This window comes from Rosa chinensis, chromosome 4 (genome assembly GCF_002994745.2).
Source record: "Rosa chinensis cultivar Old Blush chromosome 4, RchiOBHm-V2, whole genome shotgun sequence".
Classification (NCBI taxonomy): Eukaryota; Viridiplantae; Streptophyta; class Magnoliopsida; order Rosales; family Rosaceae; genus Rosa; species Rosa chinensis.
In genome coordinates this window covers 26455576-26527664 of record NC_037091.1, presented here as the reverse complement: position 1 = coordinate 26527664, position 72089 = coordinate 26455576, and the positions used below count along the sequence as shown (strand labels likewise).

General features: G+C 37.5%; 1 long non-coding RNA gene across 2 annotated transcripts; it reads right to left on the bottom strand.

Annotated features, from left to right (window-relative positions):
• Positions 1-17829: 17829 nt before the first annotated feature.
• On the bottom strand, positions 17830-49660 carry LOC112200553. Of its 2 annotated transcripts, XR_002936363.2 has the most exons (5): positions 49635-49660; positions 48851-48904; positions 18884-18949; positions 18085-18222; positions 17830-18010 (listed from the first exon to the last, which is right to left on the bottom strand). It is a non-coding gene; the product is annotated as an uncharacterized LOC112200553 (long non-coding RNA). The 2 variants fall into 2 exon arrangements; XR_005810418.1 differs by lacking the exon at positions 49635-49660 and having other exon boundaries at positions 48851-48982.
• Positions 49661-72089: the final 22429 nt, after the last annotated feature.

Genomic DNA, 72089 nt, shown 5'->3' with positions numbered 1-72089 from the left:
CCACTGCATGCTCAGTTGATTCCTTAGATGTATCATTTTGTATGCTGGAATCAACTGCCATTGAGAATCTTAGTCGATTTTGTTATACCATTGTCACCATTTATCAAGAACACTGCCTTCAAGCTCCTACAACAGAGGATCTATATATGCTCCTATAAAGAGCTGAGTGACGAGAGTTTCCTGGAATGATAAGTTTGCTTGACTACATGCATTGGCGATGGAAGAATTGTCCATTGGGATGGCAGCTAGCTTTAGCGGCAAAACGAAAAAGCCAACCATTGTTGTCGAAGCTGTGGAAGGTCCCGACACCTGAATCTGGCATGCTTTCTTTAGAATCTCAGGAGTCTAAAATGACTTCATGACTGTTCTCAGACGCTCCCATTTGTTTAATACTGTCACAGTAGGTCAATCACCATAACTTAACTACTATGTCAACGAGTCTCTTTATGAGTTTAGGTACTACCTTGCTTATGGTATTCTAAGTGGGCTATGCTGGTGCAATCTATCAGACAACCTGAGAATCAATAGGAGGAGTATTTTTTCACAAAATAGGAGGCGTACCACAAGGATGTTGAAAGGGTATTTGGAATTCAACAAACACGATTTGCAATAGTTAGGCAACCTACAACAGGTTGGGATAAGGATTCATTATTGACAATCATGTTGGCTTGCATAATACTATAACCTGATTGTGGAGGACGAGCGAGATGACTACTGTAATGGTGAGTCCGATGATGATGAACCAAACCCAAATAGGTCAAGGAGAGCCCGAGCATGAATATATGATGGCCTAAACTCACCTCTTAATCCAAGAACCGGAAAAATTACAATGGCTGAATACATGTCTCGTTACCGAAGGGTACGCTCTCATATTAGAAATTGTAATCTACGAAAAGATCTTGTCAAACATGTTTGGTCAAGAAGAGGATGAGGAGGACAAGGCTATATGACAATTACATTGTCATCCTAATAATTTGACAATGTAATTGTCATGTCATAGTGCTCGTTCTTAATTTTTATTTTTATTTTTTTTATTTGTGACTTGTTTTTATTTGCTTTAACTTTTATTGTGTGGCTTGTTTGGTTTCAATTGTAATGAATAAAAGTTTACTTTAATTTCACCATTTATTTCATAAATAAAATATTACATAAACTTCATTAACATGATACAAAAATCAATAAATTAATATTTACATACACTTAAATGAAACTAATTTATATTCACTAAAATTCGTCTTCATTGAATGAGATTTGTGGATGATAGTCATTCGATGTTGAGTCGGTATTTAGAAACAACTCTCGCGCGCTTAGCTTTTCAAGTCCTTCCCTCTTTTTCCCATCAAAATAAGTCTCGCTCTTGGGAGTAAAATTAACAGTTTGCATCATTAAAATAACTTTTTCTCTATCTCTCTCTCATCGATCCTCCTTCATCTTCTACCTTATTGCTTTTGCCTATTCTGTCTTTGCATTATCTTCCGCCATGCGAGCTAATAACTTATCTTCAAAGACTTTCTTCTCCTTGATTTGCTTTCTTCCTATCGGCTTAGGAATCGGATCCCTAGATGAAGCTGGTGTTTAATTATTATCGATAGGATCATCATCATCTTCCAAGGACACCGAGAGGTTTCTTTGCACCAAGGGTAGACCAAAATGTTCTTGTGAGGGTTTGTCAAATGTCGGGGACCTTTGCACAAATTGTAGCAACTATGTAAATTGAATGATTTTCCGTTCATGTCTTCCCTAAATATATCCTAGGCGAGGTGTTGCTATAACAATATTTTCAACAACAATAAATAAGAATAATAATTCATGAAATGATATTGAAGTACAATACATAAAAAAAAAATGAAAGAATTCTCACTTGATCTATGTGATTTGCTGTCCACTATGAAGCTTCCTCTCGGAACGTGTAACTCAAGAATGCTACTTATTTATGTATGGAAAGAAAAATTTTTGTTATCGAGACTTACAACTTTCATCTGATCTTGCATTTGGAGGATTGCCATTGAAGCAGTGAATTAATTTTCGCTCTACTTGTTTTCTAATGCCATCTCCCTTTTGGCCATTGCCATTTGTAGAATTTTTGAAGACTTTTATATATTCAACACAAAGAGCTTAATCTTCTTTTTTTGTCCAATTCACACATTTGAGAGAGTGGACATGCTTCAAATAAGTAGAAGTGGTAAAAGAGAATGTAGAAATTGCGAGAAATTAGGAAGATAGAATGTATGTATAGTATAGGTAAAGTGGGAAAAAAATGACCGTTTTTTTTTCTTCTTGGTAATACAAATCTTAACATTAGGAATACATATAAAAAAATAAAAAAAAATTGAACAACGGCTACTAGTTGCATGCATGTTTTTATGCTCCTTGATTATGTACCGTTGGATTAAAACGGTCAAATCTTATGGGCCTTTGGATTTGTTTTCAAATGCATACAGTCTATGCATTGCATCATAAGAGCCAAAGGGCCACTAAGAGCAAGTCCATCCTTTCGGGTAACTGTCAAGGTCATTGGGTTGACCGGTCAAGAAATTGTTCATTGCCACTGGACATGACTTTCCACCCGTTCTGTTTCTTAACCAGTTAGTTACTGTTCATTAAAATTTTTTTTGTTTATTGTAAAATTGAAATATATTTGATGTAAATAGATGGTAATAATGGAGATTTATGGATAATTAATGTTAGAATTGTGATTGCTATAGCTTTTTGGAAAAGGAACGACGCTAGGAAGAGAACTCATCGCTTCGCCACGATATATAGGGTTTTTCAGGCTTTCGGGATCGTTTCAGGCTTCAAACCTACAATTATTTTCGGTGGACAATTTATGAGCCACCTACAGTTATCAACAATTTTTCTTGAAATGAGTAAAGCAACCACCAACAATTTTTTTGAAAAGCTTGAAACAATCTTTGAACGGACCAGATCATTTGCATTCTATTCAATCTAACGGTTATTATCGATGTAATCTTATCTAAGATTTTGGATCAAATTACGCAGAACTAGGAGTGAACACGTGTCCTTATCATCTGATCACATTTGATGTGAAAATTGTAAATAAATAGAGAAGAGGCAGCACTCCATTCACACACAATCTGACATTGGCAAATCTCCTCATTTTTCATATCTCTAGATCCAACACATTTCCTCTCATTCCCTCATTTCAATGAAGAGATTGTGGGCTAATTTTCGACAGTCTCGAGATGAAGATTATGAGAGATGTGTACAACTAATGCCCTTGTGATCGCTGCAGTTGCTGAAGCCGAATCTTCTAATCAAACACGACGAGGGGGTTCTCGATTGGACTGTGCACCAAATGAGGAGCGATTTAGAGAATCAAGAGGCAAAAACATGATGGAAAATTACTTTGTTCAATGTCCAGTTTTCAGTGATGAGGAATTCCGGACATAATGTTTTCAACCGCATCTCAGTGACCTTTGTCGCTATGACCGGTACTTTGTCCAGAAATCAAATGCTACTAAAAAAGTCAGACTACTTCCCGAACAGAACCTCACATGTACCTTACAAATGTTTACTTCCCGAACAGACCAATGCGCTGAGTATTGTTTGAGGGCGAAATCTACTTCCATCGAGGCTCTTCAACGATTTACCAGAGGAATCGTTAATCTGTACTCAGTAGATATCTCTGGGCTCCTACTCCGGCCGACCTCAAAAGACTGCTCACTAAAGCTGAGAGAAAAAGTCTTCCTGGATGATCGGAAGCATCGACTACATGCACTGGCAATGGAAGAATTACCCAATAGGTTGGCTTGGAGAATACAACAGTTCAAAATTTATCCCCACTATCATCCTCAAAGCAATCGCATCTTACGACACATAGATATGGCACGCCTTTTTTGGAATGTCTTGGTCATGCAACGATCTCAACGTGCTAGCAAAGTCTCTGTTGTTTGACGAGCTTACTGCTGGTCGGCCCCTTAGATCCAATTTCAATTGAATAACAGAATTCATAATTTAGGCTACTATCTGAAGGCCTTTACAACCCAAGGATCTGAAGTTTTCCCAGGCTCAAGAGGGGTATAGGAAGGATGTGGAAAGATGTTTCGGTATTTTACAGTCGCGCTTTAGTATTGTTAGAGGAGCGGCTCGTGGGTGAGATAGGGAAGACCTTCGATACATCATGTTGACTTGTATTATATTACAAAACATGATAATCGAGGATGAAAGAGCAGATGACAACGATAAGGAATTGTGGTTTGATGAAGAAGAGGATAAAAATATGAGGCCCAGGTTGGCTATGGTTTGGGAAGGATCGACCGGTGAGGACTTTGATTCTATTAGTAGAGATGGTTATTATTTAAACGGATTCATGGATCGATACGATGCCATTAAATGTGCAAACACTCACTCAAACCTTCAAGAAGATCTTATAGAGCATTTGTGGAACATTCAAGGCAACTTGGAGATCTAGATCTGGTAGTTGTTTGAATAATTGGCTAATGTCTATGTTTTTTTATGTTTTTGTGCTTTTAGTTTGGCTCATATTATGTTTGTGTGCTTTTAATTTGGCTTGTATTATGTTTTTTATGTGCTATGATTTTTAATGTAAGGTGTGTGCTTTAATAAATGCAATTTTCAAACACAACTTTTATTTTTTAAAATTTACGCTTATATAAATGAAAAACTAGGAATAAGTACAATACAATTATACAACATGCATAATCACCTAATTATTCTCATCGTGATCCTCATCCTCTCTAGGAATCCAATTAGTGTTTGAATGGTCATCATTAGGGTGAGGGTTAGAGGAATCACCCGTAGAGAAATGTGAAAAGTGTGGTTGTGTAGGATATCCACTGGTGTAAGATGGTTACGGATAGTATCCACAAGGGTAAGGAGGTTGTGGGAATCCACCGCTGAAGGGAGGTTGTGGGAATCCACCACCAAAATTTGGTTGTAAGAATACACCACCAAAATTGGGTTGTGGATAGTATCCACCCATAGAAGGTGGCGTCTGCTCGCCAAGATCTTCACTTTCCGCTATCTTCTTTTGCTTTCTTGACCAATAATGCTTTTTAGTTGGAGTCATCTGACTTGTATCCATCTCCATAATTTGTTCTTCCATCTCTTATACTCGGAATGTCTCTTTTCGCATATCCATTTGCAATCGGATACAAGCTCGTTGATTTTCATCTTGGAGACTTCGAGCAAATTCCTCATTGAGTTTTTTCTTGCTAGCGGTTGCCTCTTTTTGGTTGCTCGCTATACTCTCGACATCGGTTGACAAATGACTTTGATCATTTGCTGTCTTCTTTCATTTCCGAATTACTTCTTTCGCAGCCTTCCTTCCTTGAGGCCTCACATTAGGATATGCAGTTTCACCGGTAATTACCTCACCTACATCCATGTCCAAGTTGATGGGAGAATTTTCAGCAATTGGTTGTGTGTGCGTCTGTTGACTTCCTTCATTTGATGGTCCTCCGAATGTATGGTTAGGGATGTCTTTAAATTGTATAAAGCCCTCCACTACAGCTTAACAATCTAAACTCTGAAAATTGTATCTTTTGGTCTTCACTTTTCTCTTCATCCCGACATGCCACAATTTATGTGCTTCCTCAAGCTATGTTATTTAAAAAAATAATTAAAAATTCAATTAGTACAAATATAGAAGCTGTTATGAAGGGTAATCTATTATAAAGTAATAATTTTAATAACAAAGTATATCACCATTTTACAATAAAAATCAATCAGTACAAATATAAACACCGTTATAATTACATCATTATTTATCAAGTAATTATTTTAATTATAATCTGTCGTATAACAAGAAAATAAATTACTACAATTATAACGATGTTATAAAGTAGAGAGAATATGAAGAGAGAATAGTAGGGAGGAAGTAGAAGTGTTCTCATTCAGTCTCATTAGCCTCCTTTATATAGAGGTAGGGTCTACATCAAAATACATAACTAATGAGTATTTACATGGACATCCACATAGATAATAATATTTACAACACTACCCCTAGGATGTCCGCGCCACCAATGAATGATGGTATTGGACTTGCCTCATTAAAAACCTTACCAGGTAACAAAAACCCAGTGAGACAAAAAAACCCTGGTCGAAGGACAAAAAGAGCACAACGCGCATATGTACTAGGTAGCATACTTCCGGATGGTCCCCTTGATGAGAATCTCCCCCTGATTGTTGCAAGCCTCAATTATGTATGCGATAAGCTACATGTATAGTAGTTTGATGTCTCTATCACTGAAGTGAGACCATGTGTGCTTTGCATATAGGGGCTCATCACAAATTTTCATAACTGCAAAGTTTAAGCAATACCAACAAAGCTAGACAATTTTCAATAAGCCTTACCTCATATGATAAGGTTAGAAACAATCTCATATGCTCAAATTCATACATAAAGTAATAGCTAAACAATATAAAGAAATTGACACATTTAACTTTGTATAGTTTAAAACATTGAAAATCATCATGGCATACCTAGCCATACACATCAATATCTTTGTGTATTGATATGTCTCATTTAAGCTCTTCAAGAGCTCTAAATAATTCATAACTGTGCAAAAGTTAATTAGAATATGTTGCAACAGTATAATCATAATTCGAATTCGATTTCGTAGTCTTGTCATAGTACTCATTGAGGCAATTTAGGTCATGTTAACTATAACGAAATGAGTATATATGAGCTAGCTTAAGACTCTTTGATTCCATGAGTGAGCTTCAGGCTTTTTCAACCTTTCATGGACGTGCATTTGAATTATTCATGTATTTGAATCCCTTGAGGATTTGATAAGCAATACGCTTACAATGACACTTTACTTTTGAGATTTTACTTTTACCAATGTGTCTTTAAGATCTTCATAATATACGATGACAACGTGCTATAAATCTCTCGTCAATATACACTACTACAAAAAAAGCATTTTAGGACGTTCGAAAAACGTCTTTGAAAACTTTAGATGACACGCAAAAAAAAACGTCATCTATCAAGGAGTCATTGTAAGTCACTTACGAGGACGTTCAAAAAACGTCCTCTAATGTTTTTAAGGACACCAGAAAAACGTCCTCTAATCTAAAAAAAACGTCATCTAATGTTTTTAAGGACACTAAAAAAGCGTCCTCTAATGTCTTTAAGGACATTAGAAGAGCGTCCTCTAATGTATATTAGGACACTTTTTAAGTGTCCTTAAATCCGAGAAAAGGGTCAACTAATGTATATTAGGACGCTAAAAAAACGTCCTTATATCTATTATAGAACACAAAAAAAAAATGTCCTTGAAACGAAAAGAAGACATTTACATACAAATAATCTTTACAATCCCAAAACAAATGTCATTGTATCTTTTACTCGTTACAATATACTTGACTACAAGCACATTCTAGTAACTAATTCCTAGTTATACTGTGATGACCTGGATTTTCATTTTGTAATTTTGGTAATTAATAATGGACTGGTTGTACGAATAATTGTTATTAGGCTTTATTCGTAGGTTGTATGTGGAATGGAATGGTTTTCGTACGTATAAATATTTGAATTTCACAGTTTAGGGGGTCGTGTGAAGTTTGACTTTTTATATGTTGGGATTCTCGGAAAACTTCCTTCACGAAAGTTGTAGAGCGCGTCGATACGAGTTCGTGGACATGCGGAACGCGTGAATCGGAGTCCGTATGAGGAAGTTATGGCTATTGGAAGAAGTTTCCGTTTTAGTATATAAAGGAAAAATCAGAAAATACATTCATTTCCTCATTTTCCTTTTCCGGAAGCCACTCCCTCTCTCTCTCTTCTCTCTCGTCCGCTCCCTCAGTATCGAAGAAAACCGCCTGACCCGACCCGAACCCGGCCGATCCGACCCGACTTTTCCGGCCAACTGCGGCGGTCTCCGGCCTTGAAACTTGGTCAGCAGGGTCGCCTCCTCCGTCTGGTCATCCCTCTGGTGTTCTCTTACGGCGATTCTCCGTCTCGGTGGCAGTTCAAGGCGGTGCAGACTGGAGAAATCGGACCCGGCCGGAAAACACAGTTCCGACGTCGACACGGCTTCGATTTTTCTTGGTTGAACTCAGAACTTCCTCGCCGATCGATCCTTGGTGGTTGTTTGGATCGATTCACGTGAAAATTCGATCAACTCAGTTGGGATTACTGTTCACGGCTTGTGAGGTAGTTTTCGATCTCTTAAGCTTGTTTTCTGACTTCGATCCAGTTATGAAAGTTCACAAGCATGCTTAGATGAAGCTTTTTGATGTTGGGAGTTTTGTGAAATAATGAGCTTTTGGCCGGCGGCGGTGCACCACCGTCTGTGGTGGCGTTCCGGCGGCGTTCCGGCCACTTAAGGAACTGTTTCTGGTATTATATGTCTTCTACTCGTCGATACGAGCGTTTCGATATATAATATGCAAATTTTGGAGTTCGTATGAAATTGTTATGATTTTTACAGTTTCATACCGATCGATTTATTCGATCCGTGAGGATTCGAGCGTCCGATCGACTTGTGGTTTGGTCACATCGATCGTGGGCGTATTCCGGAGACCTTGGGAGGTCTCGGATGTGGTTTTGCCTCGATTGGCGCCACTTTGAGGGTTTTAGTTCAAAACAGAGGGTTTTCGAACTTAAATCAAATGTAAATCGTCACTAAATTGGAAACGTATGTGAATAGGTGCTTGACGAAGTACAGTGGACGATTATTTGTGAATTGCCGGCTTTGTGTTTGGTTGAAGACGCAGCAGGAGTTTCGAGGTGAGTAAATCTCACAAGGACCTTTATGAACAGAAGTACCATTATTGTTTTGGCGTTAATTATTTAACTGCAAACTATAGTTGGTATTAGTAGGCATTCTTGAGCGAATGACTACATATATATATTTAGATGAAATATATATATCCTTGTGAATGATTGTGATGAATAAGAATATGCATGATGGTGTTCATATTATTGTTAAATGCAACTTTTCAGGAAACGATATTATAGAAAAAGATGTTTTCTATTGTTTGAAAAGTATTGAGATTGATATTATATTTTGAGTCAAGCGTGACTCATTTTAGATGTATTGGTCTTTGTACCAAGGGTCACAGATGGTGAGCAAGGATTAGGAAAGCCGAAGCTAGGTGCTTGTAACGTTTTTAGGTCAGATGCGACTTACTTAACGTTGACCTTAAGACCAGATAGGGTCTAAGAAGATCTTACGTCACAGATGGTGATAGATCATAGATAGTAACAGGTTGCAGATGGTAACCTTGATGTTTAACTTCATGACCAGATGGGGTCTGCAGATCATGAGTCACAGATGGTGATAGATGGTGATCAATGGTTGAGCTGAGACCAGATGGGGTCTAATGATTATAGGTCACAGATGGTGACAGGTTGCAGATGGCGACCTTGATGTTGATTTCCTGACTAGACGGGGTCTGAAATCATATGTCTCAGATGGCGACAGATCACAGATGGTGATCAAGGCAGGAATTAGGTAATCACGTCCTGGTTAGGACGAGTGATTACAATTTCAATAGAGTTCTAGTTATCTGCCATGATAGCTTATGGGAGTAACGGTCGAGGTTGCTTGAGACTCATAGGTATGCAGCTTAAAGGAGAGTTTCGATGGCATTCTTCTTTAATTGTCTAGATGGGACTTGAATTGCTACTTGATGGTTAAGTTAGCAAATAGGGCATGGTCATAGTGGTGACTCATGTTGTCTTTTCTGTGGAAAGGATATAGAATGTTAGAAGGATTCATGGCTGCATGTTTCCTTAAGTAGATTGATGTTCATGAGTTACTCATACGAGCTTGAAGAAGCTTACCGGGTTTGTTGTTTGGCAACCCCGGTGCACCATTGTATATGGTGTAGGGGCTAATCCTGCAGGTCAGGAAAATCGTGGCTGAAGCTGAAGGAGCTTGTTGGCAGCAGAACGGGTAGGAAGCAATTTTTTTGTTGGCTTTGCCAATATATGACTTCCGCTATGCAGTAAGCTCTGAGGAGCATTTACGTTTTATTGTGATGACAATTAAATTCGTAAATTTGTATAATATATAACTCTGTGGAGCGAGTGTATGTTATCTTGGATGATTCAGTGTATCAGTAAGTACTTGTTTTATGGGAAAGATGTTCCAGGTATTTGTATTGATGACTGAATATTCACGCATGTATAATTATGGGATTATATATATCGATTTTTATTGTTGGAAAAAAAAATCAGGGGCGTGACAGATTGGTATCAGAGCGTAAGGTACATATTTGGTGACACAATCAATACTCCTCGAGTGATGGCCCGTCTGCAGCGGATCCCCATCATATGCTCTTCGGTATTGATATAGTCATTGGGTATGTAGTGAACGGTAGGATGTGAGTCGTCAGGGTAGTGTCGACTTAGGGAAGGAAGTGTAGGAGCTAGATGTAGCTTCTATGAGTTAAAGACTTTTAAGGAATGATGACCTTTAGTCTAACTCAAGATTTACGTAGGGGATGGAATTGTATCCTTGACGTAGCATTGTGGTTGATTGAGTCATAGCGTTGACTTATACTTGTGTTTGAGAGTTATACATGTATTAACCACATGTTGTTATACTCCTTAGGTGATGGACCCTCGAGGAGGCAGAGCTAGGGGTCGAGGTAGACCCAGAGGCAGAGGTAGAGCCCGAGGTAGAGGCGGGATTCCTCCTCCTGTTGAGGAGATGTTTGAGAATGATGTGGAGGCATCAAATGTTGAGTTGCCTGTTCCACCTGTGGTGGAGGTTGCTAATGTTGTAGATCCTACTCGTTTGTCGAAGTTGGCAAAGGAGATTTCGAGATTGGGAGAAGTTCCATTTCAGGGAGGTACGGATCACATGTTGGCAGACCAATGGATTGAGAATATGAAGACCTACTTCGAGATGGTCGTCTGTGACGACATTGAGAAGAGGAAGATTTCCACATTTATGCTCCAAGGCGATGCACGGGTTTGGTGGAATGGCACACAGAGGGTGATGGACGTGTCCACCATGACCTGGAATGAGTTTGTGGAACTGTTCAGGAAAAAGTACTTTCCGCCTTCAGTGAGGGAGCAGATGGAAAGGGAATTCATCTCGTTAGTCCAAGGGACTAAGAGTGTGAGGGAGTATGAAGCTGAGTTCTCAAGGTTGTATCGCTTTGTGAGGCAGATGGATGCTGAGAGCTTAGCTATAAAGTTTCAGTGGGGACTGAATGCTTCAATCCGGCGCGATGTCGCTGTTCTGGAACTGAAGACGGTGGAGCTCATTTTCGTTAAGGCTATGGCCATTGAGCAGGAGAACTTGACTCTCCAAGAACACGAATCGGCTGAGAGGGATTTCCAAAGAAAGGGAAAGGTAACTGCGGGGAGCAGTAAAGCATCTGGGAATCGAGGTGGATTCTGGAAGAGACAGAGGACTAATCAGCAGGCACCAGCTAGGGCTGCAGCTGCACCTGCTAGGGTTGCACCTAATAGGCCAGTGGCGAACCCGAAGTGTTTCAATTGCAATGAGATGGGCCATGTTGCTCGAGATTGCACGAAACCTAAGAACTTGGCATGCTTCACATGTGGCCAGACGGGGCACTTCTCAAGGGATTGTACCCAGCAGCGTAGGGGACAAGGAAATCAGCAGAGGCATCTACCTCCGGGAAATGCTAGGGTGTTTGCTATTGGTCAGCAGAATGCCGGAGTGGAAGGTACCTTATCCTTATTTGATTTCTTTGCTAGGGTGTTATTTGATACGGGAGCGTCCCACTCTTTCATATCTAGTTCTGTGGTTGATATGTTAGGTTTAACTCCTAGGCCTCTTGCTAGATCCTTGTGTGTTATTTCCCCACTTGGTGTTTCCCTTGAGCTTGATAAGTTTTGTGATGCTTGTCCAATTGTGATTGGTGGTAAGGAGTTTACCGCGGCCTTGATTGTATTAGCAGATCATAAGTATGATGTCATTTTGGGTATTGATTGGCTGAGGCCAAACCATGCTATGATTGATTGCTTTGAAATGGTAGTGTCATTTCATATACCTGGGCAGCCGGTGTTTCGTTATCGGTGTCTTTGGTCAGATACTGCTTTAAGGGCAGGATTCTTAGCTCATGTGGAGTCAGTGAGTTGTACGGCGGTTATGGCAGAGATTTCTGTGGTTTCCGAGTACAGTGATGTATTTCAGGAGATACCAGGATTACCTCCGAGGAGGGAAGTGGATTTTGCTATCGATGTGATACCAGGTACTGCACCTGTATCTATGGCACCATTTCGGATGGCACCAACTGAACTTAAAGAGTTGAAGGAGCAAATTGATGGTTTACTTGAGCAAGGGTTCATTAGACCTAGTGCTTCTCCTTGGGGTGCACCTGTGGTGTTTGCGAAGAAGAAGGATGGTTCACTAAGGTTGTGTGTGGATTATCGGCAGTTGAACAAGGTGACGATTAAGAATAGGTACCCTTTACCTAGGATTGATGACTTGTTCGACCAGCTTAAGGAAGCTGCTGTATTCTCGAAGATCGATTTGAGATCCGGATATCACCAGTTGAGGGTGAAAGATGATGATGTTCCTAAGACTGCTTTTAGGACTAGGTATGGACACTTTGAGTTTGTTGTCATGCCTTTTGGTTTAACCAATGCACCTGCAGCCTTTATGGACTTGATGAACCGTATGTTCAGTCCGTACTTGGATAAGTTTGTGGTAGTGTTCGTGGATGATATTTTGGTTTATTCCAAGACGTTGGAGGACCATGATCAGCATCTGCGGATTGTGCTACAACTTTTGAGAGAAAAGGAATTGTTTGCGAAATTCGAGAAGTGCGAATTTTGGCAAAGGGAGATCAAGTTCCTTGGTCATGTGATTTCGAAGGATGGAATCTCTGTGGATCCTTCTAAGGTGGAAGCAGTGATGAACTGGGGCCAACCCACTACAGTTACTGAGGTACGTAGTTTCCTGGGTTTGGCAGGTTATTATCGGAGATTCATTGAGGGATTTTCTAGTATTGCTTCGGCTTTGACCAAGTTGACAAGGAAGAATGTCCAGTTTGTGTGGACTGAGGAATGTGAACGACCATTCAACGAGTTGAAGGCTAGATTGACCTCAGCCCCAGTGTTGACTATTCCCACAAGCGGTGGCGGTTTAGTCATCTATAGTGATGCGTCTCATCAAGGTTTGGGATGTGTATTGATGCAGTAGGGAGGTGTTGTCGCTTATGGTTCTAGACAGTTGAAGGTGCATGAGCGTAATTACCCCACTCATGATTTGGAGTTGGCTGCTGTTGTGTTTGCCTTGAAGATTTGGAGGCATTACTTGTATGGGGAGAAGTTCGAACTCTTTTCGGATCATAAGAGTTTGAAGTATCTGTTCTCTCAGAAGGAGTTGAACATGAGACAGAGAAGGTGGATGGAACTCATAAAGGACTATGATTTCACCTTGGAGTATCACCCAGGAAAGGCCAATGTGGTGGCGGATGCTTTGAGTAGAAAGCCCAGAGGTATTGTTGCTTCTATTATGGTTCAGGAATGGCTTATGTTGGAGACTGCATCTGAGTTTGACCTTGTGCAAGCAAGAGTTGAGAATGGAAGTTTCCTTGGAAGTATCACGGTACAGCCTGCCCTGATTTCCAGGATCATTCAAGGTCAGAAAGAGGATGAGTTCTCACGCGCGAAGTTGGCAGAGTTAGCTGCAGACGTACCCATTGATGTTCCATGTGAGTGGACGGTGGGAGTAGATGGTGGTTTGAGATTGAACCATAGGTTGTATGTTTCGGATCGTGTTGACCTCAGGGGAGAGATTCTTCGTCAGGGGCATCGATCGCGGTATACTGTGCACCCTGGAAGCACTAAGATGTATCGGGATTTGCGAAGGCAATTCTGGTGGAATGGAATGAAAAAGGACGTGGCAGAGTATGTTTCCAAGTGTCTTACTTGCCAACGTGTGAAGGCTGAGCATCAGAGACCTGCAGGTATGTTGAAGCCATTACCTATTCCCGTATGGAAGTGGGAGCAGATCTCGATGGATTTTGTCACTGGACTGCCTAGGTCCCAACGAAGTCACGATGCAGTGTGGGTGATCGTGGATCGTTTGACAAAATCAGCGCATTTCCTTCCGGTGTCAATGACGCATTCGGTTGACACATTGTGCAAGCTTTACATCGAGGTAATCGTGAAACTTCATGGTGTGCCCGTGTCAATTGTTTCTGATCGTGATGCTCGGTTTACTTCAAAATTTTGGAGCAGTTTCCAAAAGGCCATGGGAACTGATTTAGATATGAGTACGGCATTTCACCCTCAGACTGATGGGCAGACTGAGCGAGTGAATCAGGTGTTGGAGGATATGTTGAGAGCCTGTGTGTTGGACTTCAAGGGAAGCTGGGAGGATCATCTGCCGTTGATTGAATTCTCCTACAACAACAGTTATCACTCCAGTATTGGCATGGCACCATATGAGGCCCTGTATGGTAGGCCATGTAGATCTCCGATCTGCTGGGCAGAGGCAGGAGATAAGGTGTTATTGGGTCCTGAGATTGTCCAGGAGACCTCTGATAAGATTTCGGTTATCAGGGACAGGATTCGAACAGCACAGAGTAGACAGAAGAGTTATGCAGATTTGAAAAGGAGACAGGTTGAGTTTAAAGAGGGTGATCATGTGTTCTTGAAGGTCTCGCCCATGAAGGGTGTGGTGAGATTTGGCAAGAAAGGAAAGTTATCACCAAGGTTTGTCGGACCTTTTGAAATTCTGGAAAGGGTAGGAGAGTTGGCTTATGGGCTTGCCTTACCTCCTACTATGTCTGGTGTGCATAATGTTTTCCATGTGTCTATGTTGAGGAAGTATGTTCAGGACGAGTCACATGTGATTGATTATGGTACGATTGAGGTGCATGCGGATACGACCTTTGTTGTTGAACCTGTTCGAATTTTGGATAGGTCAACAAAGCAACTTCGAAGGAAAGAAGTTGACTTGGTCAAGGTATTGTGGAGTCACCATGACGAGGGTGATGCTTCTTGGCAATTGGAGTCGGATATGAGAGCGAAGTACCCACAGTTGTTTGTTGATGAGCAAGCGGGAATTTCGGGACGAAATTCCTTTAAGGAGGGTAGACTGTGATGACCTGGATTTTCATTTTGTAATTTTGGTAATTAATAATGGACTGGTTGTACGAATAATTGTTATTAGGCTTTATTCGTAGGTTGTATGTGGAATGGAATGGTTTTCGTACGTATAAATATTTGAATTTCACAGTTTAGGGGGTCGTGTGAAGTTTGACTTTTTATATGTTGGGATTCTCGGAAAACTTCCTTCACGAAAGTTGTAGAGCGCGTCGATACGAGTTCGTGGACATGCGGAACGCGTGAATCGGAGTCCGTATGAGGAAGTTATGGCTATTGGAAGAAGTTTCCGTTTTAGTATATAAAGGAAAAATCAGAAAATACATTCATTTCCTCATTTTCCTTTTCCGGAAGCCACTCCCTCTCTCTCTCTTCTCTCTCGTCCGCTCCCTCAGTATCGAAGAAAACCGCCTGACCCGACCCGAACCCGGCCGATCCGACCCGACTTTTCCGGCCAACTGCGGCGGTCTCCGGCCTTGAAACTTGGTCAGCAGGGTCGCCTCCTCCGTCTGGTCATCCCTCTGGTGTTCTCTTACGGCGATTCTCCGTCTCGGTGGCAGTTCAAGGCGGTGCAGACTGGAGAAATCGGACCCGGCCGGAAAACACAGTTCCGACGTCGACACGGCTTCGATTTTTCTTGGTTGAACTCAGAACTTCCTCGCCGATCGATCCTTGGTGGTTGTTTGGATCGATTCACGTGAAAATTCGATCAACTCAGTTGGGATTACTGTTCACGGCTTGTGAGGTAGTTTTCGATCTCTTAAGCTTGTTTTCTGACTTCGATCCAGTTATGAAAGTTCACAAGCATGCTTAGATGAAGCTTTTTGATGTTGGGAGTTTTGTGAAATAATGAGCTTTTGGCCGGCGGCGGTGCACCACCGTCTGTGGTGGCGTTCCGGCGGCGTTCCGGCCACTTAAGGAACTGTTTCTGGTATTATATGTCTTCTACTCGTCGATACGAGCGTTTCGATATATAATATGCAAATTTTGGAGTTCGTATGAAATTGTTATGATTTTTACAGTTTCATACCGATCGATTTATTCGATCCGTGAGGATTCGAGCGTCCGATCGACTTGTGGTTTGGTCACATCGATCGTGGGCGTATTCCGGAGACCTTGGGAGGTCTCGGATGTGGTTTTGCCTCGATTGGCGCCACTTTGAGGGTTTTAGTTCAAAACAGAGGGTTTTCGAACTTAAATCAAATGTAAATCGTCACTAAATTGGAAACGTATGTGAATAGGTGCTTGACGAAGTACAGTGGACGATTATTTGTGAATTGCCGGCTTTGTGTTTGGTTGAAGACGCAGCAGGAGTTTCGAGGTGAGTAAATCTCACAAGGACCTTTATGAACAGAAGTACCATTATTGTTTTGGCGTTAATTATTTAACTGCAAACTATAGTTGGTATTAGTAGGCATTCCTGAGCGAATGACTACATATATATATTTAGATGAAATATATATATCCTTGTGAATGATTGTGATGAATAAGAATATGCATGATGGTGTTCATATTATTGTTAAATGCAACTTTTCAGGAAACGATATTATAGAAAAAGATGTTTTCTATTGTTTGAAAAGTATTGAGATTGATATTATATTTTGAGTCAAGCGTGACTCATTTTAGATGTATTGGTCTTTGTACCAAGGGTCACAGATGGTGAGCAAGGATTAGGAAAGCCGAAGCTAGGTGCTTGTAACGTTTTTAGGTCAGATGCGACTTACTTAACGTTGACCTTAAGACCAGATAGGGTCTAAGAAGATCTTACGTCACAGATGGTGATAGATCATAGATAGTAACAGGTTGCAGATGGTAACCTTGATGTTTAACTTCATGACCAGATGGGGTCTGCAGATCATGAGTCACAGATGGTGATAGATGGTGATCAATGGTTGAGCTGAGACCAGATGGGGTCTAATGATTATAGGTCACAGATGGTGACAGGTTGCAGATGGCGACCTTGATGTTGATTTCCTGACTAGACGGGGTCTGAAATCATATGTCTCAGATGGCGACAGATCACAGATGGTGATCAAGGCAGGAATTAGGTAATCACGTCCTGGTTAGGACGAGTGATTACAATTTCAATAGAGTTCTAGTTATCTGCCATGATAGCTTATGGGAGTAACGGTCGAGGTTGCTTGAGACTCATAGGTATGCAGCTTAAAGGAGAGTTTCGATGGCATTCTTCTTTAATTGTCTAGATGGGACTTGAATTGCTACTTGATGGTTAAGTTAGCAAATAGGGCATGGTCATAGTGGTGACTCATGTTGTCTTTTCTGTGGAAAGGATATAGAATGTTAGAAGGATTCATGGCTGCATGTTTCCTTAAGTAGATTGATGTTCATGAGTTACTCATACGAGCTTGAAGAAGCTTACCGGGTTTGTTGTTTGGCAACCCCGGTGCACCATTGTATATGGTGTAGGGGCTAATCCTGCAGGTCAGGAAAATCGTGGCTGAAGCTGAAGGAGCTTGTTGGCAGCAGAACGGGTAGGAAGCAATTTTTTTGTTGGCTTTGCCAATATATGACTTCCGCTATGCAGTAAGCTCTGAGGAGCATTTACGTTTTATTGTGATGACAATTAAATTCGTAAATTTGTATAATATATAACTCTGTGGAGCGAGTGTATGTTATCTTGGATGATTCAGTGTATCAGTAAGTACTTGTTTTATGGGAAAGATGTTCCAGGTATTTGTATTGATGACTGAATATTCACGCATGTATAATTATGGGATTATATATATCGATTTTTATTGTTGGAAAAAAAAATCAGGGGCGTGACATATACATTCTAATCTTATCTAATCCTAGATGACAATAGACATACATACAAATGTACAGATCTTTATCTAAGGAAAACAAATAGCACAGCATTCATTAAGTAATGTATAGGGGAACCCTCCACCTACAGTAGGACTTTCATGATCAGATAGCACTGGAAGTCTGGAACCACCTAAATGTAGTTTATCTATAAAACTGAAAAAGTTACCAAAAAGGTCAATTACAAAACTCAAATCATTGTACAAAACGACAAGTTTAGTAGTAGTCACCTAGAGGAGCATCATGAGCTTGGAACTTGTATATAGACTGATGACGAAGAGGAAACACCTGAAGAAACTCAAGCTGCTGCTTAGCATGTCTTTTTAGTTTTTAATACACATGAAGCTAAAATTGATGCGTAGAAGTACCTGCATTACAATAGTTTCAGAAAATCAACAATATGACTAGAGCAGAAAATTCAGTCTTCAATCAAAAGACCTATACCAGAAAATCAACAATATTGTTGTAGATAGCTGTCCAATCTTGTCAAGATTGCATAATATCAATTAACAGAGAAGAAATATATGCTTTACCACTCAATTCAACTAAGAAGAGAACTTATATTACTGCATTTTCTTTATGGGGTAGACAAAATCAAATTCCCACATGTATATAAATGAATTTGAATCACACACACGGAGACAGTAAGCAAATTATTAGTGTAAAAGCTTACAAGATCAATTGTTTGGAAACACAAGCAAAAGTTAGAACGTAATAAGTAAAGGGCATGGCACCAAAAACCTTCTAGCCTTTTCATAGAAAGTTCTCAATTGCATAAATACCATACCACGGTATTATTGATTCCATTTTCTAAGCTATAAACTTATTTGAAACTCAACCCACATATCACCTATACCATAATAACTAAGACAGATTTTCTTAAGGCAAATCATGAATTTTGGCAGAGGCAAAAGAAAGAAGCAAAACAAAGTTCCATTTGGAACTATGTGATTTTCCCTTGTAGAGCAGTCATATTTTGAAATGCAATCTCTATGATCCCAAACTTAGGACTTAAGCAAAAGTAATTACCATGTATAATCCCGGTAGTTAATGTACTTTATTGGCCTTTTGATCTTTCTTTTGCTAGTCCTCAACCTGATATCAAAAATTTTACATTAGTGCAACTGAGCAATATAACACTACTATTAATCGATTAAATTACAAAACAAACTACATAGCAGCATCCTAATAAAAAACTTAATAGATGCAACCACATATGGATGTCCACATCAAAACAAACAAGCATCTAAATCATGCAGAACCACGCAACATTCCTTACTTGTAGAGTAAACCAATAAGCCACAATCAAAATACAAACATTCCTTACTTTACATGTTAAAAACTTTAACATTTAAACATGCCAGCAGCTACTAGCAACTTAAGTTGAGCATGTGTTCTGCCAAGTAAAAAAAAAAAAATTGATTAAATAAAGAACAGAAAAGCTACCTTTACTTCAACTGCATCAATATGTTTTCCATGGTGAAATCCCGCTGCCAATTTGCCAGCATTCCAAACTTCTTTGAATCAACCTGTTCCCAAACACTTCATTAAATAACAAGAACCGCAAATACAAAATTCTTGAATAGTGAGAGGAAAACCACTCATACATATTTGTAGAAGAAATCACTGCAACAAGATGGAAATATGACAATGGCTCAACGAAACAAAGTACAACTCAGAATTTTATATTTCAATAAGAGATTACACCTATATGAAAGCAAGTTTCTGACAGTCTGATTTCCTAATTCTTAGGACATATGATCATATTGATAGTGATAAGTCTTGATTAATTTCCCAATAACATTGAAATCATATCCTCAACCAGTATCCAGTATAAGGATTGGGATAATCACATATGAAAACAGGGAACAGAAATTAAAACCAGGAGCAAAGCCAATAATTGTCAAAACCAAGCAGTTGAATAACATCCTAAAATGCAGGTTATGAGACAACATTACCACTCCAGTTTCATGATTGACACAAGTCATCTTGATGCGTGTATGAAATCGTACACTTGGTGGCTTCTCTGGATAATCTTTGTCATAGAACAGTTTTAGTTGATATATGCACCCTTCATGAACAGTCTGAAACAAATTCAACGAGCAAACCATGAGCATTTTCCGTTCGAGATCTATCAACTTCCTCAAAACAATGCATAATTAATTGCAAGCAACAACTCTCGCAGTGAGAAACTCCAAAATGAAAATATTATAAAAAGTGCATTCACTTCAAGCAAGCTGTGATAAAATGCAATATCAAACGAAACTGGACTACATAACCACCTCAAAATATGCACCACAAAAAGAGAATCGACAGAAAATTTGGCACATTACTGCAATGTCAGTAAATTAAAGTTCCCGAGAAATGAAAGATCCATGCTTTGTTCACCCACCACAATAATAGGAATTGGACGAGCACAAACAAAGTCCAACAAAATCCAAAGATACTTACATCGGAGCAGCATTTTCTATATTTATTCATTCCAAGGAGAAGATCAGGGAGCCAAAATTGGTTTCTTTTTTAGTAATACTATAAAGAAGATTTTGAACCTTGAAGTTAGACCAACATCAGTTATGTGTAAGGTGTACTTAACTAGAGCCAAGGAAAAAAGAAACTAAACAATACCCAATTTCGATCAAATGTGGAGTAAAGGTCGAGCACCAACTTGAAGACAAAAAAAGCTTCAAAACATACAATCCCCCTAGTGGTAGAGTAAGATTAAGATCTGCTGTGGCGCACTCTGTACCGCTCAATATACTTGCTTGAAACGTTGCTTAAGTTTAAGGCAGGATCTCAACCTGTTCTGGTGGTTTTATGCCCGTATATCTAAGAATATCATGCCATGGTGAAAAATTGCATGCCAAAATCCTATGTCATTATAAACTTAGAATATCTACTGTAACTATGACAACCGAAAGTGTAGGCCAAGGATTTGATTGAATATATCCTGGAAAGGAAACCGACCACTGGGAATTAAGAAGTAATGGTTGTTTTGAAATACAAAAACAGTTCATACGAGCAATTTACTCACTACCCAACACCAAATTTCATTCAACGAACCCTAATGTGAAAACTTTAGCAAGCAAAACTTAATCAATAAGCTAAGACCATAACAGAATAGTTAAGACTGTCCCCACAACATATAGAGTTAGGAAACAAGTTTTACCACACAACGTAGTACCGTAAGCAGAAGAGGACCCAATACCATGTACTACATGTAGCTAAAATGCTAAATCATTCTGCACTCGATTTAAAGAGTATTAGAAACAATACAGCAATGACAGAAATAGAGATAGGGGTAGGCACAAGAAAGAACTTGCCTTGAATATTTGAAGAAGTAGAAAAGCCCCCAAAGAATTACTAGCACCATCACCCTTTTCCATCTGAGGTTGAAACATAGAGTTTGCTGAAAAGAAACACAAGTTTAGCTCCCATTCTAGTCAGAAGTGTACAGAAAAAACAGAACCATACACCAGTACTACTTCCTCACCAACAATGACTTCTCTTCTCTGGGATTTAGAAGTTGATATACCAAATCCATATAATACAACTCGATTTACATGTAAACGAAGAAGAATATATAGATTTAGACCAGATTCATACCTTGCAAGCACTCACAGTTCTCCGACTCTTTGCGCAGCACATTGAGAACCGAATCTATCAAGTCAGCCCTCTCGGTGTAGTGACCTTTCGTCAAATTGTTTCTAGCACCAGACTAACCGAAGACGAAGTTATCAGGAGGGAAGATCTGACCGTAGAAACTAGATCTGAAGCTGGCCATGGTCCCAAGCTCTAGATCCATGAGGACAACGCGTGGAACATACCTCCAGCCGCTGGCTTCATTGTAGCATAAGTTAGCCCTCTTAAGCAGCAGCTTGGCGTCGTTGGTGTATCATTCGTGGGATGGATGTCATGCTCGATGCGTCTTCTGAGAGAGAGAGAGAGAGAGAGAGAGAGAGAGAGAGAGAGAGAGCTGTTGTTCTGAGGGGTAGAAACTAGAAGACAATCTCATTTTTCCTCCTTTTAAGTTTCAGCTGTTTTGGGCCCAACGTCATTAAATGGGTTTCATGACACTCAAAGTAACAAAACGTCCTTAAAATAAAAAACGGGGTGTCCAGATATGCGTTTTGTGTGGTAGTGATAACAGCTATATGTAACACTGTACTTATAGAAAATTGTCATTCGTATAAGGGAATGTATTCATAATCTCATGTCTTTAGAAATAGACATTGTGTCATAGTGATTTATCTTCACTTCAATAAATATCCTTTTGTAACTTGTAGGGTTAAAGGTCTAAGTATTTCATCACGTTTCAAATATTCAATTTCATTGGAATTGCCTCTTTCCAATTTGGCCAGTAATATACTTTGTCGACATTCATGGTGAAACGTGGTATAGCGTTCATACAGCCCTTAAAGATTTTTGGTAGCTACCAAATGTAAAGTATCATCATGATCAACAATCATAGATCCCACACATTCTTATATGCATGCATTAGCTATAATAAGCTTATTGATATTAGGTACTCATGCCACTTCTGGGGCATATATTGTCACTTCTAGGACAATCATCGGTCATAGATGAATTATGTTAAGAATATGGATCTTTTTACTTATAATCTCATGTAGAGAGTTATAGGGCTTGTATGAACTTCCCTCTTTGGAAGCTTATAACTTTAGACCTAGTGGATACATTCCACATAAATTCACGCCGTTATTTAAATGACAGTAGTCTTTCCTCCTCCTAACGGCGGGAAGACTATCTTATTTTGACCATGCTCAAAAGATGCGTTCACAAATCTATCACTTTCATTGGAGTGAAGATGCTTATTGGTTGGTGGTGAACCCAAACCAAGATTTAGGTCAAAACATGCTTTATTCATTAGCATCAACCATATCGATTTATTATTGTATCACTAAGATACCATTTCCTAATGGCGTACCTACATCCTCTGTATGTGTAGCCATATTAGGAGCTGTGATATTGTTTAATGAAATTCTCTTCAGGAGAACCATGTCAATTGGATACACTTGCATCCCACAAATCAAATGGAGTCTACATTGTTTGTATTAATATGGTCGGTCTAAAGGACTTTAACCCAAGCAGATGCATTTGCATTTAACATATAATTTTGTCACTTTCTTTTATCAATTCACTAGTTTTGATATTTCTCGAAGTCAAAATGAGACGGTGGATAAATATCTCACACCAATTCATATCGTTCTTTTGGAACAATCTTTCTCCCCCTCATGACAGGAGGATTGTCTCATTAAAGTGACAACTAACAAATATGCGGTAAATAAACAATTTACTTGTGAGTAAGATTAGCAGTCATCAAAACTTGTAAGTGATTCCATGCAACATGGCAAAAGAAAGATGATGTAACGAGTTATGCCATAATAGTGTATTTGGTTCAATGAACTTTTAGTTCATGACATTATATGCTTCAATTTACTGTAGAAATTTGATACAGTATATATCTGATGGCATAAAGTCTTCTCCAACCATATAGGAGGCAATTAATGCAACAATATTTCAAATTTGGTAACATGATAGTAGCTCATTCGGAGACATAGATCAAGATCTATAACTCTTGATATGGGTGTTACCTTAGCTTCAGTAAATATTAATTGTGGAATACTGATAATTGGAATGGACCAACTTCATTTTGAACTGCTAGCCAAAATGATATATTCGAAATTTCCAAGTTGAAAACTATAATCCATAATAATTGAGTGACTTTATCATGTGGAGAACCTCAAGCTCTGTGTCACATATAAATGTATAGTCATAAAGAGGAGGGACTTCAGACCCTCATATAATTGGAGATCCAAGAAACTTGAGGTTTTAATTTTTTTCAATTTATAACAACCTCTTATGTAACATCAAGTTCCTAGATAACCGGAATTTAGTTTCAATAGAAACTCAAGAGGGTACAATAAATCTGTGGAATAACACACAATAGTGCTTTCAAGTTGCTTATTATAAGCAAAAGGCATCAGGCATTGAGATGAATCTCAATGTTCTTATTAGTCAATGAAATTTAATTTGACTAGTGCCATTTTGAAAATGGCTTCATAAACATCCACCATATAGTGTACCATAGGTGACACACGCCCAATTTTTAATTTTCTTACATGTGTGGATGTTAGGATAATATTTACCTTGACTCCTGATTTCTCTCTAGCCATGATCCACTTCTAGTGGTATTTCATGGTGTAGTCATGTCAATCGGCTTTCTTGCTATACAATGAGATCCATGAGACAGAGATATTATACATCTCTGGTAATATTGGAGGCACAGAATGCAAAGAGACAATAATGTGTGCTCTTCTGGAGCCATCAATTAGATATGTAAGATCTGAGATAATTGTTATATTAGTCTCATAAGCATAAGCCTTAGTAATGTTTTCTGGACACCATGGATAAAATCGCATTGCCTGAAAGTCACTCAAAACATAAAGTTTGAAGATGATACAAATCAAATTTGCAAGAATTGAACAGTGGATCTCATAGGATATACACGAAACTTCTGGTTCGTGTTATACAAGTAAAACATGACGTTCAATTAATGGATTGTTCTTTGATGTAGATTAATAACATCAAATGCATTTTGAACTTCTGGCCAAAATGATTATTCAAAATATCGAGTTTAAACTTAATGACCATAACTTATGCGTGAAGGACTTTAGATGGTCATCTAGTTAGTTTGATCATTGAGGAACTTCAAGTCCTCATGTAATTAAGGATCAAGGAACTACAAGTTCTGATCTCTTTTAATTACAAAATCCACTATCACAAATTTGGGGTATACTCATACTCATTCGTCATAAACCAACGGTTAAATATCTGCTTACTTTTAAATTGGTGTCAATATAATTCCCTCAAAACTTCAGGTTTGGGGTTGACCGAGATTAAAACTCTTTGATAAATTGTCCATATATCCACTCGAAACTTAAGGCTCGAGTCTGCACAATTAGAACTTCAGGTTCTAAGGTGGAATGCTTTAAGCAGACATAAAGAAGAATGTATCAATCGACATATGAAAATTTACTCGAAACTTCTAGTTCGAGTTGACATAAAGTCAAATAAACTATGAATGAATTATATGTGTAATCAAAGCTTCAAGGTCAAATATTTTTTCTATGAACTGCAAGTTCTAAGATTTCGTAATTTGAAATTCGGGTTCAAATAAATTTGGTGCTCGAAACTTCAGGCTCGAGGTGACTAAAGTGAATCTTCAAGTTCACTTTTAACTAATTTATATTTTATACTCAAAGCTTTGGGTTTGAGTTTTACTATTAGAACTTCAAGTTCTGCTATGAAATTTTGAACTTCTGGTTCAAAAATATTACACTCAAAATTCATATCTTCGAAGTATAGAACTGCTGGTCCATATGAGTAACAAAAAAAATTAATTTAAAACATAAGTACTATAATGAAAGTACATAACAAAATAGCAAACTTGCAGGGAAAAAAATAGATATATTCCAATATTTTACAGTGGAAACTTCTAGTTCCTTGAATGAAGAAAATACACAGAACTTCTGGTCTGCTTAACTTCACAAATATGATAATCTTGTTTCTCTCCTCTAATTGCACAAGAACATAATCTCAAAATAAGGTAAGGAACTTCAAATTCACATTGTCATGCGGAGAAGGAAACCCCAATACCCAAACATTTTGAGGAACTTTTGGCCCTCTTATAATTATTAGGGATAAAAAATATGTGAGTTCATATGCTCGATTATATAACTCTGAGGATCTTCTGGCCCTCGTAATTGCATAAGTTCTGAAGAGCTTTATGTCACAATTTTCCATTTTACATTTCATGACCCTAGAGGAACTTCAAGTCCCCATATGATCATGGATCAAGCAACATGCGATTTTGATCATTGTATAACTCTGAAGAACTTCTGGTCCTTGTTAATTGTATAAGCTCTGAGAAACTTCATGTAGCAATTTTGATTATGTAACTCTCGAGGAACTTCAAGTCCTCTACAATTCAATCAAGAGACTTCATGTCTCGATCCATGATTCTAAAATTTACAACTGGATGTAAACGTGTGTTTAATCTCAATTCATAAAATTGAAATATATCATGAAATTAATAAATTGAATCCAAATGGTCAAATAGACAGAAACATACCTGGATATATAGGTTATATGCTTACCAATTTATAAGTGAAAAGCCGTTGATGAGAACTTGAGATAGCTATGGAAATAATACTGATGGAATCTGCTAACTCGTATATGTCATATGATATTGATAAAACATAATTGACCAAGTATGCTACCCATGTTAAATGGAATGGAATCCTTTGCTTTGATGTTGTTACTATATACAAGAGTGCAGAACATTCTAACGAAAAACTAGAGTCACAATACAATATTAATTAATTGATGCATGTTTCTATATGCTAAAGATGAAACCAAACATGAAACAGAGATGTTGGTTTTGGTTTAGAAGAAGCAAAACTAAGAGCAGAGAGGCACAATCCAATGAAAAACATGGGGTCGAACACGTTTTCTTGAAGTAGATAACTACCAAGTATTTATCCCCACATATATAAAATAAGAACCAACAAACAATTCAAAGCAATTTAGCAAATCGAAAACACCCATTCCGTAACCGAAACCAAGATCACCACCAAACATAAAAAAATTGAAGTATCGTAATTAAAATGATGGGTCTTCTAACCATACTAATTGATCAATATAACATTTACAGATAACATCGACCAAAAGATTACTAGAGATTATAGAAACTCATAGATCAAGAGTTATGGCCAAGCAACAATGTCACCCCATTTGACTCATGGATCATCATAGAACATAAAAATAAAGCAGAGTGAAGCGTGCTGATAACGTGTTATAAATAGAGAGAATATGAAGAGAGAATAGTAGGGAGGAAGTAGAAGTGTTCTCATTCAGTCTCATTAGCCTCCTTTATATAGAGGTAGGGTTTACATCAAAGTACATAACTAATGAGTATTTACATAGACATCCACATAGATAATAATATTTACAACAAATGATATTATAATTAAAACATTATTTATCAAGTAATATTTAACTATAATGTATCAACAAATTAAATGATTTATCAACAAATGCATACCTCATCAACCGCATTCGAACCGCTTTTGTATCGATTATGAGCTTGCCTTAATGCACAATGTCACTCAAAGTGTTCTATCCTGAAAAGTTCTCACCTTCCGGACAAAGAGGAAGAGGATCAGCCCTTTCCATTCCAATTTGCGGCAAAGTGTTGATTCACGCGCCTCCATACCTCGGTTTTTTTTTATCTTTTCCCAAAGCCGGATTTTGGCTTACATATTTCCAAGACTTGCACAATTGAACATCTTTCTCATTCGTCCATCTCCTCCCAGATTTGTTATTTTCATCTTCACTTTGATCTCCCCCTTGTCTAGCCACTGGACGTGTGTTTCCCTTTTGTTCGGCCATATTGGATATAAAAAAATTTGGAAGATGAGAGCTAAAGGAAGAGGAGGAAGAACAACTTTGTGTAACTGTGAAATATAATTTTTTGAGTGTGAGATGTAAAATAAAATGTAGGTATTTAAAGAGAAATTTTGGGTTTTTTTTAAGAATTTTTTTGTTTGTTACCGTTACCCTTATAATCATACATCTTAATTATATACCATCAGATCTGCCACGTCTCCTTCCTTGTCACATTTACTATCTCTATGCGACAAATCTGCGATGCAGCATGCATCTAGCGCTATGCGTCAACATGTTGGCCATCACGCACGTCTTCATCGCATCATGCTCCCCACTTATTCCACTTTCATCAGCCACATCCGACTCTGGGCCGAGCTGGCAGACTCCTTCGACTAGGTCAGAATTTTTGTCAAGCCCTTGCCTTTTTTCTTCAACTGGATCAAGGAAAGCCATATTTTGGCTGGTCAAGGAAGGCTCAATGGAAGGATGATTTTGGTGTTTGAAGGTCACCACCTCACCAAATCTAGGTGGAGGCCGATCAAGGAAGGCTAGGTCGACAGGCTCTAATAGGACTATTTTTAGCCCTCTCTACCCCCCTTTAGACCTATAACTCTTTGGACCTTTTGTTATTATAGCCCATAATTTAGAAAAAAAATGGCTAGAGATCTCAATACGATCCTCTTATTGAAGATGGCCTTACTACAATTTTGTTTTGCTTTGTTGGTTTATATTAAAAAAAAAATTATGGTGCATGATTATAGTTGCTACTGCTCTAACATGGGCATTTGTATGATTCTTAGAGTCAATTTTGTTTGGTTTCATATATCTTCTTCTTTATATCAAAATAAGCTTTTGGGTAGTTATCTCACTTTGGTCCTTGAATCTCTAAGGTCCGTAATCAAAGACATTTTTCTTTTACCGATTTTATTGACTATATGGAATCACATACTAGAATCAAGTACCAAGCTTTGTAATTCAAAGTTTGAGACTTTAGTTTTGGACATTCACTGTAACATGATTGCAATATGTGGGATTGTGTTTCCTTCAGTAAAAATGTTTAAACTTCAATTTTATTGAAACTCTTTTTGTAGGGTTTGGTTTTTGATTTTCAACCTAAAATAACTTGGATTACCCGGTGATGGTTTGTGAGTTTGGCAGCAGCAGATTCATTGATCATTTATCATTGTTCTATGTAGGAAATATGAATTAGCTTAGATCAATCAATTATAATTTTTTTGGCAGTGTTTTTATTTTCATTGTTAATTTTAATACCAATCTAAGTCTTTATTGATTTTTTGTTGGCTATAGGTACATTAATTCTTGCGGGAAGTATTGTATTCTACATATTTATGCAATTCTCTCTATTCTCTTCTAGCTCAGTGATGATTGTTATCCAAATTTTTCTTTTGAATGATGAATTCTTATATTTCTTGCTATACAGTCGATAGGTACATTATGATTATGATTTAAAGAAGTAAGCTTTTTCAAACTTGGAAACCAAGTGGTATTACTTACTTCTACAATTGAAGTCCTTGAATCACATCTAAATTGTTTGCAGGTTGCCTGAAAAATCCCTCGATTATCTACCATAATGCTATTGGCTTCTTTCCCATAGTAGGCCTAACTACCTAGACTTCAATGGTGCATGGTATGATAGTTAGCATTCCCATTCTTTCAAGCTATTGAATAATTTTGGTTTATTCTTTATTGTTGATATAATATCTAAGTACTTGGTTTTATCAACCACATGTATGTAGGTTATTCAACTATGGTGACATAGGCATTCTTCTCCTTCAAGCTAGAGATCTCGAACCCTAGAAAATCCTGTAGTGGCTTACAATTTGTATTACATGATTTTGATCATACCAGTAGGTTGTAGATCGATTTCTAAAAAATTAATGATGCTGCCATGAACTAAAAAAGAATTCCCAGCCATATATTATATTGATGTTCGCTGGTTGGTAGTTGGAAGACTTTTAGTATCTAAAAATTTTCTTATCACTTGATTTCACATATTCCTCACTTCATTTAAACAGATCTTATTTATCTTTGTTAACCAAACCATACTCACCTACAGCATCTACAACTCAGTAATCTTGACATATAAATTCTGCCCCGGAGCATCGCGTGTGAGATATTCCTAGTTTAATTACATATCAAAGTGACCCCAAAACTGATGTTGTACAAACTTATGAAATCAAACTTTTAGTAGTCTTGATGTTGAACATAGATTTCACATCAAAAAGTACTCTAGAATTAATGTCATTTGCGCTTTAGCAGGGCCGGCCTTGCCCAAGGGCGGGCTTGGCGATGGCCCAGGGCCCAAGTGAGAGGGGGGCACAAATTTTTTTTTTTTAAATAAGGTTATATATATATAAAAAAAAATATTTATATATAGTATATGTCGACAGTAAACAAAAAAAAAAATTGCTTTGTTCCCAAATGCAGTGTCTTCTCTTCTCCTCTCCTCACTTCAAAATGGTTTTCTCTTCTCTTCACTTTGAGAATTGTACACACAATTATAGCAGACGAATTTCAAGAGTCTCTTAACTCTTTCTAAAACTTTAAAAACAAACAAATTTCTCTTGAAATATTGGGGTTTCAATGGTTATTCAATCAAGCAATTTATTTTCATCATCTGTCACCTCCTCTCAATCTTTCGCTCCTATATTTTTCTCTTCTTCTACGGTGATCAGACATAATTTTTGGCATTCCATAGATTCAGGCTGCAATAGAGATCGATCAAAATAGGTATAGTTAAATTGGGTGTTCTTTAAATTATTATTATTATTATTTTTATGGTGGGTGTTCTTCAATTTTTAAATTCGTTGAAATTTTGGACATTATAAGTTCTATTACAGGCATTTTGTGGTATTTGTTGATTATTCTAACAACTATTATAAATTTTTGTGCCTGTAATCTCAAAATCTCGACTATACTGTCACCGCTGATGTTCAATTTGCAGCTTTCAACATCCTTAATCAGTTAATTACAGGTTCAATCTATATTGAACACTAGAAGATCAACTTTTTTTTCCCCTACAATGGAATTTTTTTTTTTTGCTCTCTTTCTCTACAAACATAGCATCTTTAGATGCATTAATTGGAAGTCAGAAGTTGCAGGTTGATATGTTGATGCATACGTATTTACAATTGCTACATCGCAATCCTTGTTTTATTGTTCTATGCTCGAATGTTTATCATTTAAAATTGTACTGTTTTACATATGAATATATATATATATATATATATATATATATATATATGGGTAGTTAGGCACCAAATTTTTTTTGCCCGGGGCATCAAAAACCTCAAGACCGGCCTTGCGCTTTAGATCTTGTAGTTCTTGATAATTTCCAATGTCAAATAATTGGTACAACATCAATTTCTTTAGAAACAAATTGTCTGTAATTAAGGCTGTTTTCAATATCAATTTTTATATTATTAATATGAATAAATCCATCCACATAATAATGTATGCTCTTCTCATTACTCACATGATAGAGAAACCAAAAATTCCTATAAAATATCTTTTATTAACCAAAAGTAAGAATTTCATGTTCTACAATAAGTAAACTACATAAGTACTACTACATATTAAACACTGAAATTTAAATAATTTTATCTGACTTAAGAAACAATTAACAAAGACTACTTGTTCTATAAAAAGCAGCAATACATATATCATACACGATCATAAACATCTACACGTATTTCCTTGTAACAAACTCACTCCATTCATTCTGCTTCTCATTAATTTGCTCTTGTGAGTAGTTGGTTCTCTTCGATTATTTACTCCACTACATAATATGCAAATATATTTTAGAACACACTATATATGTGATGCCCCGAAAATTCGTGTTTATTTTTCGAGGATTTTCCGGAATCTAAATTCTGATTATTGGATGATTTCGTGGCTCGTGAATGGAGCGGAAGTGTTTCGGGAGAATAATTATTTGAAGAATATGGTATTACGGGGGGGTTGCAAAGTTTGACTTTTTATTCGTTGGGATTCTCTAAAAACTTCCTTCACTGGAGTTGTAGAGCACGTCGATACGAGTTTGTGGACATGTGGAACGTGCTATTCGGAGTTCGTATGAAGAAGTTATGGCCATTGGAAGAAGTTTCCATTTTGGTATAAATAAGGAATTTCAGAAAAATCATTTCATAATTTCACTTTCCTTTTCCGGAAAGCTTTCTTCTCTCTCGGCTGCACCTTCAGAATCAAAGTTTTTTGACTGACCTGACCGGGCTTTTCTGGCAAACTCCGGCGGTCTCCAGCGACGAAACTCTCTAGATAGGCTCGTCTCCACCATGCGCTCCTCTCTGTGGTGTCCTCTAGCATCTATTCGCAGCAGCGACAGTGCAGCAAGGCGGCGAACTTTGGTGCAGTCGGACCCAATCGGTGCTCCGATCTCTGAAGACAGCGGGGCTTCAAGTTTCCTTGGGTGAGTTCAGAGGAGCCTCATTGATCGATCTGTGGTGGTTGTTTAGATAGATTCACGTGAAACTTGGTTCAACTTGGATTGAACAATAATCCATGGGTTGTGATGTAGTTTTCGACCCTTTATGCTCGTTTTCTGATTTTGAGCTAGTTATGAAAATTCACAAGCATGCTTAGATGAACAGCTTTGATGTTGGGAGTTTTGTGAAATATTGAGTTTTGGCCGGCGGCGGTGCGCCACTCCCTGTGGCGGCGTTTTGGTGGCTTTCCGGCCATGTAGGGAACTGTTTTTGGTATTATCTGCAGGGTTATGCATATATGCTCAGGCACCCCGGAATACCTTCCGTTTTCTATGACCACTTCTATGATTCGGGTGATTCCATTCATGATCAGATCGTGAAACTGGTATAGCAGTACAACTAGCTAGTTCCTTTATTGATGTAGCAGTACAACTAGCTAGTTCCTTTATTGACTTGTATCTAGTAGGAGTTCTTCCTTTATTAAGCATTTGGACTTCCAGATTAGTATATATGGGCCATTTTGAACTGATGCTCATGATTAGGTTTGTGTACATGAGACAATTGTGGATTAATAGAAATTGCAATGAATGATTTTGGATGTGGATTTTATGGTTTCATGAATGGGCAATTTTAATTTCCAAAATGCATGCATACCAATTGTAACAAAGGACTACCACTATGTGTTATCTCAAATTGCAAGCTACAACAAAAGCACACTAATGTGTAGTTGCAGCTGCACAAAAGCAACACAAAAACCAATTAGAAGTCTATTGATTTTTTGTCTTTGGGACGATAGAAAATTGTAGTCTAAATAACAAAACAATAACATAAGTTAGATGGAATTGTTGGCTAAAGCATATAATAACAACAAATAAGTGTGGTTGGACTTGATCACAGACAATATAAAACACGTACTATTAGTGGTCTTTTTTATATTCATATCACAAATATTTGTCGTCTTAAATAACCTCAAACGACAGTAAATTGTCGTTGTAATGAGACTGACATAACAGAAAGAATATGATATCTATTGTCTAAACCATTTCCCAACATCACATACGTATAATTTCAAAACCTTTCACACAACACTTATATGTCATATAAATCTACCCTAGAATAACACTTAATTGTCCTCTGATGCGCTTTACGACCACAGATAATTGCCATTTAAAGTCAATTGGTACATGATGCGGCTAAAACAGCCTCACAATTTAACCCTGCAAAATGTAGTTGTCAGTATAGGATAAGCAGGGATCGTTCAGTCTGGGGATTGTAGGGTACACCTACACAAAAAGGTCAATTAACAAATAAAAGAATAAAATGGAGGTTTTGAAAGTTGGTTCTTAATCTACTTAAAATAAAAACAAACCAAATAAAACTATATACAATGATCGAATTCCCTAACCTAGACCAATACCACTCAGAAATTACTAAGTGTAAAAACAGAAAATTCATTTCAACATGCTACAAAAACGTGCCCATCTTAAATGCCTAGATAAGAGCCCAAATGAAAAGCCTTAGCGGATCAATCCATTTATCTGATTTGTTCTAATGTAGGATTGGATCGGAAAAGTCCTTACCAAGCCTAATACTACTAATTTTCGAAAACACTCAGCGTAGTTCTCTTAACTAGTAGTATTATCTAACCCTCGAATCAATTCACACGTGCAAATTAACCATTAGACATAGAATTTAACACATAATTTCCAGAATTGTTTAACCATTGAACATAGTTTTTACCACTCGTTAGAACTAATTACTACTTGTTTAACTCAGCGTCTTAACAAATAACAATTACTCTTGGCAAATTAAGCAAACACACAAGAACTCTCATCATTATTCTAGCATGCAAACTTATGAACCTAACTCTGAAAATTATCTAAACAAGTAAAAGGGCACAAGATTGTAACATGCATCATAAAAGAATTCTCGAAATTAACTCAATAATAAACTGAAAATCTCAAAAATATTAATAAAAATATTCTGAAAATTTCGTGTCTCCAATTACACAACTCACAAATGCAAACACACAAAACCGAAAGAAAAATTGTAAGTAGAGTCATAGTTACACTTTGAAGATTTCCTCAGTGGCTTAGCAACAAGGTGATGAACTTGTCTCTGCTATGGTGGTGGAGCATCCTTGACTCAGCGCCTTAGAGCTTTGTAGATTGATGGATGGATGGTGTCACGGTCTTGTAGGTAATGAAAGTTTAAGGAGTGAATTGAGCAGTCTTGGAATGGTTTTTTGGCTAGGAAGTGATAGGCAAGGAATTATCTTGGCTGGGAAGTGATACTAATTCTGGTCTGGACGTTACCTATTTATAGGGAGCATTGGTTGGCTTTTGTCGATCATACCCTTCATCATTGGACGGATGAGATTGCATCATAATTCATTTAATTTCCCAATTGAAACATCTCTTTTATGGCCTTAACTCCTCTCATAATGGGGCAATTCCTTTAATTTCCAAGCTGAAATGTCTTTCTCTTATTTATTTTCCAGTTGAAACATCTTTCTCTTTTATTCCTCAACTGAAAATGTCTTTCTCCTTTATTTCCCTTCTTCATTGCTTAGTCAAATATCTTAAATGCTTTATTTTATGACTCCATCATTGTTGTTTCCAAGAGTTCCACCAGGCAAGGTTTCCTACAACAAGCAGGAGAATATCAGAATTTTCTAGAGAAAATAAAGGGAATTAAAATATAAAGACCGCAAAAACAATCGACAGTGAGGAATCCTAATCCAGCTAGGATTTTTCATGAATTTTACTTTTTCCACCTATTTCACACCAAATATTCAACAAGACTCTCAAAATGACTTAGTGACTCAAAACACTAAACTAAGGGAGAAACAAGGCAAAATGGGGCACATATTCAATAATATCGTCACACTTTTTGCTCCTATCAGTACAACATTTAATTGTTGTTGTATGACAGATTACAATGTTCCCAAAATGCAAAACTCATCAGACAACACATGACTTTTATTTTTTTATGTCGTCTGATACCCCCAAGACACGACACCGTACTAGACGACACATTTTGGTTCGTTCAGATGACAGAACAGTTCTGTCGTCTGAAGGCCTTTTTGGCATAGTGTATAGTTGGTATTAGTGGTTTTCCTGAGTGAATGACTACTTATATATATATATATATATATTTATGTGAAATATATATATGCATTGATGAATCTTTGTGATGATTGCCATGTGAAGTTTGTGTAGGAATATTTGTGTAATGAATTATTGGAATCAGTATGATGAATCTTTGTGATGATTGCCATGTAAATCCTGTGTAGGAATATCTGTGTAATGAATCATTGAAATCAGTGTGATGAATCTTTGTAATGATTGCTATATGTGTGATGACCGGTGAAATCTGTGTGATGATTCGCTGGATCATGGCTATCTGCGTGATGACCGGCAAAATCTATGTGATGATCAGCTGGACAATTGCAATCGATGTGATGATCTTTGAAATCTAGGTGATGATCAGCTGGACAATTGCTATCTATGTAATGATCCTTGAAATCTAGGTGATGATCAGCTGGACAATTGCTATCTATGTGATGATCCCTGAAATCTATGTGATGATTAGTAGGATGATGAATATCTGCGTGATGACCGGTGGAATCTGGAAATGTGTTTTGCTTTGTAGTTTTGAGTTTACTCATACGGGCTTACAAAAGCTTACCGGGTTTGTTGTGTGGCAACCCGGTACACTATTCAAATGGTGTAGGGGTTAATCTTGCAGATCAGAAAAATCGGGGCTGAATCTTTGGTAGCGCCTTTGCAGCTTTACGGTAGGAGGCCATCTTTGTGACTTTACCGTTGATAAGGACTTCCATTGTATAGTTACTCTGAGCAGCATTTACGTTTTATTTTGTTGTTGACAATTTAATTTGTAAGCGTATGTAATATGTGACTCTATGGAGCGGGTCAATATTGTCATAGTGGGTTCAGGGCATCAATATGTAATTGGTTTAAAAGGAAAAAAATTTACAGGTACTTTGTATCGATGGCTAAATATTCACGCATATATAATTATGGGATTGTATATCGATTTTTGTTTGTGTAAAAAATCAGGAGCGTGACAATATATACATCATAACTTTAAATAAATTATTACTTAAGTGATATGCTTACCTTCTATGCAAACGAAAACCTTGGATCCTCAATTATTTCCTTCATTATCTAATGACATAATAGCTGCATTCAACACCACCCACTTATTTTGGTGCACCCTATTGTAAAGTGTGAAGGTCAAGAACTGATCAACTCATAATTTCTAACTAGTGGAGTCAGCTTGATAAAGTAGATGTACGTACTAGAAAAGAAGTTAGAAACTAAACTAAGACATATACGTACTAGAAAAGAAGTCAGAAACTAAACTAACACATTTTTCCTGCATTCCTAGTGTTTCATCTCATTCAACCATAGTAATTCACATCTATGATTTTTTATCTTTGGCACTAGCTACCAACATTGTCTTTGCCACTAAACTCACTCCACTATTTTGAACAACCCGCATCTCATTAGGTGCTTTTCTGTGATATTTGCAACCGTTATACTGATAACAATCATACTTTAAAACTGTTCTACTAGGACCTTGACCTAGCCACCTCAAAATATGTGATATTTTTCTAGATTTATGCTCAATTTCCTCTACCACCTGCAACCATACAAGTAATTAAAAAGTGGTAGAAAAACCATTACAGACTAGTCATTTGGATGGTAAACAGCAATTACGTTAACTTTTTACTCTGTTTCAATACTTTTAGTGGCCCTAAAAGTTGACTTTTTGTTCGGGTCAAAATTTGAGAAAGTTTCCTTCATAGAAGTTGTAGAGGACGTTAAACCGAGCCTGTGCATATGTGGTACTTAAAAATAGGAGTTCGTATGAGAAAGTTATGGCCTAAAATGTGGAAGTTACTATTCACAGTATGAGAAAGTTACTGTGGTAGGTTTACCCCGACTTTCTCTCTCTTCCTCTCCCTTCTTCCCTTTGATTCATCCCCCTCCGGCCACCAAACGGTGTGCAACCGGCCATCCAAGGAGCCCCTCTTCCTTCCCTATTGGCGATTTGGCCGGAAAACCCCAAGTCGAAGAGAAAACCCTCACTGCAACAATTCGGTGTTTCCGGCAAATTCTTCCAATTCTGGCTTATCTACGGCCACCAAATCAAGTCCAATTGGGGCGCCTCGGGCCATTTATCTTTCCCCTCAAGTTTCATGCATCAATTTGCAGTGTAGAGGGAGAATCAAGCAAAAACCCGATTTTAGGGTTTTGAAATTTCTGGAAATTTTTCACCTGCAAATTTCAAGCACTTCAAGGTAAAAATTAAAAATTGTTGTAGTTAAGATAAATGTTGGGCTTGATAAGTAGGTGTTGTTGCCAAAATTTGGTGACCATCGGAGGTGGTGGCCGGTGGAGCGTGAACCCCACGCGCCGCTACTATAGGTCGCCCGTGGAGGCGCGTAGGGCAGCTTTTTAATTTCAATTTTTATCCTATTAAATCCTATAAATACACCATCAAGGCATCAATTGCATCTTCAGTCATATGAGCTCTTATGAGAAGGTCACACTCTCACAGGTCGATGGGTCACAGTGTTTTCAAACATAGTCTTATATGTTTCTCCAACAAGTTCAAATTAAAAGACATATATAGAGATCCAAATTTGGCAATTTTGGTTTTAAGTTTTCTGTGGCGGTCTAAGCGTCCGACAAGGAAACCTACTTTATCAGCAGCAAACCGTCAAACGACAAGGGCCCAGCATCAAGGTCGTACCACCTTGAGCTTTCGCTAAGTTTGAGCTTCCACCAAGAGCCTCCACCAGGAGGTTACATCGCCAAACACACTCCGCCAACCGTCAAGCTCTAAGTTGCGCACTGCCAAGATTCATCGATCTTCTCCGTCAAATACGGGTTGACGGCCGCCAATTGACATCCACCATCCGCCAAGCTTCATCAATCTTCTTCGTCAAATATGGGTTGATGGCCGCCAAGCTCCAAGCTTTATCTCCTTCATCAATACGGCATTGACGGCTAGCAACGTATGCAGCAACTGCCATTCTTTACCACCAGCGACAAGCTTTAGCCATGTATGTCTCGTTGAGTGTCGTGCAATCACTGGCAGCTTCGTCTCCTTCGTTAAGAGATTGATGGAAGACAAGCAGGGTTAAACACCTTCGATAACATCAATTAAAGGCCTTCAATTGGCGTTAAGCACCTTCGACCAGCTGTGATCAACCTGGGACTAACAATATCAACAAACATAACGTAACGTAGTCTTCCGAGCTAGCACACAACCAACATCATCCCATCTCCGTCAAGCAACACTCCGCCTAGCTCCAGTTCTTCCCTGCGCCAAGGATTCAGCTCATTCTTTCAAAACTCGAAAGTACCAACATCCATCCGACGAACACAGATTCTTGGCGTACAAAAATCTCAATCTGGGCATACAAAAATTTATGTCCAATCCCAGCTCTTCAGCGGTCATCTCTTGTCAATCCTCTCCGGACATCACACCTTGCACTTTCACTGCAATCTTCCAAAAGAATGAAATCTTGCGGACACTTCTCCAATAGCAAGCTATCTGCTATTATCAGGAATAAAACTAAGTCTTTACTTTTCGCTCACCTCCATACGCACGCATATATATGTTCGCTGAGCTATTATGAAAGAACCATATGTCATATATAATTTGATACTATTATAAACTATATAACTTGATTACGCTTGTATACCTATTAGTATGTGTGTGCAGCTCACCTTTCCACACATAGTCTGCCTTACACTTTACACATTTATGCATGCTAGTCATGTCTTTTTATTACATGCCCAATTACTTAGTCCATAGGACATATGTCTATAGCTATCCAATTAATCACTTGCTGCATGCCTTGACACATCTCTCAAATGCATGCATAATTAGCCTGTAGTATTACATGCACCCACCGTCAATACTACTAGGCTTTGTGTAAATTTAACTTATCATTGATGATTCATTGCAGTATTACATACTCTTATGCTAGTGATATACACGCAAATGCACCTAATAAATAATCTAGCTAGGCTACTAGAAGTATTGGCTACTTAGCCACTTAGCTACACATGCAAGTTTATGCTTATGGGAATTGTAGTTGTATGTCTAGGACTATTTAGTTTACATGCTAGCCCAAGTAACCATGTATCAATTACAATCCCAAACTATGCTATTCACCTTTTTTTTTGGCATTATAGCTTATAAGCATGTGAGTAGCTAAAACATCTATCCACAAGCTTGCTCACTTAACTGACATCATTGCCTTTTGAAAATGCTCATATGGCTAGTAAACTCACATAGCTACTGCATATATGTATATATATCATTAATACCATATGTACGTTGTATATACATCTCAACATCATAATTGCACATTCAAAATGGCGACGCCTCTTGGTCTAAACCAATCTAGTCATTGTACGTAGTTCAATGTTTGTATTGATATATGTTTGTATAGGCTCCAGCGCCTAGTGTACACTTGATGACTTATTTTCATTGTCAATTCGAAATTCATGTTAAAAGCATACAATCAAACATGTCATCAACTCCCACATCGCTTATACACTTTGCTTAATATCTTTCAAAGTACGTATGCAAGATACTAGTGTTGATTTTACATACTCATGTACTAATCACCTATTTTGTTTCAAGGAGACACAATCAACGAGAACCGCTTCAATTAACGAGCCTTCTATTATGGTGTTTTACCGGAGCAATGGAGCATCATGCTTGGACAACTCCAACATGATTTGGGTACTTATATTGATTCCAATTCAAATCTACTCCAATTAGTATAAGATAAGTACCTATGTCTCACTAAATGCTCTTTTAATTAGAGCTATTGTCATGCCTTTACATACTTTTACTACTTTTAAGCATGCCTATAATATATCACACTTGATATTCGTTTACATGCTTTTAATAACTTTTAAAGCATGCTTACAATATGTATCAATTTTAGTAGCACACCCACTATGCTTACATACTATTGCCATGCCTTAACATGTCTCCGTGACCCTTAAGCATGCCTACAAATATACAAAAATGTTACTAGCAACTTTATTACAAGTGCATGCTATACACATATGCCATGCTTTTATTTAACTGCAACTCAGTTAAATAAACATCTTACACTCACTTAAATAAATTATGTCATGCTTAGAAGCTTGTGACACTTATGACTTAACTAAACTTGCTCGGACTACGACTTGTTTGGGTTATGACTCGCTTAAGTATCGAGCATGGCCACGACTTGTTTGGGTCAAGTCCCGCATGCTCGAACAACGCCAACACACTTAACTACACCCAACTCGCTCGAACATATCCAACATGCTTTAATTAAGTCATAAAAGTTCACTACGCTTCATACCATTCGCGGAGAACTTACCCTCAAATTTTATATAGACACCCATCACACTTGCTGCTATCTATTATGCATGTTACATGGCCATAAGATCCAAATAATACTACTTGCTATGCCTATTTGTCCTGTTCATACAATTTGCAAACTTTACATTTACTCTATATGCAAATATTTTGTCTAGCCTCTTGGCATCATACTTTGTCAAACTCTCTCCACGGGAAAAAGACCTATACGGGTTAGACTCCACGAGTCTATAGTCCATTACCAGCCGCCAAGCGGTAAGGTAACGTCTCATAATGACGATGACTGCTACGCAGCATTGCAGTCAAGCTTTTCTCCTCCGAAAAATAGTAAATGGGTCGATTAACGCAGCCCACGGCAGCCATTGATCCAGCAGTTAACCCCCGACGCTTGGGTATCAAAGATTAGGTTTGCTACCTAACGCCCTCTGCTCAAACGCAGCTCCCCTCATCAAACAATTTTTCGACCATACGTAGGTCTATAGGCAGGAGTGAGGGACTTCTTGGAGGGCCTAGTAGGGGCCCACCTTAAAGGGCATAAAGTGTTCGCTCCAACAAAATTCTAGATGGACAACGCACTTGCACTAATTATGCTCGTTATACGGCACAAAGCCACGCTTTAGTATCAACCCCGTAAGAAAACCCTCCTTGACTGGGGACTTCGGGGACTTGTACATACAACCCAGCATAATTAGCAACGGTTACGCTCATGCCTCAGGGCAACACCTTCAAAATACCCGTTAATGCCTCATGGCATCCCCGAGATTTAACGCTCTTGCCTGCCCGGCAACCTTGAACTTTAACGCTCTTGCCTTTCCGGTATCACCGAGCTTCATGCTCTTACCTTCCCCGCAACCCCGAGCTTTACACTCATGTCTCCTCGGCATAATGAACATTAATGGAACATTGAATTCCTCTACCATTTTTTGTTTCCAACAATCGAATTCTTTTCACGTTCCATTAATCCGAGCAAAAACCAAACTAACACAACACAAGTGTTTACATATTCATTGTTCATGAGCCACAAACCCTTGGCTTCACGGCACTCATGCAACTTACACCTCACGGGCGTAACCTCATCAATTCAACCTCGTTTGTTTTTCTTGCGCACATCACGCATTCATCATATATATGCAACTCATACGCTCATTCTTAGTATGCGCGTTCTCGAGCTTATACGTCATAATCGATCATACTCGGCGCCATTCATATATATACATCATAATGTATCATGCACCTCATACATTCGTATATGTCAATGCATATCAATACAACTCATGTGCGTTGCCCAAAACAACAAGCATTCTACGTGCGCATGTTCTTATATTTGTTTTACAAGTTGAAGAGTCCCTTCTTGCTTACGGAGTTCGGGGACTTGTAGAGGCTTGGCGCCACCCGGACGTCACTTATGCTTGATGACATCATGTGTATAACTCCCTAACCAAGAAGCTCCTCTTACTTGGAGACTTGTACATACCTCCACTATTATGGAGGATTTGCTATGTCACCAAACATATGTAACACCCCCTTTAGGGGGGCCCACAAGTCATGGTGGGACCCAACCGCGATATGCATCCCGTAGCCCGATATCCAAGCTACGCCGCAGTGGTAGGAAGCAAGGACCAAAATATCGAGTTTCGAGGAAATATCGATGTTCCCAAAAACGAAAATATCGAGGATATATCGATTTCGGTAAATAATTAAGAAAAATGATGGAAATTTGAAGAAAAACATGGAAATTTTAAGTGAAACTTTTAGATATGTTTATTTTATCAATTGTCTACTATATATAGAAAGAAAACCTTGAATAAACCTTGTTAGATAGTAATTTGTAATAATTTCAGATGAAACGGTAAATGCTGAATCGCCGATAACTCTAAAATTTTTTGAAATAAACATCTAATTTTTTTTTTATGGCTGGAAACCCAATGGGAGGCTAAGCCATCACGCCTTATATACATTTTTTTGTACATATCATACATTACACCTTGAATTACATGAGTAACTTAGAACCACATAGAAGACCTATGAGGTACAAGGTATGAAGATTATTTTAAACTATTTATAGAAGTTATAATTTGAAATGTTGTTGTAAAATATTTGAACATTTAGTAAAAAAAAAAATTCAATATAGAAATTAAGTGTTTCAAGTTAGTTATTGATTGGACGTGTATCTAAGTTTTCAGATTCGTAGGCAAATGAATATATATTAGAATGTTGTAATTAATACATAAAGATTTGTGCAGCAGAGTTAGCAAACCCCCTCTCAAAGGGTAGTGGGAAGACCAAGGTTCGATCCTTGGTGTTGTTGTTAGTTTTTTGGATTGAATTTTATGCCAACTACTCATCCACCACACGTGTTGGGCCCACGGAGATTGACTTTGGATGTGAGAATTGTTGGTGGAGATGGAATGTATGGGGAAATATCGAAAATTTCGGGAAATATAGGAAATATCTGGAAATATCGAAAATTTCGACCGAAATTGTCATGGTATGCTATGGATATATCGGGCCTCCAAAAAAATGAAATTTTCGGAGAAATTTCACCGATTTTTTCGATTTTTCAGTCCTTGGTCGGAAGTGCTCAAGAGCTTGCCAGGAAGCCAACTTCCCAACCATGACAATATGCCTTCACAACATGCTTTGAAGACTAGAAGGACTTCTTGTCCCACATTGAAGAAAATGTAAAGGAGAATGGCTCTCTTCCTTATAAAGGGGCCACTCCTCCCACTTAGAATCCATCTCATTACATACTTTCTAATCTTGTTGGGCCACAAGGCCCAAACACTAGTTAAAGTTTTTAAGTGGATGTAGTCTCCCGCTAAAGCAGGAGGCGAACCACTATATTTCTCGTGTCATACTCTTTCTCTCTTGCTTTTCTAACGTTAATTAGAGTCTCCGATTCTAGTGTTAACAATTACATTTGAGCCTCATCAAAGCATCCTTAGCTTCTAATATTAGTTACAGAGAACATAGATTAGATTTAATTTATTATCATGATTGCAGGACACAAGGCTGATGGAGATTGGAAACCACAGGCTTATCAAGCAATAGTGGATAAGTTGAATGCTACATGGCAACTTGATCTGACAAAACTTAATGTCAAGAATAGACTCAAGGCTTGGAAGAGACATTATGCTATTATCATCGACATCAGAAGTCAAAGTGGGTTTGTTTGGGATGAAGAGAAAAAGGTGGTTCCAATCACTGCAGAAAACCTGGAAATTTGGAATGTTTACATTGAGGTATGATTAAAACATTGAATGACTTATTTGCTTTATATGTTTCTTTAGCATGATTCATTTTCATATTTTTGTAGTCACATCCTAATGCTAAAAGATATCAAAACAAGTCAATAGAGAACTGGGATGATATTGCTATGCTATGTGGGAGGGATAGAGCTACTAGTGAAGGAGCAGAAGATGTTGGAGATGCTAAACAAACTATGGAATTTGAAGCAGAAGAAGATGAAAGTGATGTGACTCCCAATTCACATGCAGCCACGTCAACTTGTGATTCACATCCTCCAAATAAGAAAAAGAAAAAGGATCCACTAGCACAAGCAATTGGTGATGTGGCCAACACATTGAAGGAATTTATGGCAGCTCAAGTCTCCCCACAACTCAAAGGAGAGGATGTACATGAAGTGGTTTCTAAAGTAGAAAACCTCAGCAAATTGCAAGTTTTCAAAGCTGTACGCATATTGATGAGTGGTAACCCGAAGAATTCTCTCTATTGAAGTCTCTTAATTATGCTGAAAAGAGTGAGTGGGTAAGAATGCTCATATGGCAATCAGAAGGTATGCTTGTTCCCACTTTCTCTCATGTTTCAGCTATTGGATCTGCTTAGATGTTCTTTGATTGTTTGGAATGTCATCATATCGTATTCTTTGTTAATTGTCAATCTTCATATCATATTCTTTGCACGAAGATTTGTTGCATAGTATCCACAGTCCAGCTGAGCTATTAACAGCCAATTTTGATGGCATCAAGGTGTTGCTTTCTGGACAGGAAGGGACCTGTTACTCAATGTCTTTGATTCTACAGCTCTTTACCACATCAAACTGGTCTTTAGGGTTTTAAGTTGCAAACCCTCTTAGTCAATTGGTCAGCTATATCTTTTTTCTTTTTCTGAAGGGGTTTGGTCAGCTATACTTTGTTTAATAGAATCAATTCAAAGTTCCTTTCTTTTCTTTTTTCTGTACAAGGAAAATTTTAAAGCTTTTTGCTGTTTTTGGAGGGTTACTTTGAATGTTGGATTCTATTTTGAGCCCCGAATATGTGCATTGTTAGGCATATCAGGTATAGAAAGTAATTCATTTTGATTGCATTGTTTGTAAAACTCATATTTGTTAGGTTTTTGATACATGATACATGTTTTATGACAAAAAAATATTGTTAACGGTCATATAGTATTCTTTGTTGATTGTTTTCAAGGCAACTAAGGAATAGAGAGTGAGCATGACAATTTGGATTCGCATGAGTTGGAATTATGGAGATGAAACACCTATTAATATCATTATTGTTATGTTTTTTTGAGAATATTAGATGAGACACTTTGGATTTGTATAATTGAGAATATGAGATGGAACATGTATTATTATTAGTAATATCATTTTTTTTTTTTTGAGAATATGAGATGAAACACTTTCGATTTATATTGCTTTTGGAATTATGGAGGATGACAATTACCTCCATAGAAATTAAATGCTAAAGCAAATTTTCATTCATTAGATTAGTATTTACATAAGTAGCTTTCTTCATTAGTTTTGAAATCTTAAATTCAAATCCTCATGATTCAATTGTACCCAAACAGATGAATTTGAAATCTTAGGATTTCAATTACTTAGATTTGAAATCCGAATCCAAATCCAAATTCTATTTCCAAACGGGAGGCCCCATATTATTCCCGGGCTGTTTCAGACTAGAAATCAATAAAGTTAATATCATGAGCTCCTTTTCATACACAACCAAGGGGGAAGGTTATAGGTTACCAATATAACTAGCCAACAACTATACCTACTACTTAAAGTGCTGTGAGGATTGATACCGTTAGCTAGAAGACCTAACATGAGATTCCTTGGCTCGCTAGCAAAATCAGGCTCCTTATGGTTTACCAACCTCTAACACGGAGAATCAACATGATGGCGCATTTTACCGTCATTCACTCTTTCATCTTCATGCCAAGTTTTTAGCCGTCTCACGACATCTAAACATTCATTTAAATCTTGGGATTCGTGAAAAGTAACACAATACCTTTGCTGACACTCCTTTTTTCTCCTTTAAATCCTTGGTAACCTTCACCTAGAAAAAACCACACTTAGGATAGTTTGTGCATCCTCATATTCATTTATGTACAAAATCCAGTCAATCGGGCACACATGTATTTTCTTGTAATCCATTCATAATGAGGACAAGGTCTTCTTTGCCTCATATAAAGATGAGGGTAGCACATTACCACTTGGAAGTAAATCTGCAACGGTCACAAGCAAATCTGAAAAGCTTATGTCCGTCCACCCATACTTAGCTTTCTTATTATACAGGGATACCAAGGTGGATAACTTTGTGTGTTAATATTATAAAACTCATCTAGATCACCATCAAAGTCATCACATGCAGCTTCACACATATCTACTATTTCAGACACAAACTAACTTTCTTGTCTTATTTACACATTTTAACTTGAACTTGGACAAGATGAACTAGAAGGTTTCCCATGCCATATCCAATTCTTATAGCTTTGATTAAAACAATTAAAATATAAATGGTCCCTAATAGTTTTGACCGTCTTTTATTATTATTATTTTTTTATGCTCCCACATTTTAAGCAAGGACATAACAAAAATTTAGGATTAGAAGCATTTGATGCATCAAGCTTAAAAACATTTCAACTCCTTTATCATACACAAGACTTCTTCAGTCAGCTTCCATCCATGATTCATCCAATTGTGTTATTCTTATCTATTTCATGCATATAGAAAATCAACTAAATTAACTAGAGCCTAAAAACAAAACAATCCACAATAACAGTGTAAGACCCTGAATTTCCATTATTAATTTTTGATGATTTTCTGGAAATTATTAAGTGGTTATTAGGACGATTACGTGGTTCGGGGGTGGAGCAAAAGTGTTTCGGATGAATAATTACTAGAAACGTTTTATTTTCGAGCTGTCCAAAGGTTGACTTTTTATTCATTTGACTCTTCATGAAAGTTGTAGAGCACGTCGATATGAGTTCGTGGACATGCGGGACGCGTGAATCGGAATTCGTATGAGAAAGTTATGATTAGCGGAAATTTTTATTATTTTTGGATATTACTATAGATAGAAGTTTCTAGAATTAGAAAATCACTTTTGATATTTTCAGAAAGTTTTTGAAATTGGAAACTCCAAACTCTCCGTTCTCTCTCCTCAGAAACCCTAGGGTCCAGCCGAAACCCGTCTGACCCGACCCGACTTTTTCAGCCATTTTTGGCGTTCTCCAGTGGCGCGACCACCACAGATCTGTTCGCCACCACCTCGCCATCCTCCCTACAAGTGTCTCTTGCACTGATTTTTACCGAGCACGGCGATGGTCCAAGTTGGCTCCAACCGATTCCGGCAACAATAGGCCATGAAATTACCAGCGTGTTGACGCTCTCTTCTTGCTGATTCTAACAGTACCAGTCTTGAAGCTCGATTCACGGTGTGGTGATTGGAATCCTAATTTGAAGGTTCGAGTTTTCGGCTGTGATTTAGGCCCAATTGGGCTTTCCTCTAGGTATTAATGTTGATCATAGTGGTATACTCTATATTGTGGACGGTTGGATTATCTTGGAATAGAGGTTGAAATGGCGGCGCGTGGCCACACAACCAGCCTCTTTTGGATCAGATCCTTGCTCCATTATTATCTACTCGTCGATATGAGCATTTTGATATATGGTTTGTAGCATTTGGTGATTGTTTGAGCATGTTAAGGATTTTGTAAGTTTCAGTTCATTCGGTTTTTGATTCGTGAGGATCTGACCTTTGGATCGACTTGTTATTTTGACATATCAACCCTACGAGTGTTCCGGAGACTTTGGTAGTCTCGGATGAAGCTTCATCTCGATTGATGTAGGCTTTGGGCTCTAGTTCGCGTGTTTAGGACTTAGATCCTTTCATACCTCAAGTAGATTTAAGATGTGACATTGATGTGATTAGGTACGTGATGAAGTTGTGTTGAACGGATTATGGCAATTAGTGCTTATGTCGGTTTGGTTGTGAAGACGCAGTGGGATTCAGAGGTGAGTAAATCTCACAATGTTCATTTACGGAAAAAGTCACCTTATCGTCTTGGAGTTATTTATTTAACCAAACAATATTTGTGAATGTGTTCATATTATTGTTTTGAGATGTGACTTTTCGGGAAGCAATATATTGTGGAAATGATTGACTTGATACATATTTACGCAACCGTACATATCATTGTCAAGATACAAAATTATCGTACCACAGGGATTAGTGGCTAACCACAATCCTTGGGTAATCAGAAATGAAGACACTTAGCAAACAAAAGAAAAAGAAAAAAAAATATAAAAAAATGCTACTCGAAGGCACCATGCCTTAGCAATGCTTGGCTTTGGTTTGCACTGAAACCTAATCAAAACTAAGACCTAGTGATGACTGTTAACAATGAGATAGAAATTGTCACCGAAAATAGTAATTTGAATTTCTAGAAACTAGATTGCAATAACTAACAAAAAATAAATATATAAAATAAATCATGACAACTAAATGTACAAATAAAAACAAATAAAATGCAAGAAACAGAAATTAGATCACTAGGGTATCCTCCTAACCAAATTCAATACACAAATATGTCCCTATAGTGGTCATTCAATTCATAATGGCATCAAGAACCGTACCCAAGGCTTTCTGAATCGTTAGATTCCTTAGAGGGTATTCTTACTCCGGATCAAGGGTCGTAGAAATTCAATTAGGACAATATACAGCCTTATTAGGGCCTCTAGTTGCACCAAAAGGCAAAGAGTTCTAGAATCAAAGTTCCCAAGCTAGCCAATACGGCAATTAAAATTGACTTTGTTACTAATCATGTTCTAAACTAGTGTCCTCGCTATAAATTAGAGAAGTGATTAGGTTCCTGACTTGTTCTAGACATGCTCAACCACACATTCAGGAGTTAATCAAACTCTTAATCATGCATCTAAGCCAAATAATATAGATTATAACATATGTCAAACACGAAATTGAAAACCATTGAATTAAAGCATATTTTTACATCAAATCCATGCAAGGGGTCAAACCCTAGTTTCCCAAAAAAACTACTCACTACCCATATATAGATACGTCATCAAAAGTATAGAAAAATATTAAAGTTATGATAAAGAAGAGAGGGGAGAATTGACTTGGTCACTCCTTGTTATGCCCCAAATTTTTCGTAGACAACATAACAAATTTATAATTTAATGATGACAAAAGCAGAAAAAAAAATATTTTCTTAATAATAAACTTCCAAGCTTCAAAGTTTTGAAAGAACAACCCTCTAAGAATTTTGGTATCGCCAACAAGAATAGAAAGATAAACTATTCCATGAATATTCCCAAAATAAATGTTTTAACAAAAACATCTAGCGAACTACTTAAGCTCTTCTCAAGAACCCCAACCTAGCTAATATCGCTGCCAACTCCTCTAAGCATCAGACAGATCAAGATCATCACCTAGAAACACAACAAACTAATAATGAGATTAACTCAGTAAGTAAACTAGAATGTGTCATACCAGCAAATAATATATATATATATATATATATATATATATATGTAAAACAAAATAAGTCATTGGCAAACTAAAGGAACATGAAAGACTCCCTATAGCATTTAGCAGTCAGTCTTCCATAACTTACAAACTACAAAAGACATCAAATCATACTATCAACTTGGTAGGACTTGTTAACTTATCAGACACAAATGAGCCATAAGTCACCCGTCGACGGCACCACAAAAGTGGAACAGTACAAGTGAGGACTTACAATAACCTGAACAAATACTCTCACCCAAAGGCTAGAGCCAGACTCCTATCATGATCATCGATAGGCTCTCCCACATGTACCAATCGGTCTCCATATGAATATAGAGACACAAGACAGAAGCTCCATATGCCTACGAAGAGCACGACGAACACAAAGCTTTCTAGATAACAAACACTCATATAGGCATTAACCTGTTTTCTAATTCTCATAACATAGAGCACAAACCATTTATTCATGCCATTAAACATATATCCATATATGTATACACTGTGTATGTATATACATCTGCTTAGTTTCACTATAGACTAGGAGTTTACACAATGGTATACATGCATAAACATCGAACGTATAAACAACAACAAGACAATAGCACACATATCTGTTTATTGTGATCCCAGGAAGAGTCTAGAATTACTTACCTCAATTGAAAAAGTTATACCAGCAACTGGCAGGGCGTCCTAAGTTGAGATTTCTCAGCCTAAAGCAAACAAACACTCAAAATGAGACACGAACTAGAACCTTACAATCTGCGTTAAAAGCACCCTAGAAGGACCTATGTCCAAATGAAAAATCTCACTTGCTACACTCATAAACTAAACCCCTTGAAAATTTACAAGATAAAACTAGACAACCTCAAGTATCTACTGTAAAAATATCAAGTCAAAAGAAGAGCAAAAACTTGTCCAAATAATTCTCCAAAAACGACCACTGTTGCTGCCCAGAAATAAAACTGTCACCGCCAATGGATATTCCAAAAACTCCATAATTTTCAATACCATCTTACAATTATTGAAATTTAACAGAACCATTTAAGACTCAACAGCTAGAACACGTTAAAAATTTGAGAGCAAAACCATCATTCCATGAACCCCAAAAGTTTCCCTTGAAACCGCAACCGAAACAAATCTCTCAACTTAAACAGGCATAGTTCAGATGATTTTCGAATTTCATAAAAATAAATATAAGATATAAATTCTTGAAAATTTGTAAAAGAAACTAAACACAAAGATAAACGTCCCAGAAAAATTTGAAGACTGAAATAAATCATTTGGCCTTTCAACTGACGACTGCAAAACGTTCTTTAATTCTGTCAGCAGAAAATCCTGTACCTCTATCCCAAATTGGAAAAATCATGTAGACTTCAAAATTGACTGGAATTTAATGAAATTTTAACCAAAGAACGACTAGGACGTCTATTTTAACATATAAAAATTTCAACCAAAATACGAAGTTTTTGTACAGGAATACGAACACAAAGGTCGTACAGCATAGTATAAACAGAAAACCCAGATTCTCCCAAACCAAACTTCAATTCTCTATTCAGAATATAATGCAAGGGATACAAAAGCCAACAAGGAACAGTCAAACAAGAGAAACTAATTAACCCTAAGAGGGAGATACCTTACTGTTTGTCAAAATCTTCTCCTCCCCCAAACTTCACACACGTCAATTCTGTACCTAAATTATAGAGAAAGTTTTCCTCAATTCCATTGCTAAATTAAGGAGTTCTTCTAAAGTACAAGTAGAGGAAACAGAATGAAGCACATCACCCTTACCTCTTGGCTAAACACACTTGCGGCTAAATCCCCCGCTTCTAGGTTTTCCTTCTCCAAAAATGTATTTCCTTCGTTTCCTTCTAACCAACGTGAAAACTATTTCAGTCAAGAATAACTTACTCTATTTCTTTTCCCCCTAATAAAGTTAAGACTTAAATAAATATATATTTATATTTATATTTACACATAAATAACTAACAAGTGCTACCTAGATGCCTCTAAGGGCAACTCCAACCATAGACTCTATTTGGGGGGTGCTATTCTCATTTTAGCACCCCCTTGTTGCACTATTCATATATGACTTAATTCTCATCTCCAACAATGAGGTGCTATATGGGTGCTATTTTCACTATTCTTGATTAAATATAATATGAGAGTAATGTTGATGAATATTATATTAAAAGTATGTTAATATAGTTAAATAAGGTAAACAATTGTGAAGGAGATGGAGGACATTTGGTGTGAGGAAATAGAAAAGAATGGGTTGATATTTATAGAATTTCCCACAATTTACTGTTCCAATAGGTATATTTTTTTTTCCCTCAATTTTCTGGTAATTTTTTAAATTTTTTTGGAACAAACTAGAAATAATAACCCTTGAATTAATAAGAGCCATTGATCACTTTTTTTCCTCAAATCTGAGTCGTCAGATTAAATAAAGTCAATTTGAGTAAAAGCAAATAATAATCCATTTGTTGGGCCCCATGAACAGTATCCGAGTCTTGGTCTTGGAAAAGTCCCAAATATGAGGCTTGGGATGAGCCCAAGTCCTATAATTTTAGGACCAACTCCCCTAAAAAGCATTGTTGGAGATGAAAAGTCTTATAGTTCAACAAAATATAGTTTTGAATCCTATGGTTGGAGTTGCCCTAAGGAACTAACCAAAAGGAAAAATAAATAATTAAAGAAAACAACCAAATAAACTAAGTTGCAAGAAAACATAACCCAACACCAGATATTACACTCCTAGCTATATGCTAATATGAACTAAGCAATTTCTTCACCCAACTACCCAAAATGAAGGTGTGGTGCTATTCATGATGATTCGTTGAAGCTTGAGTAAGTCTTTCTTCAAATATCAAAATAAGATTAAAGCAAAAAGGAAGAAAACAGAAAGAGAGGAGAGCAGCCCAAAGGACTGCCTGCCTTTTTTGGTGTGCGGCGCTGTAGCTCGAAAGTCTAAAGATGAGGTCGTCCCTCTTTGTGAATGGATGGGATTTAGGGTTTAAAGGAGGTGATATATATATATATATATATATATATATATATATAGATATATGTCAATCAATCATGTGGTCTCGGTGGTGTGGTGAGAGCTAGGAAAAGATTAAAAAAAAACAGGGTGAGGTGGCAGCATGTGAGAGGCTAAACAGAAAATAAAAGAATTTAACTTAATGAAAATTGAAAGAGGATCAGGTGATGTGCAAGTGGCTTGAGTGTGAGTTTGGTCAATTAAACATTGTTTAATTGACAACAATAGATGTAGTACGTTTTTGCTAATTAAGCTTAATTACTTAATTAAGATATCTACCAATTCTCATTTTGTCAAAATTTCAAATTGCTCCATTTTTGCACCATTTTCTCTTGTTTTCGCAACTCCGCTTATTTCCTACAAAATAAATAAAAATAAAATAATTACACAACAATTGACTTAAGATTCTAGATACAATTACACACATAGAATTGCGTGCAATGACATCCCCACACTTGAACTTTGCTTGTCTTCAAGCAAACTAAATGAGATCTAATCCAAAATCTAACCTACTCACACAAATGAAATCAGTGTAATGATCTTTGTGATGATTGTTGTGTAAATGATGTTGAAAATCTATGTGATGATCGGTGAAATCTGTGTGATGATCAGTGCGATGATTGCTGTAACGTCCCGTACCTCAATTTACCAGTTTACTAGTCATTTGGATGGTAAACGACAACTATTTTAACTTTTACTTTCGTTTCCGTACTTTTAGTGGCCCTAAAAGTTGACTTTTTGTTCGGTTCAAAATTTTAGAAAATGTTCTTCATGAAAGTTATAGAGGATGTTAAACCGAGCGTGTGCATATGTGGTACGTAAAAATCGCAGTTCGTATGCAAAAGTTATAAGCGAAATATGAAAGTTACTGTTTATGGTAGATTAGTATAAATTTGAAAAGTTACTGTGGCCGGATAACTTTTCTTTCTTTTCTCTCCCCTTCCCCAGTGCTCTCTCTGTCTCTCTTCTGCAACTCTCTCTTCCTCCACCTCTAGGCCACCAAATGGCGAGCTGCGAGCGTCAATAGACTCGTCTCCTCCTCCTCAACAAGCATGTAGGAGTTGTTTACGGCGGTTTGGCCGGAAATGTGGAGATCGAAGCCAATATTTTTACTGTAGCAAATTGTCAACGCCGATTTCCGGCCACCTCCGGTCATAAACCCAGGTCCATTAGAAGCACCTTGAGCCACTATTTATGCTCGCCAAGTTTCATAACCCAGATCGAAGCATGGAGGAAGAAAGCATAATTGGAAAATTTCACTGTACTTCGGTGTGCTTAATTGTTCGGCCACTTCAAGGTATTTTCTGACTTTGTCACAGTTGAGAAAGTTATTGGAAATGTTGAGATGATGCTGTGGATGAAATGTGGTGGCCGGAGGAGGAGTTGGCCGCCGCATGAACAGTGTTGCCGCATGAATAGTGCGACGGGTGAATAGTGCGGTGTATGAACAGTGATTAAAATTCTGTTTTTATTTAGTTAGTTAAATCACATAAATATTGTAGAGCTTTTATGTGAAGTTTGGTAATTTTTGGAGAAACTTGGAATTAATTATGAATTTCTGAAGTTTAGGATTTCGATTATCGAATTACGAGAATCCGACCGTCGGATATCTCTCGGTTCTGCCTTGGAACCTTTAAATTAACGAATTGGTATTAGTGGTAAAATTTGGGCTAAATCCGAGGAGAATTGGGAGGTGAAATTATGAGGAATTGATTTTAAGAATTGTATTAAATTATTGAAGAATTATTCACGGAATATAATTGTGTACAGGATGACGTACCGAGCTATTGCTCGATGACGGAACACGAATGCGTGATCGTCGGAATAGTACTGCGAGTGGACTTTTGTTTTAAATAGCAATGCATGCATTTTTTTTCTTAAAATAATGCTCTAGTGATTATTCATATTACTTTTTGAGGAAATGAATTAATTTTCGGAAATTGATTTCAAATTATATCATGGATTTGCTTTCAATACTGAGTTTCAAAGGTTGGTTTTGATTTATAATATTATTTGATGAATTCCTTATTTCCGAGGTAAATTTCCGGAATTAAGCATATCCCTAATCACCGAGTTAAGCTCCTGGAAGATTTTTAAGATGAGTTTCAATGGAGTTGGATATTCTCAATTGTTTATTGACTTTCGATTTTGGCATCAGGAATGCCTAATTAAGGATTTTGGATTTGGTTGGCTTCTTGGAGATTTTGAGAGATTTTTGGAAATGGGATTTACCTATACTAATTTCCGGTTTTGGTTACGGATTTGAGAATATTTGGGCGTGCGGGACACGCCATCGATTTATTCCTATTTCTCACTTATCCATTTTGAGATTGAGAGTAATCTTGGCGTGCGGAGTCACGTCGTTGAATACATGGTTTCCATCTCGTGAGAAATGTGGGGAAGCTACATGGATTTACTGGTTTTCGATGATTTTTCCTCACCATACGCGGGTTATGAGATTAGGTCTCCTCCTCACTGACTTTGTGTTGGTGAGTGGCAGTTGAGGTAGCTTGTTCTCCTCCTCACCTACTTTGTGTTGGTGAGTGGCAGTAGAGGTGATTTATTCTCCTCCTCACGTGGGTGGCAGTCGAGGTTATTTGGTCTCCTCCTCGCACAATCTATGTGTGAGTGGAAGTTGAGGTTATTAGTTCTCCTCCTCGCACAATCTGTGTGTGAGTGGCAGTTGAGGGTAGGTAGAGCCTGGGAGGCTCCATTTCCCGTATGGTGATATCTCTTCCCCATATCCTATCATTTCTCGACTAGCGGGGCCTACTCTGATTTCCGTGTAACCAGCGGGGCTGGTCTTATCCTGTTGAGTATCGGAGTTTCGATCTTTCCTCTCAGTTGTTTGTGCCTAGCGGGGCTAGTCGGTTTTTCTTGAGCGGAGCTTCTCGTGATTTGTTTTCTAAATCGTTGCATGCATCGAGAGCTTTTTAAGGAAATAAATGTGGGAAAATATAAAATCCATTTGGTTTAAAAATTGTTTATTTTTGTCCACTCACGCTAACGTATTTTATGTACTTTCCCCTGGGCCCTTCGGTTTCAAATGCCCAGTTTGCAGGCGAATTGGTTGAGGTCGGGCGTACACGGAGTTGAGACATAGTCAACAGCATGGCTTCTGCATCTGCCTTTGAATTAGGTTTTCCTCTTATACCTTTCTGTTAGAATTGCTCTGATTACCTATGGGATTTATGCTATTCGAGTTGAGATGTGTGTTTTGTGAATTGGAGACTGATGTTGATTTGGGGAGCAGGGTGGCTCCAGGAGCATAAGGATGAATTGATTGAGAAGTGTAAATGTTTTCTACAGGTTTGGGTAGCTCATTTTTGGGGGAAGTTCCGCCAAATTTTTGGTAGAACTTCTTCTAAGGTGGGCTTCGCAGGGTCACTTCGGATTTCAGGGTGAAATCCGGGGCGGGTCCTGTCAATTGCTCTGTAAAGGAGGTTTATTTGTTATTAAGTTAACAACGATCGAGAGGGTTACTCTGATGATTTCTTTGTGAAGGAGGTTGGTTTGTTATTAAGTTAACATGATTGAGTTGGTTGTTGTGAAGATTGGAGCTACCTACAGATACAAGAGTATGGAGTTTGTGATTATTATTATGATTTTGATTGATTGATTTTAATGTAATCTCTTGAACTAAATTATACGCGGGGATTACTATGACTTGAATTGAGTGTTTAAATGTAATCTCCTGAACTAAATCGTACGAAGGGGTTACTATTAATTGATTTACCTTATTTTAAATTGTGATTGCCTTGTTTTCTTCTTGGAATTATTGTTGAAGGTTTGAATGATTTAAAAGGTCATAGTGGTGACAATTGTTCTCTATGAAGGGAAACATGAAGTGATTTATATGGTGCGATTTTGTAATTCGCCGTTGTGTGCTAAAATGATTTTCAAACATTACTTGAGGTGGTTTTGTTTGACTATAATTGTGTAATTAGATGCTGGGTTGAGAATAAGAGCATGTGGGTTTTTAGTCACGAGTTGACTTATGTAAGCATGATATGTAGGGACATGAAAACTGATGGTTGTAGTTGAGATGTATGCTTATCGCTTGTTTAGATTGAGATAACTTAAGCATGTATTTCTGTTTTGTTGATTTGACTTTACTCATACAAGCTTTCATAAGCTTATCAGGTTTGTCTGTTACAAGCCGGTGCACTATTCAATGGTGTAGGGGTTAATCCTACAGGTCAGAGTAATCGTGGCTGAAGTTGAAGTCCTGCAATCGCAGTTGTAGGAGTCAGAAGCTAATTATGAGTACTTTGATTTTAATAGACTTCCATTTTGTGGTAAGCTCATAAGGAGCATTTATTATTTTGTTAAAACAACTTAATTTGTAAACTTTGTGTAATGTAATATGTGACTCTAAAGAATGAATCTGTATTTATATTGTGGGTTCGGGACATCGTTGGTTGCCTTTATTTAAGGAAAAAAATTTTCAGGTATTTAGTATTGATGTTTGAACCATCACGCCCGGATTATTTGTGTTTGATTGAAATTATATTATTATTTGTGATTGAAAATTGGGGTGTGACAAACAAAATGCAACTCTACGAGAAAAAAGTCATTGCAGTACCATAGGGAGAATGCAACTTCTGAAATAAAACAGAACAATATCTATGACAATAGTAGTACTTGCTCAATCAAATAATCAAATAAAACATATTGACACAGCTTAAGACCACCCAGAAAATTAAGAAAAAGAACATGTACCTTAAAGCACCTAAATTAAACGAAGAAAAAGTAAGACACAGAGACCCCACACCAACTGCTATGAAGCAATACAACCTGCAACAAATTAAAATCATTTATAGGCAGTTGTTGTTATTTAATAAGGTAAGAGAATCTTAGCAACATATATTAGCAATTACAATACTGATTCTATTGCCCGAAAAATGACCAAAAAATATATGACCAGTCATAACATAGGAACCACAACAAGCATCAAGATTTTAATTGTAAGCATGGTATAGGTAAGCTGAAACTACTGTCCTTGATTAAAACAACTAGCACACTAATAAAACAAAGCAAGTAAATAAGTCTCTACGCAACAGTAACTATAAAAATTTGTAGAACTGTAGCAGCATAAAACAATTGAATTATTATAAAAGAATAAGCTATAAAAATAGTAAGAGAACAAGAAACAATGAGATCGGAAATTTTCGACATTGACCATTCTTTCTTCAAATGCTCACAACCTAAGATAAAAACTTTGTACAGAGTGATTCTACTTAAAATAGAAAGTAAACACAAAGAGCTTTCTATCCACATAAAGTTGGCCACCCAATTTCAGTTGAAATTGGTAGCTTGTCAAAGTTGCTAAATTGGTCTGCAAACTGCTGCATAGCTATAGTTGCTCAAACTGCTATTTCTCCCAATCCAGAAGATTAAAAAGGGTGAACCACCTGTAACAAAAACTAGACATATTTCTTCTTCTTCCCATAAAGTTTTACACTACAATTAAGTCTGAGTTGAAAATTGTAGGCCAATAAGGCTATAAATTCACTGTTTTATTATACAGATTTTGCTAAAACCTTATTCTGATATTGGTGTACATGGTTTGCCATTGTGGAAGCTACATGGCATGAAATTATAAACTGTCTCTCAGGCATATGTGAGACATGTAGGTCTAAATTCTCAGCTCCATATTCCCACTGGTTTAAGAACTATAGCCTTCCAAAGTTGATCCACAGTAATTTTTTTTGTTCTGACTCTCCAGAATTCCAACCAATATTCCAGAAGTTTTAGAACTCCAAATGCAAAACCCTTTCACAGGAAAACACTAGACATATAGACATACAATCCCACATGCAGAGTTTAAGAACTTATGCTCTCACGAGGTGATCGAGAACTCTAGGACTCCAAAATTGACTGATATTTTGTTGGGGTGAAATGGAAGTGCAGTATCCTAGGGACTAGTTTTTAAAGGAAATTTGCAGCTATTTGATTTAACAAAACAGAGGGGATTTGTAAGACCTCGGAAATTTGTTATTAATTCCTAAATGTTTCCTTGGATTAATAAGGTGTTCGTTTGTAAGATTTCGTGGTTCGAGGGTGGAGTGGAATTATTTTCGGACGAATAATTATTCGAAGTGCACGTTTTAGGGGGTTCACAAGGGTTGACTTTTTATACGTTGGGATTCTCCAAAATCTTCCTTCACGGAAATCGTAGAGTGCGTCTATACGAGTTGGTGGACATGTGGAACGCGGAAATCGGAGTTCGTATGAAGAAGTTATCTCATTCGGAAAAAGTTTCCATTTTGGTTAAATAGGAAAAAAAATCCGAAAATATCAGAATTTATGTTTTTGGAAAGTTTTTCTCTCTCCTCTCTCCCGAGCCCAGTTTTGCCCCCTTCCCTTCGTCAGCCGATCTCTTCACCATCCGGCCACCAATCGGTGCGATTCCAAAGGGAATCCTGCTCTCTTCAGTCCCCTCTACACGTCTGTGGTGGTTATTTGTCGTAGGAAGCACCATACACAGCGGTACAAGGCCGAGAAGTTGCACAGTGGAGCTGCAAATCGCCTCAAATCGCCGGCCTTGGTTCTCCCAGCTCCGGCCACTATAGCTCGAGTTCTTTGAGGGCTTTTCTAGCCCAGAGGAAGTAGAAGTTACTCCCAAGAACGCTTGCAGCAATTTGATCCGTTGTGATCGAATTTTGGAGTTTTTGAAACTAGGGTTTTTCGAATCCTTCGGCTTGCAAGGTAAAATTCTACTTTTTGGCTCATAATCTGATTATGGTGTAGTTATGAAAGTTTCAATTGGAGTTGAGGTGAAGAACTTTGATGTTGGAAGTTTTGTCAAATTTTGACTTTGGTTTGGTGGCGGTGCCAGCACTGTGGTGGTGGTTTCCGGCCACCTCTGGGGCAGTTTCTGCTCCTCAGTGCGATCTACTCGTTGATACGACATTTCTATATATAGTTTGTAATTTTTGGAAATCGTATGAGCATGTTATGAATTTTCAAAGTTTTAGGGTTTCGGTTCGATCGATTTTCTATCCGTGAGGATTCGGCTGTCCGATCGACTTGTAGTTTTGATATAGTGATCGTAGAAGTGTTCTGAAGATGTTGGATGGTCTCGGATGAGGATCCGACTGTTGAATCGTCATATAATTGTGTTTTGTGAATTGTGTGTTTTGTGTGGTATTGAGTGTGACCTTGATGTGATTAGGTGATTGATGGAATTGCGTGGGCCGAGTTTGGATGATTTTGTACCTGTCTTGGTATTTGTGTGAAGACGTAGCTGGAGTTAGAGGTGAGTAAATCTCACGGTGTTTCGGTTGATAAATTAGTTATGTTTTAATTTGGTGGATTTAATTGTTAGCATACAAAATCGTATTTATCGAAACAAATTATTTTTTTTAAAACATATGAACTTGATCGACAACGGTTCATGGGTAAGTCAAAACAATGTTTTGATATAAAATGACTTTCGAGAAGTATAATTTATAAAAACTATAGTTGGTATTAGTGGTCATTCCTGCGTGAATGACTACGTATATATATATTTACGTGGAATATATATATTGGATGGTGTGACATTGGTGAAGTAATGATTGAGAGTTGATTGAATTGTTATTTCGAGCATTTCTCTTACGAGCACACAATTATCATGATGTGTTGATTATTGTGTAAAAGTGTGTTTTCCTTGAGGAAGGTATTTGAGTCATGGGGGAATTGTTTTAAGTGTTTTCTGATCTTCGGATCTGGTGTCACAGTGGTGACAGTTTTCTGTTCTTCGGATCTGGTGTTTACTGGGAGTTGATGGGTGATCATCTAATTTAGTCGAAGTTGATGGGTGATCATCGACTATTGACTTTAATTTGAAGTTGATGGGTGATGATTGACTTTAGTGTGAGTTGTTTGACTTCTTTATTGATTTTCCTTTTCCTTTTAATTGTTGAATTTTAAGTAATCTCCTGAACTAAGTTACATGCAGGGATTACTACCTTTGTATTATTTGTTTTAATGTAATCTCCTAAACTAAGTTATATGCAGGGATTACTTCCTTTTGATTGTTTTCATGTAGTCTCCTTAACTAAGTTTCTGTGTAGGGTTTACTATGAACTCTTTTGTTTGTTTTCATGTGATCTCTTGAACTAAATTTTATGCAGGGATTACTGATTTTGCTTAATTCTTATTGTGGGTTGTGATCTGTAGTGATTTGAAAATGAGTTGGGATGACATGATTTTAGCAACCGCATTATTTTGAGGGAAATGAGTATGATTTCCTGGTTGTGCCGTTGAGGCAAAGGAATGGTGATCTGATAGATTGTGGGGCGTAAAATGTTTAAAATATTGGGAGTTATTTGTATAGTTGGAGATTGTGGGAAGTGAGATAAAATGAATTGAGAGTCAGAGCATGTGGGTTTTAGTTGGGTTGAAATTATTGAGCATGATATTGATTAATTTGAACTTGATGTTTTTGTTGTGATAATTAAATATTGTTGCTTTAATTCATCTCACGAGTTGAGAAATTATAAGCATGCGTGACGTGAGTCCCTTTATTTGAGTTTACTCATACGGGCTTCAAAAGCTTACCGGGTTTGTTTTGTTCAATCCCGGTGCACTATTCTATGGTGTAGTGATTTTTGTGCAGGTTAGAATATTGATTAATTGTCGTCAAAGCTGAGGAGTACGTTCGGTAGCGTGGACGTGGAAGGGTACTCTTAGTTTTAACTTTTAAGTCTTCCGCCATGTAGAGAGTTGTGGTAGGTGTGTTTACTTATTGAATTGTCATTCAGTTTGATTTGTAAACTATCTGTAATGTAAGATGTGACTCTAAAGAACTAGTCGGTATTGACATTGTGAGCTCAGTTTGTTTTGTTGCTTATTTTAGATGAAAATATTTCTATGTGTTTTCTTGTACTTGTTAAGTTTCGCGTTTCGGATTCGAATATCTTTATTCGAAATTCGGGGCATGACAGGATTACAAAGATGGATAAGCGGAGCTGCTGCCAAAAGTAGGAGATGTGGATCTAGAGATGTGTTTGCAGCTTTATTATGATACCATAATTGTGATATCCTCCAATTTACTTAGTTTGTTTTGGTGTTGTGAAATATTTTGTTGTTGGATCATATTATATTTTTATGAGACTTTATTATTATTTTTTTGTACAGTTAGTTTTAAGGTTAATTAGTTATTTTAGTAAAAAGGAAAATAGGAATTTTAAACTAGTTGTTACAAAGAGGTTGTGTTTACTGGGTAAGTCTAAGGTGTGTTGATATTTGTCATACATCAACTTTTTAATAAATATATATTAAATTAAATTAGTTGGTGAAATCTGTTGTACAGGTCAATAGGTTATCCACTTATAATTTGACATGTGATTACCATACTAAGCAGTCATTAATTTATTGTTTTATTTGTAAATCATTCAAAAACTTGTAATGAAGATCGTAAATGTAGTAATTACTTTGATTACAACTATAATTATCACTAAATATGTCCAATGTGGTTGTTTGTTGTAAAATGTCTCATCGATGATATAATTTACAAAAGAAAGGACTCTAATTACATAAAGAACAACTGGATTACAAGAATAATAAGGACTTGAAAAGTTTTAGGCCTAATATAATTATTTACAATATAAACAAAACATTTGTTGTAGCAGTGGTAAAGTGATCGTTTTTTTTTTTTTGGTAAATAGAATCATATTTCAAGTAATTATCATAAAAACAACCATAATTACAACATTATACCTCAATTGTTGTAATTTATAGTAAAATGCATTGTCAAACGAGTAATTATCTCATGGATGATGAGATTTACACAAGAAAAGTATTAAATTACAAAATATAGAACTTTAATAAAAATTAAGGACTCGCGCCTCATTTACAACATATACATAAAGTTTTACCATTTTGACTGTCACACCCCTGATTTTTAACATAAATAAAAATCGATATATAATCCCATAATTATACATGCGCGATCGTTCAGCCATCAATACAAAATACATGGAGACATCTTCCCTTTACAGCAAGTACATATTGATGCCCTGAACCCACAATTTCAAATATTGACCCGCTCCACAGAGTCATATATTACAAAACTTACGAATTAAATTGTCATCACAAAATAAAACGTAAATACTCCTCAGAGCTTACTACATAGCGGAAGTCATAACAATGGCAAAGCCAACAAAATTTGCTTCCTACCCGTTCAGCTGCCAACAAGCTACCTCAGCTTCAGCCACGATTACCCTGACTTGCAGGTTAACCCCTACACTAATAGAATGGTGCACCGGGTTTCGACACAACAAAATCCGGTAAGCTTATGAAAGCTCGTATGAGTAACTCATGAACATCAATCAACAACTCACACACATCAGCTAAAGGAAACCATGGAACCATGATTCCTTCTAACACTCCATAAACTTTCCATCGAAAGGACAACATAAATCACCGCTGTAACAATGTTCTATTTGCTAATTTAACCATCAAGAAGCAATTCAAGTCTCATCTAGACAATAAAAGAAGAATACTCTAGGAATTCTCCTTTAACTACATACTTATGAGTCTTCAGCAACCTCGACCGTTACCCCCATAATCAATAATGGCAGACAGACTATAACTCTATTGAAATCGTAACCACTCGTCCGGCCACGAACGTGACTACCTATTTCCTGCCTTGGTCACCATCTGCGACATGTCACCATCTGTGACATGTGGTTTTCAGACCCCGTCTGGTCTCATAATCAACATTAAGGTCACCATCTGCGACCTGTCACCATCCGTAACCTATCACCATTTGTGACACATGATCTTTAGACCCCGTCTGGTCATGAAATCAAACATCAAGGTCACCGTCTGCAACCTGTCACCATCTGTGACATATAATCTTTTTAGACCATGTCTGGTCTTAAAGGTCAAACGTTAAGTAAGTTGCACCCGACCTAAAAACATTACAAACATCTAGTTTCAGCTTTCCTAATCCCTGCTCACCATCTGTGACCCTTGGTCCAAAGACTAATACATCTAAAATGAGTCACGCTTGACTCAAAAATGTAACATCAAGCTCAATACTTTTCAAACAATAGAAAACATCTTTTTCCATAATATTGTTTCCTGAAAAGTCACATTCAACAATAATATGAACACCATCATGCATATTATTCATCACAATCATCCACAAGGATATATATATATATATATATATATATATATATATTTCATGTAAATATATATATACGTAGTCATTCGCTCAAGATTGCCTACTAATACCAACTATAGTTTGCAGTTAAATGATTAACGCCAAAACAATAATGGTAATTCCGTTCATAAATAATCTTGTGAGATTACTCACCTCGAACTCCCGCTGCGTCTTCAATAAAGCACAAAGCCGCCAATCCACAAAATAACTGTCCAAAGTACTTCGTCAAGTACCTAATCACATACAGTTCCAACTTAGTAACAATTCACATTTGATTTAAGTTCTAAATCCCTGTTTTGAACTAAAATCCCCAAAGTGGTGCCAATCAAGGCAAAACTACATCCGAGACCTCCCAAAGTCTCCGGAATACTTCCACGATCGATATGTCCAAACCACAAGTCGATCAGAAGCTCGAATCCTCACGGATCGAATAAATCGATCGGTATGAAACTGTAAAAATCATAACAATTTCATACGAACTCCAAAATTTGCATATTATATATCGAAACGCTCGTATCAACGAGTAGAACATATATAATACCAAAAACAGTTCCCTACAAGGCCGGAAAGCCACCAGAACGCTGCCACGGGCGGTGTTGCACCGCCGCTAGCCAAAACTCAATATTTCACAAAACTTCCAACATCAAAGCTGTTCATCTAAGCATGCTTGTGAATTTTCATAACTAGCTCGAAGTCAGAAAACAAGCATAAAGGGTCGAAAACTACCTCACAAGATTTGGATTTTTGCTTAAACTGAGTTGAACTGATTTCCATGTAACTCGATAAAAAAAAACAGCATAGATCGATCAGGGAGCCTTCTCTGAACTCAACCAATTAAGCATGAAGCCACGAAGTCGCCGGAGCTGCGTTTTCCGGTCGGGTCCAAAAACACCAACTGCACCGCCTTGCTACGCCGTACACGGTGGATGTCGCTGCTAGAGGATGCCACAGAGACGACCAGAAGGAGGAGACGAACCAGCTGACCAAGTTTCACGGCCAGAGACCACTGGAGCTGGGAGTTCCGGCCGGGTCGGATCGCCGGGTTCGGGTCGGGTCAGGAGGAAAACCTTAATTCTGAAGGTGTCGACCGAGAGAGAAAAGAGAGAGAAGATATTTTCGGAAATGGAAATATGAAATAATGAATTCATTTTCTAATTTTCTCTATTTATACTAAAACGGAAACTTCTTCTGATAGCCATAACTTTCTCATACGAACTCCAATTCCCGCGTTCCACATACCCACGAACTCGTATCGACGTACTCTACAACTTTCATGAAGGAAGTTTTCCAAGAATACCAATGTATAAAAAGTCAAACATCACACGACCCCCTAAACTGTGAAATTCGAATAATTACACGTACGAAAACCATTCCACTTCACATACAACCTTCAAATAAAGCACAATAACAATTATTCGTACAACTGATCTATTATTAATTACCAAAATTAAATAATAGAAATCCAGGTCATCACATTGACAGCAATTCGAGGTGGTGGTCCAGATTATAGAATACTAGAGAGAAACGAAACTCCAATTTAAAATGGGTGTTGCTCTGCAATTATGCTTGTCGTTATGTTTCGCATTTCCAATAATCATCCCTAGTTAAGCATGAGACTTTTGTGTAGATCTATGATCTTATTCATTAAGTTTCTTCTTAACAACCAGGTATGAAGAAAAGAATCGCTTGGTTATTGGTAGGCCTCATCATATGGCCCTTGGGCCCTAAGCCCGCCCGGCCCGTAGGGCCGAAGCCCGGCCCGGCCCTTCCATTAGGGCGGGCCGGCCCGACCCTTTTTTATTTAGGGTAGGGTATGGGTCACACAAATAAAGCCCGGCCCTACCCTACGGCCCGGCCCAATTGAGCCCGTAAGGGCTAGGCCCGGCCCGGCCCTTAAAGCCCGGCCCTAACCCGGCCCTAAAATTTATATTTTATTTTTGTTATTTTCTATTACATGTGTTATATGTATAAAAGTAATAAAACTATGGAAGTGTAGAAAATAATTTCAATCTACCATATTAGGAAATGAGTCTTTTAAATTGAGCCATATTTTGAGAAGAAAAAAAATAATTTTTTTTAAAGAATTAACCGTTAATTCGGCAAAAACGCCGCCGTTTTAATATAATCTTATGGGTATTTTAATATTTACCAATAATTACTGTTAACTAATTAACTGTAATAATTACAAAGCTATTATTTCAAATTGGACAATATATTCATGTAATACCAATTTTTAAATAAATCAAGTAATCAACATAACTAAAAATAATCAATTGGTCGAGTTGAAACCTTTTTACCAATGTAATGTTAACTTCTTAATGAGCAAAATGGGGGACAAAATGGAATTTTTTAAAATGAACCGCTAGATGTTGTTTTCATATAAATATATGTTAGTGCTAGAAATTTCAACAATTTCCGCATTCGGTTGGACCTCGATCTACCCGGTCAACTCAATATCCTAAATAGAACATAAAACAAATATGTTCTTAACCAGTCCTTGGCAATTCACTTTTTTCGATCTTTCAGCTCCCACACTCTCATGGGTAGGGGGTCTACTTATGGATGTCAAAATTCCGCAACGTTTGTCCGCGCATGGTGCCGCTCCACTTAGGGAAGTTTGCTTGTGCAAAGCGTTGACCGCTACGTTGGACGCCTTATTCACGGCGGATCGGCCTAATTTCTTTACACAATACCTATCACTATTGTATAAACATATAAGAATTTTCAGATTGATCGATTTTCATTTCAAAATTTTTGGATCGCACATAATCCTTATATGTCTTGTAATGTAGTATAACTAGTTTATTAGGCTTGTTACCCTCCATGAGCAAAATGAGGGACGAAATGGAATTTTTTAAAATGAACCGCTGGATGTTGTTTTCATATGAATATATGTTAGTGGTAGAAATTTCAACAATTTCCGCATTCGGTTGGACCTCGATCTACCCGGTCAACTCAATACCGTAAATAGAACATAAAACAAATATGCTCTTAACCGGTCCTTGGCAATTCACTTTTTTCGATCTTTCAGCTCCTACACTCTCATGGGTAGGGGTCTACTTATGGATGTCAAAATTCCGAAACGTTTGTCCGCGCATGGTGCCGCTCCCCTTAGGGAAGTTTGCTTGTGCAAAGCGTTGACCGCTCCGTTAGGTGCCTTATTTACGGCGGATCGGCCTAATTTCTTTACACAATACCTATCACTATTGTATAAACATATAAGAATTTTCCGATTGATCGATTTTCATTTCAAAATTTTTGGATCGCACATAATCCTTATATGTCTTGTAATGTAGTATAACTAGTTTATTAGGCTTGTTACCCTCCATGAGCAAAATGGGGGACGAAATGGAATTTTTTAAAATGAACCGCTGGATGTTGTTTTCATATGAATATATGTTAGTGGTAGAAATTTCAACAATTTCCGCATTCGGTTGGATCTCGATCTACCCGGTCAACTCAATACCCTTAATAGAACATAAAACAAATATGCTCTTAACCGGTCCTTGGCAATTCACTTTTTTCAATCTTTCAGCTCCCACACTCTCATGGGTAGGGGGTCTACTTATGGATGTCAAAATTCCGCAACGTTTGTCCGCGCATGGTGCCGCTCCCCTTAGGGAAGTTTGCTTGTGCAAAGCGTTGACCGCTACGTTGGACGCCTTATTCACGGCGGATCGGCCTAATTTCTTTACACAATACCTATCAATGTTGTATAAACATATAAAAATTTTCAGATTGGTCGATTTTCATTTCAAAATTTTTGGATCTCACATAATCCTTATATGCCTTGTAATGTAGTATAACTAGTTTATTAGGCTTGTTACCCTCCATGAGCAAAATGGGGGACGAAACGGAATTTTTTAAAATGAACCGCTGGATGTTGTTTTCACATGAATATATGTTAGTGGTAGAAATTTCAACAATTTCCGCATTCGGTTGGACCTCGATCTACCCGGTCAACTCAATACCCTAAATAGAACATAAAACAAATATGCTCTTAATCGGTCCTTGGCAATTCATTTTTTTCGATCTTTCAGCTCCCACACTCTCATGGGTAGGGGGTCTACTTACGGATGTCAAAATTCCGCAACGTTTGTCCGCGCATGGTGCCTCTCCCCTTAGGGAAGTTTGCTTGTGCAAAGCGTTGACCGCTACTTTGGACGCCTTATTCAGGGCAGATCGACCTAATTTCTTTACACAATACCTATCAATGTTGTATAAACATATGAGAATTTTCAGATTGGTCGATTTTCATTTCAAAATTTTTGGATCTCACATAATCCTTATATGCCTTGTAATGTAGTATAACTAGTTTATTAGGCTTGTTACTCTCCATGAGCATTGTCAGATTGATCAATTTCCATTTTGAAATTTTTGGCCCGCCCGAATAAGCCATATTTTTTTTTCTATTTTTTAATTACGTTTCTCTTTTTTCTATAATATGCAATTTATCTCTTTCTTTGTAATTGATTTCATAAGTTTTGTTTTCTTTAATTTCTATTTTCTTTGTTAGACAACAATTAATATTGGGAAATTTATATAGATAGTTAATTGAATATAACCACCTTAAGTAATATTAATAAATGTTATAAGTTACAAGTATTATATTAATATAAAATATGTTCAATAAAAAACAATGAGTCTTTTATCACCAATATATACCATTAAGCCATATTTTGAGAAGAAAAAAATAATGTTTTTTTTTTGTTAAACAAAATAAGGCCCTTTTTGGCCCATTTCAGCCCTATTTGGCCCTATTTGAGGGCCGGCCCAACTCGGCCCTTTCGGCCCTAACGGATCGGGCTTTTCGGGCGGGTAAGGGTTAGCATATTTAAGCCCTGGCCCTACCCTACCCGGCCCTAAATTTTGTTGACTTTGACTAGGCCCGGCCCGGCCCGACCCTAAGCCCTAAAATTTAGGGTAGGGCCGGCCCTAGCCCGGCCCATGATGACCCCTAGTTATTGGTCCTTGCTTGGATGTTGGTGTCAAGGAGGTTAAAGGCTGGACTGCTAGACTTCTTCTGTCAAGACAGGATTGCCCTTGTTAACTCATCACTGTATTAGATGTAGGTTACCATAGTGTTGTCTATGTTAAATATGGCTTGCATCCATGTTGATCAAAATTACTTAGTTTCATGACTTGACTTGTGTTAACGTTTGGATCCGTGGGGATCTCTAGTTAGCTTTAGAGAGAGAGAGAGAGTGACACAAGATGTATAGTGGTTCGTCTCCCGTCTTAGCGGGAAACTACGTCCATTTGAATGTTACACTAGTGTGTTGAGCCTTGCGGCCTAAGGGGATTACAAAAGATGTAATGGAGTGGATGTTTAAGTGGGAGGAGGCATTCCTTTTATAGGTGAAGGAAGCAATCTCCTTTACATGGTTTCCGATGTGGGACAAGCAAAGATAACTATTCTAGTGTAGAAAGCCTAGTTGTGAGGTCATGTTGGCAAGGCCGAGAAAGTGGCTTCCCGGCGACGGATTTGCCACTTCTGGATACCGTGGCGTAGCTTGAACATAGGGCTACAAGATGCAAGTAGCGGTTGGGCCTCACCATGGCTTGTGGGTGTCCCAAAGAGGGTGTTACTTATGCTTGGTGAGATAGCAAACTAGTCATCCTAGTAGGTATCTACAACTTGCAACTAGCCCTCATATTAGATTTTTTCTTTTCTTTTTGTGTGCCATCACTGTATGAACATTGACGTTGCCAGAAAAAGTAACCTAACTGAAAATCACCAAAAGATAACAAAAGGATAAAATGATGGCCAAAACTGATAAAGAAGTTGTTAGCCAAGCCATTACGCCTAATACACAATAAGAAAAGATTTAGACATGCGAACTCTTTTCTTGTTACTCATGTACTCTTCTCTTCTTTTCCCTTGAGCAGAACAAACCAACCGCAATGAAGTGACTCTCCCTGTTCTATGTGTACTTAATCTCTTGTAGTCGTTTCTAACATCAAAACCCATGGCCTTTGCATAAGCATTGTAAAAGGACTTAGCTTCCTCCACAGTCTTAAACTCTTGCCCTTTCAGATCTTCTATACACAACTTATCATACCGAACTCCCTTATATTGCATTTCATTACCGTCACTTCCATTAGACGTTGAAGGTTCATACGATCCATCCATGACTGAAATAAAGAAAAAATTACACAAACAAAGATTACAAACTAATATGCAACATATAGTTCTAGGTATTTGTAGATGGATTATTTATATCAAATTTAAACCTATAGGATATATCCTTTATTAAAACAAAATTACTGTACTGAGAACAATATGTGCGTACATAGTAGACCAATTTAAGGCAGAGTGGGGCAGCATCTAAAATAATTGGGGTTGACATTAACCCCAATAAATTCATCAAAGGTATATTCTTTTTTCGTTTAATCAACAAGGTATTTAGATTCTAATTTCTATAAGATTGGCTAAGTTAGTACTAGTTTTGTAATGTGAACATAGGCCAAGCAAGGGGAATCACGGATTTCATAAACCCTACCGAACCTGGAAAGCCTTTGCATAAGATTAGTTATGTTATATAATTTATAATGAAGACTAGACCTACTACAAGATTACTTGGTCTGTCAAAACTTTGTAACCTAGGAAAGCAGTCGAGAAGTGAAAAATAAGGATCAAAACTTTCAAGTTCATTGCTTCATTGCTTTATTGATATCATGTTAAACAACTGGTAGAAGCCTATAACGTGGCTGAAAAACATAAAGCAGCTACAAGTCTAACAATTGACCAAATTCTATCCCAACAAAATATCAATACCAAAGCCCTAAACTTCTACTACAAAAATGATCTCAGCATGGTCTAAAAGGCCTATTGGCCATGCCTTTGATTAAGACCGATAAATATAGTTTTAGTATAATGATATCTAGTTATATTTACATTACAAACACTGCATCATTGTTAACAAGTCAAATGACTATTGCTCATCAGAATATAAGACATTGACATGTCTATTTGCATGCCATACCCACTGGCAGTACGAGGACCACCACTACCATCAACATGGCCTTACTTAAATAAGTATGTCCTTCAGGATGAGAAACAAGCACATTGAGGATGTTGCAAGTTTCATCACTGAAGATCTCCACATGGAAATCTTAGTAAGACTCCCGGTAAAATCTCTCATTCGGTTTTAATGTGTATGCAAGCGGTGGAGGGATTTGATTCGTAGCTCAATTTTTGTTACAACACATATCAGACAACATTCCCATACCCATCTAATTACAAATGACCGCTCAAGGTTTGACCAAGTTGAGCTTTGTTGCTCTCTGTTTTCCTTTTGCAAGATTTGAGAAGTCCCTGGAGTTAAAACCTCCCTTTCATCCCTAACTAGACTATAAATCCCGACTAGACTACTTCAAGATATATGCTTCAACGAACGGTTTATTGTGTCTTGCTGGGTATATAATGGATTCAAACAGCCCTATATACATATGGAACCCCTCTGTTAGGAAATTCAGGACTCTTCCACTACCAACAATCGATCATTATTGTGTGGACTGTTTTCCCAAGCATGTTGATATCCCTCTCTTATTTGGATTCCAAGCAGATCTAAATGACTACACTATGCCAAAAAACTTATCAGACGACAGACAAAAACTGTTGTGTGATTTGGAGTGCCACCGTTGTAGAGCGAGCCGTTGTATGTTGAAAATTCAGACAACGGTGAAACATAGTTGTCTGAGAAACAAATAGGCAACAGGTATGTGTTATAACTATTGTGTGATGGCTCGACAGATGGCTTGGCATATGCCATGCACAGCTGCGCAGCAGTTGAAGCGTTGCCTTTAGACAACAGTGCTTGGTTTCAAGCTGTTGTATGTTAAGCATATCAGACAACATACTTTTATTTTTTGTGTTGCTTCCATTGTATGATTACCGTTTAGGACAACTGAGTTTAGTTGCTTCTGTTGTGTGAGTAGAAATTAGAAGACACTGATTTGTTAAAAACCGATGTGTGATATGAATGATGGCATTCAGTTTCTACCCAATTTTTGGCCATTCAGACAATGGGCAGTCGTCATTATATCCATTCTGTTGTGTGATCATTTGAACATCTCATTCCTGAATTAGATTGTGCATTCATTTGGTCCATTTACTAAATGAACAGTACTTCATCAAACATGAATATTGGAAACCATCAAATGAGTAATCCAACCAATACTTTAAACTTCAAAAGCAAAAGGGGTGCATTTCCCAATCATTGAAGCCAACAGTTTAAACAAAAAAAACATTCTAGTGCATGCCCATCTATACTTGGGACATCAAAAAGCTGATACACATATATCTATTGTTCCAAAATATGACACATTAAGCACAAAAAAGTTGCTTTCCTTATCAAAAATGTACCAGCAACAAGCGCGTTACTTCATAGCTCATGCACATATTTGTTGACAACAAACTTTCCCCACCCATTTCGCACTTGATCAATATCTGCTTGGGTGTATTGGCTGCTGCCTCTTGTCTCCCACTGAAATCAGTTTATTATATCAAAAGGATTAGTTAATCACTTTGGTGAATGAGGCATGGACATAATAACAAAGTTATGAGAAATTGAGTGAAGTGACAATATTTATAGCTATATATGTTGAATAGTACAAGCACAAATGAAAGCTCATGACAGTGAAACTAAAAGAGTCATTAGGGAGCAACTAAAATAGTACAAGCACTTGAGTTGCTGAGAAGAAATTGCAACTTAACATATAACCATTAACATGTGGGCAACGTAGGGCACATACATTGTTTCATGCAATGCGGACACATACATAGGTTTCTACTCAACAAGATTTAATAACTACCAACAAAAACAATAATATATAAATTACAACCAGGTTGTTCATAGTAAACATAATAAAGAAAAGATTTCACCATCAATTCAATAAACAC